General features: G+C 43.0%; 3 protein-coding genes across 12 annotated transcripts in view; all 3 read right to left on the bottom strand.

The window, feature by feature from the left end:
• LOC130190125 (serine/threonine-protein kinase TAO1-like) overlaps positions 1–11,261 on the bottom strand; it is a 24,564-nt gene extending 13,303 nt beyond the window's left edge. Inside the window, exons 1-6 of one of the 5 annotated variants that reach the window (XM_056409357.1) lie at positions 10,837–11,208; positions 10,609–10,748; positions 3,970–4,228; positions 3,384–3,455; positions 958–1,059; positions 14–59 (exon numbers count right to left, since the gene is read on the bottom strand). In XM_056409357.1, the coding sequence (XP_056265332.1) occupies positions 14–59; positions 958–1,059; positions 3,384–3,455; positions 3,970–4,101 (352 nt within the window). In that variant the 5' untranslated portion in view covers positions 4,102–4,228; positions 10,609–10,748; positions 10,837–11,208. Of the gene's footprint in view, positions 1–13; positions 60–957; positions 1,060–3,383; positions 3,456–3,969; positions 4,229–9,965; positions 10,184–10,608; positions 11,209–11,238 lie in introns of those variants that run through there. The other 4 variants (XM_056409374.1, XM_056409367.1, XM_056409384.1 and 1 more) reach the window with 4 other exon arrangements.
• A 2,160-nt stretch (positions 11,262–13,421) lies between these two features.
• Positions 13,422–25,613, bottom strand: smg6 (SMG6 nonsense mediated mRNA decay factor). 6 transcript variants are annotated; one of them, XM_056409627.1, is made up of 19 exons: positions 25,523–25,613; positions 22,287–24,681; positions 21,972–22,164; positions 21,521–21,631; positions 21,248–21,354; positions 20,728–20,806; positions 20,380–20,490; positions 20,069–20,284; positions 19,350–19,411; positions 19,085–19,230; positions 18,520–18,633; positions 18,209–18,383; positions 17,772–18,015; positions 17,438–17,614; positions 17,083–17,238; positions 16,819–16,963; positions 16,359–16,621; positions 16,086–16,167; positions 13,422–15,437 (listed from the first exon to the last, which is right to left on the bottom strand). In XM_056409627.1, exons 1-19 carry the CDS (start codon positions 25,611–25,613, stop codon positions 15,307–15,309), a joined length of 4,998 nt encoding a protein of 1,665 aa, XP_056265602.1. In that variant the 3' UTR covers positions 13,422–15,306. The 6 variants fall into 6 exon arrangements, with proteins under 6 accessions (XP_056265602.1, XP_056265618.1, XP_056265624.1 ...); XM_056409643.1 differs by having other exon boundaries at positions 17,772–18,009; XM_056409649.1 differs by having other exon boundaries at positions 17,772–17,991.
• A 16,490-nt stretch (positions 25,614–42,103) lies between these two features.
• Positions 42,104–43,890, bottom strand: ovca2 (OVCA2 serine hydrolase domain containing). The gene is made up of 2 exons (XM_056411717.1): positions 43,541–43,890; positions 42,104–43,012 (listed from the first exon to the last, which is right to left on the bottom strand). Exons 1-2 carry the CDS (start codon positions 43,695–43,697, stop codon positions 42,501–42,503), a joined length of 669 nt encoding a protein of 222 aa, XP_056267692.1. The 5' UTR covers positions 43,698–43,890; the 3' UTR covers positions 42,104–42,500.
• Between the last annotated feature and the right edge of the window lie 28,199 nt (positions 43,891–72,089).

Here is a 72,089-nt window from a genome sequence, read left to right as displayed (position 1 = left end):
AACATCTGCTCACCTTCTAGCACATCTGAGGCCGAGCCGAGACAGTACTCCATGACCAGCTAGAAACAAGATAAAGTTGTGAATAGCTATTTTTTTGGACAAATAAAAAGCCATTAAAAACATTGCAGAACTAGAACGGGCACTCGGTAGAGCGCATACCTTCGCATATCACAAGATTGGGCATTGAATTATGAACATTTTGGCATTAGTTGCATGCCAATTGGACAAAAATGTATCGTGCTATGGTAAAAAAAAGATTTTGACCTTTCCATGACCTTGGCCTTGACCTTTGACCCGATTGATCCCAAAATCTAATCAACTGGTCCCCGGATAATAAACAATCATCCGACCAAATTTCATGCGATTCGGTTCAATACTTTTTGAGTTCTGCGAAAGATTTTCACCTGTTCATGACCTTTGACCTTGACCTTTGACCCGATCGATCCCAAAATCTAATCAACTGGTCCCCGGATAATAAACAATCATCCCACCAAATTTCATGCGATTCGGTTCAATACTTTTTGAGTTCTGCGAAAGATTTTGACCTGTTCATGACCTTTGACCTTGACCTTTGACCCGATCGATCCCAAAATCTAATCAACTGGTCCCCGGATAATAAACAATCATCCCAGCAAATTTCATGCGATTTGGTTCAATACTTTTTGAGTTTTGCGAAAGATTTTGACCTGTTCATGACCTTTGACCTTGACCTTTGACCCGATCGATCCCAAAATCTAATCAACTGGTCCCCGGATAATAAACAATCATCCCACCAAATTGCATGCGATTCGGTTCAATACTTTTTGAGTTTTGCGAATAACACGCATACAAATAAATAAATAAATACACGGCGATCAAAACATAACCTTCCGGCATTTTCAATGCGAAGGTAATGAGATAATTTTCCAGATGTAAACAAAGTGTAACAACTTTTTTATTTTGCTTTTGGTGACTTACCCATGCCGTGTGCTCGCGGAGGTAACAACCTTTGTATTCTATGCTGTTGGGGTGCCGGATCCTCTGCAGGAACTTCACCTCTTTGATAATGTCCTGCCATTTCTGTCGGCGGGGGGGGGGGGGGACAACGGTGGTAAACATAAAACACGCACAGCATTGCTTGGCTTACATGCAGGCACAAGCGGTGAGTGCATGTTGTATGTTGTGTGTGTGTGTGTGTGTGTGTGTGTGTGTGCGGATGAGTGTCTTTCAGGGCCAATAGGAGTAAGGTGGCTCTCTTCACAGATTGTGTGTGTGATGTGAAATCATGAGCAGTGTGACCTGTATCTGGAATGACAACCCTGGACGGTGACCTTTGGCTGTTTGACCGGAATATTCATTGTAGATGTTAGCATTCACACTTTTAAATAAGGATGTAACGGTTGCCGTCTTCATGATAAACAATAGCATAAACCCCGATGGTTAGTATTACTGTTTCAAATGGATCATTAAAACCGTGTTTGATTACCACCAGGGTTTCTGCCAGTGTATTACAAGCCAAATCTGGGACTTTTTTTCAAAAGTCAAATGTGTGATACAAGAAGCAATATTCTTGAACGGATAACTCGGGCGAAAATTGTTTGTGAAAGAGAAAGAGAGAGAGAGACATGGTGTGTATGCAGTTAACATGTACATTGTATCTGGATGTAGCTGTGCAGTGTGACCACTTTAAGCTACAGTATTTATTCAGTGTGTACATGTCACAACTCCTCAAGATACAAGCAAAGTTCCCGTGTCTATCTGCTGATTAAAGGATTAAAGTGAAGGTTAGCAATAACTTAACCTTAAGGTGGACTGATCTTTAAGGTGGACCGGCCATTCTGCAACGAGGGTCGACTCCGACACACAAAGTCTCTGTATTTATGTTTATTGTTGGACTCATTGCACAGAAAATAGTCTGTGTGCATATTCAGCATGATTGAATGATAATAATAACTGTGTATTAATGCATATTTATAGTATATTCTAATATTTAAGCACATTTGAACATTTTCACAATAATACAGGTCATTTTGGTCACAATAATCGCGGTATGAAATTTGTATACCATTTCTTATCTGGTGGCACACATTAGTAAAAGATAGACGTACTGTCAGAATGTGGCACAGAAGGTATAACCGTCGACTGAATTTCAAAAAGTAGACGTAGTCACCGTGATGTCGGTCGGTTTGTGAACTGCCGTTTTCAAACCTCGTAATCTGCATTTTGGCCGTCACCATCTTGGCTTATTGCAGCCAGAAGGGACACGAGAGGGTGGAGCTAGATACAGCCCAACGCTGAATATGTTGATATGCGGAATATATGAAATGTTATAATTAACTTTCATGAACTGAAAATACATTGGGAAAGGGTTAAAGGGGGAGTAAGATGAAAACACAGACAACTCCCAAAGCCATCATAGAGACCCGTTTATCATAAAGGAAGCCACACCCTAAAGCGTTACACTTCGCTTTATGGTGTATTTTACTCTAAATATAACTATAATTTAATAAATTAAACTAGCCATTAAGAACATGTAAACTCATGTTTACTTTGATAATAAATCAAGCGAGAAGTAGAATGATTTTCTCAGACTTCAATACCATCATACTTCTCTAGTTATTGAGAGTTGCGGCCTGGAGTACAACATAAAGAGTAAGTTATACTGATGTGAGGGGTATTACATTGCACATAATTCATGGTTAATAATTTTAATGTTTCATTTTTTTTTAAACAAAAAGTTTACAGAAAAGCATGAATGATAAAAGTTCAATACTTTCAGGACTCTTTAAAAATGTGTGTGTATATACACTACCGTTCAAAAGTTTGGGGTCACTTATAAATGTCTTTATTTTTCAAAGAAAAGCACTGTTTTTTCAATAAAGATAACATTAATCAAAAATACACACTATACATTGTTAATGTGGTAAATGACTATTCTAGGTGGAAACGTCTGGTTTCTAATGAAATATCTCCATAGGTGTATAGAGGCCCATTTCCATCAACTATCACTCCAGTGTTCTAATGGTACATTGTGTTTGCTAATCGCCTTAGAAGACTAATGTCTGATTAGAAAACCCTTGTGCAATTATGTTAGCACAGCTGAAAACAGTTATGCTGGTGATATAAGCTATACAACTGGCCTTCCTTTGAGCTTGAAGTTTGAAGAACAAAATTTATACTTCAAATATTAATCATTATTTCTAACCTTGTCAATGTCTTGACTATATGTTCTATGAAATGTTCAATTCATTTGATAAATAAAAGTGTGAGTTGTCATGGAAGACACGAAATTGTCTGGGTGACCCCAAACTTTTGACCGGTAGTGTATATATAGATATATCTAAATATAGATATATCTATATACATACACGTAAACATTGCTGATAAAATCAATCGTGTCTCACCTCAATCGACTGTTTGCCGTTGTAGGACATCTTTTTAATTGCCACCACTTCATTTGTGCGCATATCCCGTGCCTTGGAAACAAAAGGTAAATTGTCAGTCCACATAACAAAATCATACACAATATCTATATCAATACCTCTTGTACTTTTTTAAAGCCACCCTGTGTGCAGTGTTCAAGAACAAAAGTCAGATCAGAAAGAATAGTTTCAGTCACATTACTCCTCTGGACATTGGCGCAATGGCAACAAATACTGTATTTAAATTGTTTGTTTGTTTAATAAATGACCTACACTTTGTATAATTGTGAGATAAACTGTCGGACATTGTGAGCCCGCTGATGTACGGAAACAAAAGTAAGCTACACTTGAGTTGCTATCTTTAATTGGCGAGTCAAGTCGCCTTGAACGACCGTATCATTCACAGAAAGAAATACGGCGGCCGATGAAATCGAGATCGTAGAAGTGATCACTTCAACTCTAGCGGGGGACGGTGTGGATTCTGTCTTTACGGAGTAAAGTTCTCCCGTCGCCAAACGGATCGTGACCCTGATTAAAATCAGTCGGCGCGAAGACGAAGTTGCCGTACAAAGTAGACGGCTCCGAAGCTGCCGTGGCCGATCTCTCGGAGGTCGGAGAAAAGCTTCTCCGGGTCGTCTTTGAAGAAAAGCTCCGCCACGTCCGGATCCTTCAGGCTCCCCGCCCTCACGGAGGCGGGCATCGTGGTTAACGTCGTCCCTTATCGCCCGCGCCAAGGGGACGGGACTACCTGGGTGCTGCGCTGCGCCGACGCAGCTGAAGACTCATCGGCAGTAACCGATGGGCCGAGGGAACCAGCACACGGGCACCTAGAGAGAGAGAGAGAGAGAGAGAGAGATGTTAGCAACGACGAGATCAAACACCCTGATCCAACGCAGCGTGAGGAGCCCATTTGAGCAGTTGATGTGATGAAAGGTCAAAGGAAAGGAGCAAATCTAAGCACAACTTTGATCTTGAAACACAAAACTAAAGCATGATGGACTCAAAGTCATATTTGATCAAAGCTTGATTTGTCAACTTGACTTTATTGCTAGCGATTTAAATCATTGATTAAATCGGTTTGTATAATATTTGAAGCAACAACAAAAAAGGCTAAATCCTTTGACTCCAGCTTTTTAAATGTGAATATCTTCTGGTTTATTTTCTCCTTTTATGACAGTAAACTAAATGTTTGGGACATTGAAAATATTGTTATAGTTGCAGCACTGGTCAGATTTCCATCCAGTCCAACCACAGCACACAAAGACATCCTACGAAATGAAGCAGAGATCACATTCTGTGACGCACGGTCTGGAGCGAGGCGTTGCCGGAATGGACCGAGGGGCCGCGGGGCTCCAGAACAACAGCCTCCATTGGTGGACTGCTGGCAGCGCGTGTTTCTTTTTTTTTTTTTACTTCCCCCTTAGTTATCTGATACCGTTACATGTTGAGCAGATACACCACGGCCACGTCGAGGTTGAAAACGTTTCATATGTGACATTATGGCTTGACGTCAAACATGACTAACACCTAAAGAGCAGAAAAGAAATGTGCGAGCACTCTCCCTGCCCTCTTTTTGACTTTTCCCATCAACAGATAACACGCAGCCTTAAATAATGACTCCATCGTTTACAACCTCGCCTAAATTGGAAACAACCGCCTCCACACCGTAACAACATGCTTATTTCATTACAGAAAGAACTAGAACAGGCACTCGGTAGAGCGCATACTGTCGCATATCACAAGATTGGGCATTGAATTGTGAACATGTTGGCATTAGTTGCATGCCAATTGGATAGATATTGACCGCGCTATGGTAAAAAGAAGATTTTGACCTTTTCATGACCTTGACCTTTGACCCGATTGATCCCAAAATCGAATCAAATGGTCCCCAATCATCCCACCAAATTTCATGCGATTCGGTTTAATACTTTTTGAGTTATGTGAGTAACACGCATACAAATAAATAAATAAATAAATACACAGCGATCAAAACATAACCTTTTTCAATACGAAGGTAACCAGTGGGAGAACCTCATCGGTTTATCTTTGGTTCTGCAGCAGCGCTAACGTAGCCCGCTACAGTGATCAGTTCATCCTGGAGCCCGCTGGCTGATGTCACAACGTTTGTCCTGCTGGAGAAGCTGTCCGGCTGATGGAGGAAAACAACTTGTCGACCGACACACTCGGCCCTCTGCAAATATCTGCAGAGAAGCTAAAAAAAACTGCTGCTGGGAGCAAACTTTAGTGACACGAGCAGAAAGAGTCTATTGTGGTGAAGACAGAACGACGACGTGTGTCCAATTCTGTCACAAAACGTGCAGTGTTATAAGACACGCTTGGTAATATATGATGTTTCGCTGCTAAATGTGTACAAACACTATCAAACTTTTACTTTAAAAAGTTAGAAAAAGCCTTAGAAAGCAAAGTTTAAATTGTACTTTTTTGTTTTAGGTAGCAGGACAGATTAATGCAACCGAGCAACCGCTGCCTTATTAAATATGGCATCCATCGGACTTAATGTTCTAGCAGGATATCCTTTTTAATTATAGGAACAAAGAATGATGCCGTCAAAGCTTTCTGTACTTTTTAAAGACTTTTGATTTCACTCATGACTGGGGGCAATAATAAAAACAACCAAACACAGAATCATCCTTAAATATGAAAAGAAAAGTGACCTCTGAGTAATGTTAGCATGCAGAGATGACTAAGCATTATAAACTTTATTTACGAATTCATCGGGAAAAATGAAATGCAAAGCATCATTACGTAGCCCTATTGTGATCACTATTTGATCATTATTGTTCCTATTAACTGCGGATTTGTTTGACTTCATCATTCATTCACCTTCCACTTTTGACCCTTGGCGCCTATGAATATGACCAATGTTAACCCTCCTGTTACCTTTATATTTAACTTATTTTACCCTTTTTATCCTTATAGCCATTAAAACTCCAGAAAAGAAAAAATTATTATTAATTAATATTTTTTTAAGTTTATTAGTGAGTACTTTTGTTTGTTTTGTTGCGAAAAAAGAACACATTACACATTGAATCGTCGGGTCACGGGTCACCGAAAAGGAGGAGGGTTAAAATATGAATGGGGTCAAAAAATATTGCAACAAAACATTAAGACAATAAAGGCCCGTCTTCACTATTTGTTGATGATATCAGCTATGCACATTTAGTTTATAGGTTTAAATGAGTCACACGGTCATCTAATAGCTCAGGGGACCGTGGTGCGTCCAGCCCAGCACCTTTGTGGCATCACAGAGTCAAGAGAGTTATTTAGTTGAGTTTCATGATGAAGCTGTATAATTAAAGACAAACATGAAGAGGGAGGGATCATTCAAAACCATAACCAATTGAAAAAACAAGTTTAGAAAGAACGCCAGTTCCTCTTGATAAGAGTTGTTCAAAAATGTGTGATTGACTGGTTATAGTAAGATAATATTGCAAAGTAACAGAAAATACATTCAAATCTATAGGATATACACTTCCTCTGCACTTTATTAAAGGGGATTGTTACCTTCACATTGAAAATGCGGAAGGTTATGTTTTGATCGCCGTGTATTTATTTATTTATTTGTATGCGTGTTACTCTCATACAAAAAGTATTAAACCGAATCGCATGAAATTTGGTGGGATGATTGGTTATTATCCGGGGACCATTTGATGAGATGTTGGGATCAATTGGGTCAAAGGTCAAGATCTTCTTGAATCGCATGACATTTGGTGGGATGATTGGTTATTATCCGGGGACCATTTGATTAGATTTTGGGATCAATTGGGTCAAAGGTCAAGGTCATGGAAAGGGTCAAAATCTTCTTTTTACCATAGCACGGTCAATTTTTATCCAATTGGCATGCAACTAATGCCAAAATGTTCATAATTCAATGCCCAATCTTGTGATATGCGAAGGTATGCGCTCTACCGAGTGCCCGTTCTAGTTACCAGTGTTTCACTCAAAACAGACACACACACACACAATCAAGGAATGCACTGAAAGTTATTTTGCTTTAATGCTCGAGAAAATGGATTCTCTCTCTCTCTTTGCATTATGTGAATCGATTTCCTCTGTACTGTAAGATCACCGAGGAGCCTCAAGAAGAGGCAGCCAGTACACCGAGCCGAGGAGCAGGGCATGTCACAGAGGAAGAAATGGAGAGGCCTGCTAAATAATCAAATACTTTATTGATCCCCATAGTTAGATTCTCTGTAGCTGCACATGGTCTGCTGCTGAGCAGCACGCATGCTTTCTGCTGATCATCAACTTTCAGAGAAAGAAATGGAGACGGGAAAGATACACAAAGGAAAGGCAGCTTAAAGCACCAGTTCCTGTATGTTTTCGCTCGTTAAAATCTATTACAACTAAAATAAACCATCAATGTTGCAATCATTAAAGAGTTCTTGTTTTGACTACACTTACTTTTGTAGTTATTTGTGCATACTGCACTTGACCACATCTCCCTAACTCTGGTTTTGCTGCACAACTTGTACCATAATTATTCTTTAAAAAAAGGTGCATTTAGGTTTATTTCAGCAAAGCTTGAACCTTAAAATCTTGACCCGAGCAGAAAATCTCATCAACCAGAATAACCGATATCAACTGTCCGATATCAACTGTCCGAGTGTGCCGGGCATTTACACCGTTTTGAACTGTGGAGACACAGAACGTGTATTTTGTCATGAACTTTTTCAAACTGTCTTTCAGCAAGACGCTAAATGCTGGATTGCTAAATAATTCAAAAGTAGAAATGCAGAGAGCGGATGCATCTTATTGAACGATCATGTCTCTTCCAGATGAAACCGGTCCACATGAAATACTTCTCGTCTCTTGTTGTAAAATTGTAACAATGCAACGTTGTATTTACAATATCATTAAAACGTTTGTTTTCTAAACATGTTGAATCAAGGCATTTCATTCTATATGGAGGGGGGAAAAGAGTGGTTTGATGCAACTCTGCTTTATAGAGATAACCATTAAAAACAGCACTGCAACATCACAGCTGCTCCTTCAGAAACAACGTTAACTTCATGGCCGACATGTGTGCCGTCGTTACCTTCGCATTGAAAATGCGGAAGGTTATGTTTTGATCGCCGTGTATTTATTTATTTGTATGCGTGTTCCTCGCATAACTAAAAAAGTATTAAACCGAATCGCATGAAATTTGGTGGGATGATTGGTTATTATCCGGGGACCATTTGATTCGATTTTGGGATTGATCGGGTCAAAGGTCAAGAAAAGGTCAACATCTTCTTTTTACTTTTCTTGGTTGTCTTTACAATGTAAAGTGCCTCGAGTATATTTAACAAATTAATGTATAGTTATTATTACCGGTACTCCAATACATCTTTACATAGCGAAATGTTGTTTGTTTATATAGTAATGATCTGAATATAAAATGTAACACCTTTATTGCACATCCTATCATTTCAGAAGATGGCAGACCCTCACGATGGAGGAGATTTTGGGTCGTTTTTTCCTCAGTCTCATCAAAATCAAATACAGGATTGGTATCCCACTGTTCAGCAGCCAGCCTCAATCAGAGACCTCGGGCTGATGCTTAGGAACTCCTTTTGAGGAAGAGGACCATCACTTTATTATCTCACTTTGTATTATGTCACTGTCAGTTTGGATAGTCAGAACACAGCAACGACCGAAGGATCACCGTCATTGGATTAGCCATTAGTTTTGCCAGATTTAAAATGTTTTTATGAAAACAATAAAAGCCCAGTGGCCTTACAAGCAGTAAGCTAAATAAGGTATATACTATGTGATGTATACCAAAGTCACATATTTCCAGTCACAAAAAAAAGTTATGCCGACAGTATTGTGGAAACAGTTCTTCGTCTGCAGTGGCCGACTGGTTCTAGACTTCAGCGAGCAGGACTCCAGTGTGTCATCCATGTTTCGTGTGAGACGCTTAAATCCATTATGCAGTGTGTCCATATTCAGCACCCCCGATATAACACTGACAAAGAAAACACAACTTTGTCTATCGGCCTCTCATGAATGAGTGTCACAGTTAAAAACAGCTGCACACCCCACATCATCATCATCATCAGGTCCTTGAAAGTAAAGACAGGGAGCTGTTCCAGCCGATGAATGCACTGTTGTTTCCACAAGCATGCAGACAGGGTGCATTGATTATCTAAAGACACCAACAAAGATAGGTGCCAACACCGCAGTGATTATTTAACAACAAACAAACACACAGCAGTGGCACACACACACCATCAAGCACGTGGAGGTGTTTGGGTATGTCAAGCATCTAGTCTTGGACATCACAGTTGAGAGATCCCTCCAACTGATGGCAACGTGTCTCGGTTAACGTTGAGCGAATGGTAAACTTGTTGCGACAACACCGACGAATTGTGATTGAACCATACTAAAAAAAAAAGAGGGTTATGTTAAATAGTTGTGTTGCAGATGCACCGTGTCACGTATAATTATGCTTAAGTTACGCGAGCGAAGAACCAGGTAAGCCGAGCAGAAGACTGCACCGTTAGCGTGCTCCTTGTTACGCAATGTCAACACAGAGAGAGGCTGAGGAATGCGACTCACGTCGGCGCACAAAGACACCGCCGCCAGCGGCAGACGGGACGCGCCCCTCGCCACGGACACTGCGATCCGCCACAGACGCGTCCAGACACTCCCGGATAACGACGGCTCGTCAACACCATGTCGGTGCGACAGACGGACAGAAAGAGAGTCGCCTCCCGTCACGCACACGGTCGCGTACACACAGCGCGTGAATCATGGCGCGAGCGTAACTTCCCCAAAAACGGACACGTTGAAGCGGAGTTTCGCTCAACGCACAGCCCGGAAACAAAACACGAGGGAGGGGCACGGCTTGCAACCTCAGGTCCAGAAAGCGGATTGGCAAGCTAACGGAGCCAGCTAACGCTTGTTGGGCAAAAGCAACCCAGTAACGTGTCCACTATTTACAATAACGCGCTCCCAGCGCAGCGGTAGCTCTGCTCGCTGCTGGGCTGCCCTGGCATTCACAACTAACACCCGCATTGCCAACAATGGAGCAGTGAAGTTACCCAGTAAGAGGAGACTAAAAATCGGTCGATGCGATAGACAACTTGTGACAGCAACTTTTTGGTTAGCCGCTAGCTTGTCGAGTGGCGGACCAATCTAGATGGCTGTTCAAGCTGTGTTTAAATCCGTGTTGCTCGTCGCCCGTTAGCGACCGACTCACCTGGTGTTTTTAACAATGGGTCCTCATCGGCTGAGAGGTGGCGAGTACACCGCTGATTAAATCCAGTCAGCCTCCGGGACCGCGGCGGAGGATGTGGCCGCTCAATCACAGCGAGACGAGGCGACGCAGTCCAGAGGAATCTAAGTGGCAAATCGCAGGCTAATAAGTTAGCGGCGCTAAATCGCTCGCCTCGCCACACAGTTGCCCAATAAAGACGCTTACACTGACTTGTTTTCCTTCTCCCACCAACGTCTGACGTTCGCTAAATTGTTCACTTGACGCAATAACCGTTGTCTCCGTCATGGATGCCCGGGCTCGGCCGCGGGGAGCATGTTCCGCCGACGTGAGGCTGTAGCCTCGGCTAGCGACGACTGTCAACGCGTTAACTGTCACAAGGCGAGCGGCGCGAGTGGCCAACTAGCTAGCTGCTAACGAGCGAGCAAAGTTTCTCACTTCAATAGGCAGTTCCCCTAAAAATGGCGGCGGTGAGAATCACCTCCTTTCCATCGTGAAGGAAAACAGCGAGCAAAGGGAAGAGGAAAGCCTGAAGCCGGAGCGGCGCGGTCGGCTTTAAGTTAGGCGAGAGGACACGTGTGACAGTTGTGGAGTCTTGTTGACGCCGTTTCCTACAGGGAACATGTTGCCCCCTCCCTTATCCAAGAGTTTGGTGCTGCTGGGCCATCCAGCCGTCTGGATGGAGAGAGAGAGAGAGAGAGACATGCATACGATGACTGTCAACACAACGTGCATTTATTATAGTAGCCAAGTATTAATAACCACGTATTGCACTTTCTCTAGCTGTCTTTATGCACGTTCAGTCACTGAGCTCCTAACCTGCTTAACAGTTTGGGTCTTAATCTGGTGTCTACTATAAATAGCCTCTCGTTCAACTTAATGTTAAACACTATTTTATGTATCCTCGAACAATGGCAGCTATATAACGGGACATACGGTCCTTGGCCCGAGTGTGATGAGATTGTTTTTTTTTTGCATCAGAACGTGTCATTTCTTCTCGTAACAGTAATAGTGGTCAAAACACAACAATATGGTGTAATTTTGCACTGATTTTTAATTACAATATCATGATTAGATCCTCTGGACCTGCTTGCATTCTGTGTATATAGTGTACCTTATATTCCACGACCTGGTGATTGTTACACATGGTTATATTATAGGAATTGGATATATACCAGATCATTTCGGCACCTCAGTCCCCAGTAGTTTGATCAATTGGTGTGCCGTACACATGTTTCCATTTCCGGTACTGCCCGTTTAACGTCACGTTGTGATTACACCAGGGAAGGATACATGTGTTTAGCGGAACGCCTTTGTTTATTCTATACATTTCATGAAGATGTTCGAGCATGAAAAACAACAGCTCACGTCAGCATTAGACGTGTCACCACATCTCGAAGGATCTCACATGTAACTGCAATCTGCGTGCAGAAGATATGGGATAATATGTGCAATGTGCACGGCAGGAAAGAGGTTAAAGATGGGCATTCCACAACAGGCTGCAGGCCGAGAAACCAATCATCTCACAGAAAGGGCCTCGGAGGGCTTTGATTGGTTGCTTGGTCGGCCTGTTGTCATGATGATGGGAATCGGGTCCTGTCTGTGCGGTCTGTATCCAGGCACAGTAGTACACTGGAGAAAATAATGTGGATGGACAAGCTGCAGAACTTTTTGTCCCAGATACACACACCCATACTTGTACATGTAATGTACATTCATGAATCCCAGTTACCATGGACGTTTACTCAAAACTAGAACTGAACACATGCTGCTTGTTTACAAAGGGTGGATGCTGAAGAAGCATCTCTCTCACTTGAGCTCTCTAAAGATGCACGGTTATAAGTAACCGCTTGTTATGGAAAAGTGAGTTACATCATGGGAGTTTTATATTTGGAAATGTGTCACAGCTAAGAATAGATATCAGGACTGAGCCAGAGCAGTTTATTTTAGATAGATACATACTTTATTCATCCCCAAGAGGAATATTTGTTAATTTATTTTTAACCATGTCTAGAAAATAATGGTTATTGCACTTTGACACTCCCCCCCCCCCCCCCATAGATGTCCTTAACCTATACATCTCTCACGTGTGTGTATTGTATACTTTTATCAAGATATTCTCTGTATTAAAGTGCTAGACCCAAAACTCAATACTGGCTCTTTGGTTCCATCTTCTCTTCTTCTACCACATGAGGGCAAACGTGTAAAGGTTTTGGTATGTCAGTTTTATATATTTATATTATTTCTGCAGATACTTTGGTTATCTGTAGAATGTATTTTGTTATTTGATTATCTGGGTTTATTAATGAATTCTATTACATTTTATTGAGTCAACATTTGTTCTTGTACTAAATATATCTTATTCAGAAATACATTTCTTACAAGTATTTCAACTCTCTCCAGAGTTGTTTGTTGGAATCTAAATTGTAATTCAATCTAAATGTATATACAACAAAACCTTCATGAATCCAGTGATTTTAAAAAGTAAAGTAAATTGTACATTTTGATGATTCTGCTTTAAGATAAAGGGAATGTGAACACTGAGATTGTATGTGTGTGTGCAGCACAACTATAGGTTGTATTTCACAGCAGGCATCAGACAGGTCACAGAGGGATACACACAGATGTAAATACTAAAATGAAGGCTTCAATTTCAAAGTCTTAACATTGTGCACACCGGTGGCTTACCAGGACACTTCAATATAACGCGGCATCATTAGTGCTATTTGTAACACCCGTGTCAAAACAAACTGTCTGCTGGGAAGAAGATCCAATTCTTACAATAATCTATCAGAAAAAAAGCTGTAATTTTTTTTTTATTGGTGGTTGATGAATATGTAATGTGTTCAATTGACTATATTTGTACTAACACCAACACTGAAGCAAAGCAACTGAACACCAGATCACAGGGTACTAACTAATAAACTCATCTCAAGGTTGTCACAAACACTTAAACATCGAGCCCTGATGGAAATTCTAGCTGAAAAAGGAACACGACAAATACAAAACAAGGTGGCCACTTTAACATACAGTATTATTCTACATCTAAATCCATATGATCAAACTGTGATGATTGAATGAATTGTGTATGATGAGACATACAATGGAACATTGGTGTAGATTACATGTATTCTGAGCATCCAGACACGGGCTCATATACACATAGAAACACACACTGGCAATTCTACATGCTTTAATTGGTGGTTTGTACCTCATGTATCTTATGTAAATTAAGGGAAAGTGAGTACATGACACATGACACTCAAAGCTGCCGAAAATCCCACATTGAGGAGGAAAATATTGGTGATTAAAAACATTTAATGAAAAAGTACAATCTGAAACGCACAAAATGACTGAATGTAAAGCTGAATAGAAAATAAAGCAAAATAGACACCAATAATAGCATCTGCAAGTCAATTTCAGAGACCAAGTCTTCTTCTAACAGCCAAGCAGACCTGGGTCCAACAATATTTCCACATTTTCTTTTCATATTGTTTTGTTTGAAATGATACTTGGGTGGACTTTTGTTCAACGGGCTAAATTCCATAAAAAATAGTCAATATAAAATAATATTCTGCAACTGAACTCACTCCAAACCGACAGAGTAGCCTTGCTATATCAAATCTCACGTATTTGTTATACTGCTCAAAACCAGAAACAGATAATTATCCAAATATACATTTGTACCCAGATCTGTTGCAAAACAAAACGAAACAGATAAAATCAGGGGTTGTTTTGAGAAATGTTTGCAAATGTCAACAAAATGGAGAAATGGCCCCTCAAGAACAAAAAAAAAACAAGCTCAAAAACAAGTAAAAACTAAAATGAAGTTCTATATTAAGAATCAAATGTCTTTTGTTGTTGACTTCATCAACACATGTCCTTGTACCATGTGTCCTGACTTAATATCAGCATCAAGCTGGAGGAACAACCTAAGTCACCAAACAGGCATTAAACACTTCCTGAGTTAGCAGGAAACACCATACCTGCATGCGAGAACTTGGGAGGTGCTGAAGTTGCAACAGGGCTCAACTGACCCAGACTACAATCAGACACGTTTTTACTGCGCTGACAAAGACCCTCCAGCTGAGCTCCTCTCCACCCGTTATCTCACCTCTGCTGCAGAGGCCAAAGCAGTCGATGTGACTGGGTCCGATGAGAAGCGTGGAAGAGTTGTGGCCTTCATTGCCGTTGTCCTGAACCAATTACATGACCATGAACACTCTTCTTCTCTCCGTCTCATTCTCGCCATCAGACTCACATTTTCACGCGGCTTGCAGAAGACACACTCACCAACTAGGCGCAGATGCTCACGGCTGGACCAGACAACCAACACGTCCAACCACTCCATCGTTCGCCTCTTTCATCCCGCCTTCCAGTCCAGCCTTCCTGAGACTTGTCAAGTCTCCCTGACGCTGGCTGGGGAAGCCCACTGATCTTAACACATTCATACACACACGCACACTTCATCATAAGGGGGGGGAAAAAAAAGCTCAAGTGAAAGCCCCCTGCTTTCATTGCTTTTGCTTTTATTTCAAATGAAGTGGTTCTACGCTTTCTTTACCATTTCCGCTCCCCTGTTATCTCCTCTACTTCTTTCTCTGCTTAAGTGTGTCTTCTCTCGTGGCCGAGTGGCAAGCGGGCTTTAGCAGATGGGTTCCTTTGATTCCAGTTTAGCCCAGATCAGCCCACTTTGGCCCAGCTAAGGAAAGCAGGGATGTCTCGCACTGGGACGTTGCGGGTCAACGCTTTGACGCGCAGGTTACGGTCATCTGTAAGGAGTACCACCTCTCTTTGCAGCCTCACCGTCCCATCTGTGAGTGTGGGGGTGGGGGGGGGGGGGGGGGTTAGAGAGTAGCAAGAGATACACTTTATTCACTTCAGATTCCATGTTTTTATGCATGTTGGAAAACATGTACACTACCATTCAAAAGTTGGGGTCACTTAGAAATGTCTTTATTTTTCAAAGAAAAGCACTGTTTTTTCAATAAAGATAACATTAAATTAATCAAAAATACAATCTATACATTGTTAATGTGGTACATTAATATTCAAGGTGGAAGTGTCTGGTTTCTAATGAAATATCTCCATAGGTGTATAGAGGCCCATTTCCATCAACTATCACTCCAGTGTTCTAATGGTACATTGTGTTTGCTAATCGCCTTAGAAGACTAATGTCTGATTAGAAAACCCGTGCAATTATGCTAGCACAGCTGAAAACAGTTATGCTGGTGATATAAGCTATACAACTGGCCTTCCTTTGAGCTTTAAGTTTGAAGAACAACATTAATACTTCAAATATTAATCATTATTTCTAACCTTGTCAATGTCTTGACTATATTTTCTATTCAATTTTCAATTCATTTGAAAAATAAAAGTGTGAGTTTTCATGGAAGACACGAAATTGTCTGGGTGACCCCAAACTTTTGAACGGTAGTGTACACTGAATGAATGTTACATACTTCTCTGCCCAGGCATGAAATCCTTTGCCTTGTCTTTGCAGTAGTGGAGGCAGCAGGACAGAATCACGTCATCGTTGGTACCCTGAGGAAAAATGGAAAACTAAGCCAAAGAAAAAAAATTGGACAGACATTTGATGCAAGTAGTAATCGTCAATAAGAAGTCAACAACTGCTTCCCTGCTCGTCGCACGCTCTTAAACCAAATCAAAAAAATGTAATAAGACTAATTATGACGAAACGAACATTTTCGAGCTGTAATTATTTGGGCTCTCACCTGCTGTCCAGAGGTGTCTTCACTGCGGAAGGCGATGGATTCAAGCTGATTCCCTCTGCTCGTCAGGGCCCGGAGGTGCGGTTCCCTGGCTTCAAATCCTTTCTCCAGGAACGCCACTGCCAAGCGGGCCTTCTCCTGCACGGCCCGCACATGGGCCGCGGTAACATTGTAGTTGCCACGACCGCCATTGCTGCGTCCTCCTGACCCCGGTCCTCCCCCAAAGTGGTCCTGGCCTTTAGCCAAGCCATCCAACTCCGTAATCACTGTGCGAAAGAACACACACGCGTCAAGTAAGAAGTCTACGTGAACAAAGATGTATTTGTTCGACACTTATCAGACAAATTGGACATTCACGTCATTCTAAACATGTCACAGAAACACAACGTCATCCTTCTTCATCCAGCTGACGAGCGAGCGTACTCATCCATACATTTATTTACTCTTTTCTTTTCAGTCTTACCGATAAGTGGCACAACTATTACGTATGTTCCACACTGAAGGAGCTTCTTCAACCCTCCCAAGTGATCAATGAATCCATTGGTATCTGGAACCAAAAAGAGAGGCCTCACTGCCAGCTCCAACTGCCCGCCTGTCTGCAGCACCGCCTGGAACACACATGTTCAAAAAAAGTATTGAAAAAATGGATTCCATATGTAAAATTTCAGGCATTGCAGACACATTTTCAAACGTGAAAATCCATTGTGAGGTGTATGTAATGCTTTACCTGTATTTTATCCCTGCGCTTCTGTTGCTGTGCCAGTTTGTTGGTGAGGTCGTGACGTCGCGCCTTCAGCTGTCTGATGTCATTCTCACCGTCTCCCGCCTCGTCGTCTCCTGATGCGGACAGAGACGACTCCGCCTCGACTATGACATCATCAGACTGACAAACGGACACGGGTAAGACATGTTCAGAACGGTTGCTGCCACTATTTTCAACAGAAGCCGCTGAACTGCAGTGAAGACTTAACTTGCACAATTGTGCGCATGTCAAACTTTGTGCAGTGGGAGATGAACACATAGAGGGCGCCTAATGAAGAGGAAACGGATTTTAGAGGGAAGGCAGGAGAAAAACCAGTCACCTCTTTCTCCGTTAAAGAATCCTGCCTGCTCCTCGTATCTAGTGAGTGAGGAGGTGGAGAAGTCGCCACTGAGATGTATTTGCCTCCCTTGAAGGCCAACAGAGGCTCTTCTTGTCCACACAAGGCCTCCAGAAAGTACTTCAGCACCGTCACTCTCTTACAGTCGGCTGCTATTGCCTAAGGAAAGAGAGTGGCGGTACATGGGCATTAGATCTGGAAGAGGACAATTAGTGGTCTGGGTCAAATCTGGCAAGTTGAAGGTGACAGAAGAATAAATAATGTATGTCGCATTTACCAGGGCGAAAACGAAACGACGCGTTCCCTTTCCACTCACCAAGTCAGTGTGCTGGTCGGTGTAACAAGGCTCCTGCGGTGCAGAAAGCAGTGGGACAAAGCCAGCGAGCAGCCGGTCCTCCTTCAACTGCAGCACGGTCAACTCCTCGTCTCCCTCGACTTCTTCAGTGTCGACTTTGTACAGCGGCACTTCCTCATGGTCCACACGAGCCAGCAGGTTACACAGGTCAGCCAGGCACTGCCAAACATCAGGGCTGCAACTTGACGGAGAGGAAAAACTAATGCTGAGGAATGAGTATTGTAAAAGACCAAGGACCAGTACCAGTAGAGGCTAGGAGCAGAACCAATAGTGACTATGAATCAATAAATAATTGAATTTAAAACATGATGATATGTCAATAGTGTGTTCACAACTTAATTCCACTGCCCTCAAGTCGCCCCCCCTATAAAGAGTTACTGTAGGTTTAAAATGCTCACTCTATATTGCAGGGTGGTGGGTTCCACTGGTCTGGTTGCCCCAACATCCAGTCAGACCAGACCTTGATACTTGGCAGTATTTCTCTGAGGTCCAATGGAAAGGCAGAGACCCGCAACATACCCTCCAGCTCTTCCCCTTTGCCTTCCTCCTCTCCATCTGTCACAGGCACTGGTTCTAAAAGAGAACACAAAGAGATTATTTAAATACAACACTTAATAGACCCCAATGTCAGCATACCTGAAGTAGATACGAGTGTAGAGCCCAAGCTCTAAGACATGTGGCCGATACTTGGAACTTTCTGCGTCCGTACCTGCAGGAGTATCCCTGAGCAGTTCTGTGCAGCGCTGCACCAGCAGTGCGAACATGCCGAGGCCCAGAGACGTGCTTTGCTCTTGTAAAACGGAGCGCTCTTCTCCTTCTTCCCCTGAGAAACAGAAACAAGAATTTAAACACAGTACTTCCTCAACACCCCTTCGACCAACATTACGACTTTCTTGCGTGTAGCCCCCAGTATGTGTGTGTTCAACTATATTATCTCCGCCAGGGGAATAATGCGTTCGCTTGTGTGTGTGAGCGAGTGTGCATCTCTGTGTTTGTCCACAGAAAGCAGCAGGGGGCGCTAGTGAGACCACAACTGAGGGCATCCATGTCAAAGAGGCATAAGCAACTCTTAAATGGTCAACAAACCTGTCAGTTCAAACATGTGTTTCTTGTATGAAGTCACATTATAAAGAACAAATTAAAGATGTAAATGTTCATCAACAGCCATGTATTTGTATTAATTTAGCAGATAAACAGTAAATGAAAGCTTTGGAGTGATATTTCTTGATGATTATAATAGTGGTGTGTGTGTGTGTGTGTGTGTGCAGTATCACCTCTGCTGTGGATATTGTGTATGGTGAACATGTTGATGGTTATGATCTGCAGCAGGTGTGTGAAGCCCAGTAGGGCGGGGCCGTGCTGGAGCAGCGCCTTGAACTCCTGCAGGACACGGCTCGCCACTCGGGGGAAAGATTCCATGCTGTGTAGGCAAGGCACACACATTCAGAAAAAAAACAGACACACGTACACAAAATATAAATAATTCATACTCTTACAATCTATGAATTTAAGAGCGGGAATACACGAGATGACACTCACCCCACTTTAGTGAAGAGCTTCCCATGCGCATGTAGGAAACTCAGAATGAATCTTTTATTTAGCTAGAAGGAAAAACAGAGGACGAACATGTATGCATTACTAATCATTGGGAAACAGTTGTATTTGGAGCTAAAAGCCTTCCAGCGCATGACAAGAAAACACGTGACTTCATCCAGTGACTGTGACCAAGCACAGAGAGGTTTGGAGCCATTTAAATGCCCCTGGAGATTTGAACAAAGAGGGGTGGGAGGAAACGGAGCTGGAAAGAGCAAAGAGGATATACATACAGTACCAATAAGAAGTAATAATAATAATAGTAGTAATAATTGTTACAGAAAAAAAATCATCACGATAATGATCTTTCAATAGAAAACATGAATCTGACTCATATGAATGCCTGAGCACCTCCCATTGGTGGGGTACAAGATACACACGCCTAAGGAGACATTATATGATACAAAATAAATAAACAAAGGACATATCAAATGAGAAATAAATAAAAATAATGAATGAAAATACAAAGAGGGACAATTAAACTATGAAAAAGTGTGGGAGCCATTTGTAGGTAATTACGTAAAAAGAAATCATCAAAATCAGAAATATGTGCACAGAGACCATTTTCCTTGAGTGTATCCATGTGAAGGCACGCGACACACGTGACTGGATGTGCACGCGAGGATGAGAAGAGCGCGAGAGCAAAAGAAAGGAAGGGAACTTACATCACTAGCACTCAGACCTCCCAGCTCTCCATCCTGCTCAGAGTCTCGGCTGGACTCACTGCCTCCTCTCTGGGAGGACGGGGTTGCCGCTTGTCTGCTGGTGCGACTCCAAATTTCCACACGTGCTCCATCTTCCCCTCTTCCTCTTCCTCTTTCTGCCGGCCCCCTGGTGCCTCCTTCATGCTCCTGTCTCCTCCTTCGCTCGAGCTGCTCTTCCTGCGAGAACAACGACTGTAAACCAGGGGCACGTACACCGCCTAGTTTTTGGTAAATTACTTGGCAGGTGCAAACAACTGAAGCTTATGTCTGACCTTGCGCTTCGCGTCCTCAAACAGACTCATTAGGCTTTCCTTTGCGGTCAGGATGGCGTTGGAAGCTGCCAAGCTGCGCATGTAGTAATACACAGCATCCAACTTTCGCTTCTGTAAATGTGAACAAGTGGAAAGCAGGTAAGAGGAGGGAGTTATCCTGAAGAAGGACGCACACTGGGTACGTGAGAACAGAGAACACTCTTTAAGTTGTATTTTTCAAACATCCCATAGACATGCCAGGGTGACAAAAACATTAAGTTACTTAATTAATGTCATCCAATTATGCAAGCAAAGAGCTTTTTTGTTGCTCTCAACCTACTATCCTTACTTAAACTACGCATCACTTACTGTATAGACTGCCAGCAGGGCCAGCTGATTATATGGTCGTCCATTTTTGGGGGCAATCTGCTGGGCTTTCAGGTACCAGCTACAAACAAAATGGAAATGTGTAATCATGAGAGACCATCAGAGAAACTTTGTGGAAGCTGCAGACTTTCAACATTTCCTGCTTCTACTTTAAATGATATGGTTCTTATCTAATCTGTAATATTTAGCTTTGTCGAGTATGGTTCAAAGTTCCCTATCTGTCGCAGCCAGCAGCTCATAAAAAAATGGTGCAAGACTTAGAAATTCATGAATGACCTGAACATGAGTTTAAAAAGGACTACATAAAAGTAGGTTGTGTGGGAGTAATTAAACAGGTGTAAAAGTTCCCTCATTGCAAAAAGGCTGGTGCTAACGCCTGACCACCAGTTACAAGAGTTCAACAGTGTAGCCTCCTGACTCAAGAAAATTCAAATGATCAAAGCCAATACACACGCATGTTCAGAAAGGTCAAATTAGAGAGAATGCTTGAATTACAGCCTACCTGCGAGCTTTGCCATAGTTGGCCGAGTCACTGGTTTGTTCCCGATAACGTGCTATATCTCCTTGGCAAATCATGCAACGCTGTGCACTAATAAGAGCATACTTCACCTGAAAGACAAACAAAAAAATAGCTTTTCACATTTCACAAAATACATCGTTCGGTGAGGGGGTTTTATTTGCCAAATTCCGGCAGACACTTGGAATGCATTACATGCATTATTTGATAAATAGTTGAACATGTGTGCACACACAACCAAACAGAGCATTGCTGTACCGTTTTACGTAATGGCCGAGCCCGGATAGCCATACCATCCATGTAATCCTCTAATTTAAACTGGTACGCTGTCTGCAGCTTCTGGAGCAGCCCATCAAAGAATAGCGCCCCCTGTAAAACACAATGATCATCACAGACAATGGAAGACACACACACACACACACACACACACTAAAGTAGCAAAACAGTTTGACACAAATATTTCTAAGATTTTTAAGCAGCATATAAATGCACTGTGTATTGTACTCATTAAGGTTTACTGTTAGTGCTCAACCAGATTCAAAGCAAGGTCACTACTGTGTATCCCATATAAGTGCCCATAGAGGGACTAGATGTTGACACAACCTCCTCAACAAGAAAAAAAAAGTCACACAGATGTACAATGCTAGTTGCGGTAGCCTCCTTATTTTGTGAAACCCTGCCATGTCTTAATGACCCACACATTCCTTACCTCATCGAGCAGCGTAAGCAGCAGGTTTCTGTAATGAGGGGTGTCGTCACACGTGGGGTCTTTGAGTAGCTGCCGGAAGCGCTCGATGACCTGGTAGAAGACATTCTTCCACAAAGACTGATCCACGTTCTGAGAGTCGGAGTAGTCGATGTCCGTCAGGATGATCTGCTCATACAGCCCCAAAAGGTCAGCTCTAGAAAACAGAAGGGCATCACATGACAGTAGAGGAAGCCGACAGCCAAACAAGTGGAAGACAAAAATGTAAAAACACCACACACAAAAAGGAACAACGCCACGAACACAACCTGTCCTCACCTGAGCTGGGACATGCGATCCAGTCCATCAGCACTCACTCGGTCTCTGGACAGCAGGTTACTGAGCTGGAGCTCCTGTGCATCTGCAGCCCTCAGCAGCCTCCCCAGCTCTCCTCGGGCTTGTTGCTCCGCCTCTTCCAATGTCAAACTACCTCCTGCACCAGGCTGGGAATAACCTGCTCCCCTATAACTCCCACAGAACTGACCAACACCAGGACCCGGGTACATACCATTCGGGGGAGCCATTTGGTAGGGCCCCATATGATAAGGATATGGATAGCGTGGGTTGGTGGTATTGCCAGGACTATGCGAGTTGCTGGTGGGCATGGGGTAGCCGTAGGGGTTGTCAGAGTTTTGGAATTTGTAATAAGCCATGGCAGCAGCTTGCTGGGTTCGAAAGTGCTCAACCTGCGGGACCGGAGGACTGCCTGCCACCTCGTCATCCGTGTCCAGAAAGTGAAGTTGACCATATCCAGTCCCCGTCTGAAGATATATCGGCTGTTGGAGAGGTAGAAGCGGTGAGGATTGGGTGCTGGTAAGAGCAGGTTTCTGGTCGGGGTTATTTGGATCCCAGAGTCGCCTCACTCCTCCTCTGCCTCCTCGACTCCTGCCAGCTCCTCCCCCCCTAATTCCACCAAAAAGAAGCCGTTGCCCAACCTCGGGAGAATTGGAGAGATCTGTGTGAGCTGGAAGCACCAGGATGCCCCCACCTCTGCCGCGAGGAACCAAGACCGGCGTGCGTTGTTGTGACATCCCGCTGTGCGATGCGTTACCGGACGTTTTCTCGAGAGAAACCCGAAGGATTCCCCGACTTCCACCTTTGTTTCCTTTCGGTATGTTGCTTTCTACCCTCCGCCTCTCGGCACTTAGTTCTTCTCCCCCACCTCTTCTCCTCCTTTTATCTTCTGCTACGTCACTCATTTCACTCCCATCCGGTGATTCTGTAGATGATTGCCCATTGGCTGTCCAGCTTTGTAAGCGACTCCTTCGTCCTGCTCCACTATTAGCCATGCCCTCCTTGTTATTGTGCATAGGCTGCAAGCGGGTACTCTTCCTCCTCTCCACATCCATCCCTCGCCGAGGACCATCCAGGCTGGTCACACTGCTAGCTGAGCTACTGCTGGAAGTCCGATTTCGTGAGCGCCGAATATCTGATTTGGAATAGCGTTTTGAGGTTGGTGTTGTGATGTTCGCATTGGATTTGTTTCTTTCGCCTCTTTCAACAGCCCTGTCTGCATTTCGTTCCGTCTTAGGATCTTTCCCAGTGACTCTGGATTGGTGGTTGTTGTCTCTTCTGCTTTCTCTGCGATTCTCTCTTCCTTTGCTTTGTTGCGTGTCTCCTGTCTTCCCAGCTTTGTTATCCCGATCTGCATCTGCTGCTCTCCTCTCTCTGTCCTTCTCAGCTTTCCCCTGGTCAGTCGTTCCTCCACCACCTGGTTCATCTTCTCTTCTTCTGGAATCCTGATTCTTCTCTTTTTCCTTATCACCTCCTCTTCTTCTGCGGTTTCCCCTTTCCCTCTTCTCTATCTTTTCATCCATCTCTTTTCTTCCTCCCCCTTGGTCTCTCCTTTCTTTATCAATAGCTTCCCCTCTCCCGCAATTTAAGTATTCAATGGCTTGGTTTTCACATCCCACGTTACCCCTTTCTTTCACACAGAGTTGTTCCACTTTACTTGTCATTTTCTCAACTGAATCATTAGACGGTAATGGTGTTTTTTCCACATCTTGGAGCTCATGCTTTCTGTTTGTTTCACTGGATTTTGATTTGATGTATTCATGTTGAACTTTTACTTCTTTAGCTTTCCCTTCCTGCTTCTGTATGGATGTTGTTTTGTTTCCCTCCCTTTCCCCTGTACTCAACTGGGATTCTGGATCGGTTTTCTGCTTATTCTGGCTAGGAGTAGGCATATCCTGCTCTTGTCCGACTCCAGAGTCCTTTCCCTGGTTGCTCCTCCGGCTCCCAGGTTGATAAAGTTCTCGATCTGGTTTGCGGGCTTTCCGTGTTGGCTTAGCAGCTCCAGCAGCTTCCTGGTGTTCGCTGTCATTTTCAACATCGCCTTTCTCTTTGTTTGCTTCTGATTTACACTGTGACTGAAGGCCCTTTCTATGGTTCTGCATGTTACTACCATCACCTGTCATCCGGTCTTCTTCCTTTTTGTTAATGTCATCATCTGTGCACCACTGTCTCTCTAAAACCACCCTTTTCTTACTCTGTGATGGTTGACCATGATCATGTGAATCAGCAGCCAGGGGATCACTTTGACCAGTTTCTCCCTCTTCACCGTCACGGGGACACCGTCCATTTCCAGCTACCGGCTGGTAGCGCTGCAGTTCAGGACGTTTTGCTTCACACTTCCTATGCTGCTTGTTTACTAGATGCTCCTCTTGCTTCTCTGCTGAAACAAAAAGAGTGAGTATGGGTATTAAAGAATATGGTTGACATTTTAAGTTTCTATTTTAGTATGTACATTTTTTTAAATGCCGCAGACTATCTCTCAGTACATTCTGACATTCCTTCCCTGTCTGTGGCACCCGGCCCATTCATTTTCACTGAAGACGTAAATCACTAAAAATCACAAATACAACTAATGAACCAAAATAAACAATTTCCCCGTCATCAATATGCATTTGGTGAACTAATTGATGGCAACGGTGCACGTTGAATTGACTAATACAAAAGAATACATGTTAGTGTTTTTTTGTGCAATTTGTAAACAATTAGAAAAATAAAACAATATATCAACAACTGTTGTTAGCCAACTGACATTGTTCTTGTTTCAAATAATAACCTGTGCGGAAAACATGTCCATATTCACGCAATCACGACCTGACAGTACATGGCTCAGTTTAGCCTTTCCTGAGGATTAATGTTCACCAACAAGAGTCGCGTGTATCTGTCCTAACAGCTTTCAACGTTAACGTTCCATAATTCGGACACATTTGTTCTACAAATCGACAACAAGTAAACGGATTAAATATAAAGAACAGTGTGGTAAGTAGAAACAGGATAAAGTTGTGTATCTGGTGCCGTTGTGGTTGAAGGGGGCGTTTAAAACTGAGCGCGCGCGACCAAATAAGGGGTAAAGGCAGATAGCGAGCTAGCTAACAACATTAGCTGCTTACAAACTTAGCAACTCCGTAGGCTACTTTAAGCTAACTTGTAACACTTCTTTACTTGTATCCATCAACTTGTTCACGAATGTATTCCTTCCAGTCATCTAATTCACTTCGTCTCACCTTTCGGACATTCAGTCATATTGACTGAACTCGACGTCGAAGCTCTGAGTTCCGCAGCTGAGATTCGTACTCTGTCCAGCTCATGCGCCATCTTTGCTCTCACTGAAACAACAAACACAACACGTACGGTGGCCGCGCTGGATCAACTGTGTTCACCGGGAGACGTAAAAGCGAAAGTTTAAACCAATCGAAAAGTTTCCGTCTCTGGTCTTTTACTTATAAGATATAAGTAGAAACAATAGACATTTTAAAGTCTACATAAAAGTCCTGGATTCAAAATGTAACTATTATACCTCTATTTCACTCGGCTATGAGAGCTATATTTATTAGGCTACGAACGTTCATTTAAATTTGAAGAACAAATGGAACACAACATGTCCTTATTAGTCTCACACAGGATGTATTCATGTAAAGCGTTACTGTGTTTTTCTCTCTCAGCGTTTTTGTTAATTTTGTCCATATCCATTTTCTTTATTGTGATTATCAACATAAGTCCCACTTAGGTTATTAGACATATGTTCTTTTGATGTAGACTAATTGCTGGTTGTGTGTTATGTCAAGCTATTTTAATCGGTATCCGATAATAATAATGATAATTAGCTAAATTTTTTCCTAATAATTCCTATTAATCAAAAAATGACACATAGGGATTACATCTTGTCATCAAATATGTTATGTAGACATATGCTATTTGAAACTAAATTAGACAAAATGCGTGTCAGTCTAACATGTTATGTAATTGTTACGTATAGGCCTTGGCCTACATATAAGGCCTGGAGGAAGGGGGTTTAAAAGTCTGCTGCACATTATACAAAGAAACGTACATCCTATATACAAACACGCCGTCAGTTCAACACAATAGCCACTAGATGTCAGAATTGGTGACTTATTCTACTTTGTAGTTCAACTATCCCATAACCCTTTAAATTGGCCCAACAACGAACTTGATCCCTTTTACTTTTGATATTCCGTCGAAGCAATTTATGTGAATGAAGCAACATCTCCTCCTTATCACATCTGTGCATGTGAGTGTGTACACGCAAATGTACGCGCGCGCGTGTGTGTGTGCGCGCGTGTGTGTGTGTGTGTGTGTGTGTGTGTGTGTGTGTGTGTGTGTGTGTAGGGGAGGGGGGTGCGTGGAGAGTTCAGGCATGCATCATCGGTGTGGCTTATGCTAGTAAACAGCTTAATTTCCTACACCAAATTAAAGGGACAGAGACCTGTGTCCTTCCTATGAATCTCCCACACGTTATTCTTCATACAGAGCCAAACCTCTTCTTACACGCTCCTTCATCCCGTCACTAAATTATTCATCCAGGGTGCTGGAAGGCGTACTTCTTTGGCATAGTAATCAGATAAGTCTCCACATACATATGTGTCTTTATAAGATTAGTTAATTTGGTCCTAAATTGCCTATTAAAGTATACCAAATAACACAAAATAGTCAGGCAACTGTTAAATTAGGCTATTATATATATTATACCATTTTACAAACTGTCTATTTATCTGTTGTTTGTATTTTCTGTTGATTTCAAAATGTTTCTAATTACACACTGTTTGGTTTTACTGTCATAGTCTTTTTTCATTGTATTACTTTATTCTATTAATGTATTTCTTTTTTAAAGGACTTTTAATGCAAACTTAAATAAACTTAGCATCGTGATCATGATTCTCATGAGCCTATTATTTCATTATTCAAACCGTATTCGGTTTTAAATGTTGTAATTACGATGACTTGTTTGTGGTAAAAACAATAAGCCACATTGTGTGTGAATGCAGAGTTCTGATGTCGTGCTAGCAGTGTCTCTTGATGAAGCACTGGCACACCAGGGGTTGTAGAATGTTTCGTGTCTGCAGTGGAAAGGTGTGAGAGCGGGAGGAGGGGGGGGGGGCTGCCGGAAGTGGTGGGCGTGTGTCTCCCTGTGTGTGCGTGTGCTTGCGTGCATCCGCGTATGTGTGCAGAGTTCTGATTGTCAGTGCTGCACCACAGTGCAGGTGGAGCAATGCAGGATGATAAGAGACACAGAAGGACAGAGAGGGGGAGGCAAGGGAGGAGGAGATGAGGGAGGGGAGACAGCGAGAAAGAGGAAGAGAGGTAAAGAGGTGAGGAGGCATGATGCAGGAGGGGAGAGAAGGAGGGGGAGACACTGTGAATACAGATGAGAAAAGCGGGGGAAGCAGGGAGTTTATGCAGGTGGATTTCCTGACACCAGGGGGTTTCTCCAGCCCAATCATATCTCAATGTCTTCTGCCCCCATCTCCTCCTCTTTCTCCCTCCCTCCCTCCGTCTGTCTGTCTGTCTCTCTCCCTATGTCTCCCCCCACTGGGACACTGGGAGGTGGGAGGAGATGACTTTTAGAGATGATTGGAGTGGAGGAGGAGGAGGAGGAGGAGGAGGAGGAGGAGGAGGAGGTGGAGGAGGTGGAGGATGACAGATATGGGAATACAGTCAGCAGATAATGGTGGAAAGACAAGAGTGGGACATTGTGGTTATGGATGGAGCTGACTGAAAACACTGGGGTTAGAAATCGGGTAACACATAAACAAGAATGAAAATGTCCGGGAGATGAAAGTGTGACGAGTGCAACGGGATCCAGAAGAGAGATAGACATGAAAAAGGGCGTGTGGAGGAGAGAGAGAGAGACAGAAAACTTGTGTGACGCATATTTCCTGGCACTAGGTGTTTGGAGATTATCCATTTCAACTGATGTTTAATGTATAATTCACAAAATTAAATGGAGGGAGTGACAGGGGAGGAATGATCTCAGACAATATGAGAGAGAGGAGCGCAACAGAAAATAGAGAATCCTAAACAAAGAAGGCCGAGTGGAAGCTATATATCGACTGTATTTCATGACCTGATTTAAAAAAAAGTTTCATTAAAGACATTAATCAAAGACAACAACTACTTTTCATTACTCCTGACTAAGTTGTGCAGTAACACCATCCTCAACTCTTAATATGCCACTTTTAAGTAGCTTCAAGCTTGCTATAATCCTCTTTTTCCACAGTCTCATTCAGTGTATTTCAGTATTATCTTGTTGCAACATTTCTTTGGAGCTGAGTAAATGTGTCAAACTCCATAAGGGGTAAATGTCTTTTTTCCCCATGAATAGCAATATCACATATGTAATAGTTGGTGTCTTTTACAACTTCAGTTTGGATCTTCGCTCTAAAGTTCTGCTTATTTGAACAATATTTGGCTGCAGACAAGAATTCTGCAATCAAGAGTGGCCTCTCGTGTTATGGTGCAATGTGTGGAACTAGGTGGCCTACATGAGAACAAAGTAGTCTACGAGCTTTTAAAGGTTATGTTTGGAGTTGTTGAATATATGTATCCAGGACTGGAACACAGTCAAGTGGAATTGATTGCACACAGCATGGGTTTGTAATGACAGGTCTGTGAGGTGTTTTTCTACACCTAATGTTGAGAGGTACGCTCTCATTGAAACGCCTGCTTTCATTTTCACACGGCTATGTATATGCAGTGTACACGCCCACGCTTGTACACACACACACGTACACACATTACAGCTGGCAGTGCACGGTGATTACATTCGGCATATGACTTTGGCATAATGTTGTGAAGTTTTGTGTGAGTCATGCACTGTTGGAGTTTATAGCAGATGACTCAAGACAGCGTATGACTTTACAAAAGGACAGCCCGAGTGGGCATCCTTTGCCACAGATGCTCTGTAAATGGAATGAAATTATGGGAATAATCTTGTCATGTGCATCTCAGGTGTAAGTCAATTTAGCTGGAGCCATTTACTTGGCTCTAGAGGCTGAGGAACACATGTCACCGAGGAAGAACATGCAGCATTACACGCATGTTTCTTCCTCCTCCCCCTCTATCACACAACTTTAAAAACACACAAATCTCCAACATTTCTGACTTGGTATTGGTTCACAATATCTGTCATAAGCCTGTGTGTGTGTGTGTGCGTGGGTGGATGCGGAGTTGCTGCTGTGTGTGAGTGTAGGTTTGCGATCTCCCAAATCTTGCAGGCAAGAAGTGCACAGAGACAGTGGAGGGACCGAGGCGGGGGCGAGAGGGGTTTCACTAATAAACACCCACTCTTTCAAAAACCTCCATCTCACTCCGACACACACCCCCATCATCACACACACACACACAAGCTCCTCCTCCTCCCCGGCTCTCCTTTGACAGAATCCTCATTACGGGCACGTTTGGCAGGACAGAGTCATACTCCTCCTCCTCCTCCTCCTCCTCCCTCTATCTTTTTTTTCTTCATTTGCTCAGTCTCTCTTGCCCTGCTCACTGCGTTTGAGCCAGCTCGGCAATCAAAAGAGAAAACACAAATGAGAGCGGAGGGGTGCGGTGGGGGAGGGCGGGGAGGGAGGGTTGAGAGGAGGCTCCCTGGGATTTCAGTATGAGTCAGAATGGGAGCAAGGGAGGTGTGAAGGTAAGGTAGGCGGTCGTGAGGAGAGAGAAGAGTGTATGGGAGGGATGAATTTCTATTTCTTTCTCTTCTTATCCGACCGCAATCTCTGTTTGGAATACAGATGAGGCGATAGAGAGTGAGCCAACCACTGGACATGACAGACAGATAAGAGATCTGAACAGGAAATCATCTGATTACAGATTCACAATCAAGTTTCCAGAAACCAGCAAGCTGAAAGTTGAATGTGAGATGAAGGCGGACCAGCCAGAGGACTGATGTCAAAACAAGAAGCCAGAGGCGAACATCTACAAATGATGCAATTCAAGATATTGAATGGATAAGTTAAAGCATATGAAACTGTATGTAGGTTTGAGGTATCCATGGTGTGTGTGTCTGTGTTTATGGCACCATGGGGCCAGTAATGAGAGACATTGTACAAATAAGGAGGCAGTAAGTCAGGGACTCCTTCATTCACACTTTTTCATCATTCACTGACATGCTTGCATATTCATAAGGAGTGTAGAATGAGGAAATTGGATTGTGTATGCTTGTGTACACACACTTGCACAATGCTCACCCTCCATCTCACGTCAGCACATATTGCTGTTTGGTGGCAATTCTTCAGTATTCTACAGTTTTGAGGCCCAAGGGTGAGAGATTCATGCTCTTCGTCTTCTGCAATATTATCTCAAGGAGGGTTTACTTTAAAAGAGGAAGAAAAATAGAACACAAGTCACTGACCAACAATTTAATATAAGAGTAAATAATCTTAATGTTGCACTGGCCTCCGTGGGTGTATTGTTGATTTCTTACCGTGTTGCAAGAATGCTTTCTTTTTCTGTGAAGCGATAAGCATACATCCCAGTATAAGATGTATACTGGGCTGCCCCTAGTGGGAATATGAATGAAGATTTTAAAGTTATTGGTGGAGTGAGCAACAGCCAATACATATATTCATATTGCATCATCCTTCAAACATCAATACAAGCAAATAATCAGTTATCCAGAGAGACACAATTTATATAGATTTTTTAATAACATATTACGTTTTTAAATATAAGATTATCCTGGACAACATTTTACAGACATCCTCAAAAATAGTTGTTTATAAAGCATCTGTATTCTTGACCTTGCTTGCTTATGACCGACTTGTCAATTGTTGGACAACAAACTGTTTCTCAAGTGAAATGATTAACTGCTCACGGTTTAAGATATCAAAGACAATAACCCCGTTATGTAAGACCTCTCCACAGATGAACATGCATTGTGATGTTATCTGTTTAAAGATAAACACAGGAAACAAAGAGAAAGAGGGTTATGGGATGCAGCAAAGGTCTCTGATTGAAATCGAATAGAGGGTGTGATGGTAATATGCACCAAGTCCAGCATGTGGATCACAGAACACGCAACACACACATTATGAATGTACCAATTACGACTAGAATGTTTCAAATTACACTTTGGATTGAAAATAGCAATTTTACAAATGTAATTCTACATTTGCTGCTGTGACATATTTCAATGTATCAAATAAAAAAAAACATGAATGAAACGTTCCCTGCAGGCTGCATGTGACTACATGATATGACTTTTATTTGGACTTTACATTGAGAGTTAAATTATAATTACTATTATTTTTAATCCATTGTTGGTGTAATGGAATGTATTTCTAATTCATTCAACAATGTCTGTCAAAAAAAGGGGGCGTGTGTGTATGTGTGTGTGTGTGGGTGTGTGTGTGTGTGTGGAGGTGGGTTGTGTGATAGATCATAATCCTCACCTGGAGGGTGCTTCGAGGAGTGCAGAGCCAGATAAGTTTTCTCGCAACTTCCACTCGCGCACGTGGGGTGACTGCGCGCGCGTGCTTCCTCAACTCAAGAGGACTTCTTCAAAGAGGAACTGAAGTCAGAAGGGAATCTAATCTGCAGGCTACTGACACGCCTCTTCACGCACGAGGGTCTCCCCCCGATTGTGTTGTGAGCTCATGCAGCGTCCGGATGGTTTACGCACGACTCCCGTCACGTCTCTGACGAAGTTTCTCCAGCTTTTTTTCTTCTTCTGAGAAACGTGGTCGTATAGTCTGGTTAAATAGTTTGATTTATAAAATGACATCAATACAAACAAATATATCAATGCGCTCACAGCGGTGTCCAGTTATACTCTAAGCAGACTGCAGCTGCAGTGATTCATCACCGATATAAACATAACGATTTGCTCATCGCTTTATCATCATTTGGCAAACACGTTTTGAACATATTCGTTTGTTGGCTTTAGATATTTGTTTTCTTTTTTTTAAATATTCTCCAATAAATCGAGAGCATCGAGAGATAACTGGAACTGCACGAGTGTTTTTAGGATGATATGGTTGACTCATTTACACATAGCGATTCATATTTGACGAAACATCAAACCGGAGAAGATATCATCACCGAAGCAACACAAAAAAAAATCTAAAATGTATCTCTTAAACGATGATAATTATGTAATAAATAGCCTTGTACAGCAATACCGTGATGTGGAAATGCGATATACACTCACTCATGCGTGACTTCAGAGACTTCAAATATCTTCATATTATGTCAGAGCTTTTGAAATTGGACATTTCATTGTAAAAAGCGAAGTTCACAACACACACGCACGCTATTTTCATCCTCCTTCCTGAAGACCTGCACAGTGATTCCGGCTATCCTTTCCCCTCCCCTTTATAAATAGCTGCGCTCCTTTCGATGACGTGGGATACGCACGTACATGTGTAGGTGAATCTTTGAATGAGCTCTCCCTCTCCACCTCCCTCCCTCCCTCTCCCTCCTCCCTCCCCCGTCCCCTCTACGAGTTACTACGGGATCTCTATAAAAAGCCTACGGTTGATGGGAGAGCCCGGTCTGTATTTGAGAGCGACTTTGGAGAAGATCGGGACGACAGCGTCTGTGCGCGAAGATGGCATGGGCACAGATTTTGCGCTGACAGTTTTAATGTTGATGAAGACAGTTTTGAGATACAGAAATATCTCTACAATAAGAAGCCGCTGCCATGGCCACAGAGGGAAGTTTGACTGAGGTAAGTTTAATTCCTTTTTATACAGATTTGATTTTTTGTGACTTTTTTCTGAACCCTGGAGGGGAAATTAATTTTTCCTCTGATTAAGTACAACCAAGAGAGAGAGAGAGAGAGAGAGAAAGAAAGAGAGAGAGAGAGACAGAGAGAGAGAGAGAGAGAGAGGATGTATTGGAAATTAATTTTCCTCTGATTAAGTACAACCAAGAGAGAGAGAGAGGATGTATTGGACGGGCTGATGCTTTCCCAATTTGTCACTCTCCGGTTGGAAGTTGCTGCAGTGTGACTCATTTTCTCTCCCATGTGGGCAGCATTCAGCTTGCAACCTGGAAAAAAAGAGAATCTCCCAAAAAAACACAAAAAAACCCCATCTAAATGTTTTCTTTTTTGTTTGTTAGAGTCTGGCTCAATCTGTTTTAATAGCGCAAGAAAGAAAAAAAGACGTATATACATTGGTCATGTATGTTCATCTGTCACACAGGTGGAAACTGGTCCACAATTAAATAGGTAGACGCTGTTTTGGGGGCCACTTGCCACTCAGGCACCACTGGATCCTCTGCAGGCTGTGTTGTCTCCCTGATGTGCAAATGTCATCGTGTAATGCACACTGGCACAGAGGCGCACATACCTGTGTGTGTGTGTGTGCGTGCGTGTTTATTGTATGAGCGTGTTGGGGGAGTGTGGGGGTGGGGGTGTTCCTCGCCAACACTATTATATTCTCGGGAGCGCGTGGCACCGGGAGGTTTCCGGTGATAGTGATGACATTATCGCCATCACTTTTTTTCCGGTGTGGCGGTAAACTCCTCGCCTCCGCCTCTCCCTTTTCCTCCTCCCTCCCCTTCATTCACTTCCGGTCGGCTTTTCCTTTAACTTTTTTTCCCTTTTTTCAGTCTGAGTTCTGTGACGTCGTCAGCCAGTGAAGTCAGCCCTGCGTCATTCTTGCGCACTTTGCAGATGATATACGCAGTCACCTACTACAGCCCTTATATAGGCATAGCGCGCACGCGCACGCGCATGCACAATGCAGTGTGATCCTCTGCCGTGCGGGGGTGTGAATGCGCAATGTGAGAAGCTCGTGAGCGGTCAGTACGAGGGAGGAGTGGGTGGAGCGAGTCAATGAAACCCCTTGTTCATTCACAACTCGTTGTTGTGGCTACTGTTGCACCGACATTGATCAGACAATGTTAATTAAAGCAAAGCAACCGGAAGTGTAAATATTCTAACAGAATATGGAGAGATGGGAATATATTAACTGGCTGTCATGTGGTGCCATGACAATCATTTAAACAGCCTTGTTCATTATTATTCTGAACGATATCTGCATTTTGTGTGAAATAATTAAGAGAAATGTGTTGTCTTTTTATTAGTGGGGTTTAAACAATAAAATAAAAATAAAATACAAAGACAAGAGTGAAGATCCACCACAATGCACTTTTTAATTTTATCATGTGCATATTTTACTGGATGCTCGTCAGGTTTACCAGTTTCTCCCGCGGGTGCCATGGAAACCGAGCCAGACCAAGCCACTGCCCACGCGCTCTGATAAGCCAGGCGGAAGAAAGAGATGAGAACCGATTGGTTGGCTCCAGACGTGACGCCTTATGACCGTGCTCTCGGTCACGTGACTTGTCGAGCAGTAGGACCTGTGACGCTGCTCATCACCTGACCAACATCTCGGCAATGAGAGCAGACACTGCAGAGCCTGTGGTCCACTTCGGACACGGTTAAGTTGGAGAAGCTATATGGTGCTATAGTATACAATGGGAGAGATACTTATAGAGCCACATTATATATTTAAAATTCGAAATGAGGTAAAATGCACATTACTATTCATTTATTTTGTAAACTTTTTATTTATTGATTTAAAAAAAAAGTGACGTGGACACTTTGACTTAATCTGCTGCAAAAAAAAGAGACCTTAAAGTCACCTCACCGCTGTCAGTGTGGTCCACTTCAGCACCGCGGACAGCACCGAGCCACGGGGCCGCTGTGTCGCTGACCCGACGCCGTGGTGCTGAAACACATGACAAGGAACCTGTTGCAGAAACACCGTCACACAGGAATCTGCTTGAGCCATAAATCTGTTTGTTGAAAGGAATGAAGCTTTTTTTAGTGGAACATCCTTCACAAAGGGAAAAGCAATGGCTTTATTTTAGGATTTTTCTTCCTAGACTTCACTTGTGGTAAATAATGTACCTACAGTTCTTACAGTCGTTTTTTTAGCATAATGCAGCATAATTGCCTGGTTTTAAAAGGCCTGGCCAGTGAGTCACCTGATTTAATTAAGTACATCTCCCCGTTAAAGGGCTGAGAAACACAACAGCCTAAGGGTGTTGATAGTTGCTTTTTTGTAAAAGTTAGACAGACTTGTTTAAGGGTCTTTGATGATATGTTAGCCACTGCAATAATAACCCAAATACTCAAGATGATATCAACCTAATGCAAGGAGGAGTCCATTATTGGGGGATATAGAAAAATTAAAAAAAGTATTCACCCCTTCTTTTGGGGTTTCTCTCTCTCCTTCTATCCTGTTACCCCCCTTCCCCCCCCCCCCCCCACACACACACTTGCATACATATACACACTGGTGGATGATGCTTAACGACAATCTTGCCAATATATTTTGTATGCGTGTTCATAACGTTTTCTAGGATTATGCATTGAGCTGAATGACTGAGAACAGTTGTCACATGTTATTACCATGTTTACCTTTGCATACCTCAGTTTAGAGGATAACAATAAAAGAACATTTTTGATTGTCTTGACCTCAAGTTTTAGTCAGCAACATGTCGTTTTAAAGTAATTTCACAGGGCCACGCATAATGATGCAGATATAGTGCTACGATTTAAGAAAACATGACAATTGTGGTTAAAGCAGTACAGCATTCAGCGTCTTATCTCTCCCGAAATTATTATTTAGGTCACTGGGACGCCCCTGGTGAACAAGGACTGTATTGATCAGCATCCACCTCTTGAGAATTGTTGTAAGTCTTGATTCCGGTCATGTTATAACTATCCTCTCCTCTTTTTGCTGATGCAGGTTTCCACCAGGGGAGTGCTTGCCCTTCTTGCCACCTCTTCCTCCTCACTTGGCCAGAGCATCAGCACCTTGGCTTTAGACTGCTTACTGCTTATACAGTGTCACAGTACAGTAACAGTCTACAGTCATGGCTACTGAAGCCTGGCAATGCACCACAACACCACGCCGAAGACACCATGGACATGCAGAGGGCATGCCATAGTGCCGTCAACCTCCAGGGACAAACGCCACGGAGCTACTGTTAAGTTCACTGTGTATGCTCGACGCTCGTCTCCGTGTCTCCATCCTCCTGCTCAGCGAGGAAACCTGAGTGGGCTCGCATTGGGGGAGTCCTACGCCGTGTAAGTGCGTAACATCCACGCTTATCCAATGAGACCTGCAGGTTTCTAGTTACCATGACAACTCCAGCTCTCCCTCCACCCTGCTGTCTCCATGGCGACCGTGGCATTATATTGTTACTCTATAGCAACAGCACCACGGTAACAGTCTACAGCCATGGTCGTTAGGGGCAGGTGACATCCGGAGTGTAAAAAGTTAGGTTGTAATAATTGAGTTTGCATATCATTGACATGTTGAAATTATCTTTGTGTTTAAAAAGTAGGTCACGGGTTGCTCACTCCTCTGCCGGTAGGAGCGTTGATTGACTGTTCCCATAATAATATATAAAAACTGCACATGTATATCTATATATCTATATATATGCTACCTAATACACCAAACACAGGATCACAATTACGTTTGCAATGACAGATTTGTACACATATGGCTTTTCACATTTACTTTATTAGGTAATAGGTTTCTTTATGGTTTATTTTTAAGCATAATAATGAATGCAAAGAACACATGCTGAACGGATGAGTCAGCCAGCTCCAACACCTTTCTCCATCACACAAGAGCAGCCTCACTTTTTTTGCAGCACAGCCAGGAATTCCCAGTAGACACACACTACGTACTGGTTCCTATAGGCAGACTCACATGTGTGCATGCAGACATGCAGATACACAACTACACACACACACACACACACACACACACAACCACACGAATAATGTACAAGTTGTTGGTCTCCTCATCTTCAAGCACTATCACATTCAGAGTTATTCTGCCCTCTACAGGTCAATAGTTGTCTATCATCTGTTTATACTTTTTCCAAGTTGAAACCATTTGCAATAAAATATGGGCCTGATTTAAATCAATAAAATAAAATAAAAATATTATACATTTGCCAGTGTTTTGTGGAAACCTGTTTATAGCTATACCTTTTAATGTGCCACTGAACATGTGTTCACGGTTTGATGGAGCAGATGGTGATGTTATTTAAGATATGAGTAGAAACACTGGTTAAAACAAGGCAGATGCTATTTGAGTGACTCCAGATTCCACCATGACAGAAAGGTTGATTTGTCTTTCAAATAATATGTGGCAGCTGTTCAAACTTTGAGATATTCTAGTTGCTGTTCTTCAAAGTAGGAAAAAAAGAAGCATTTTGAGAGGAGGGTGTGCCTAAGTATGTGTGTGTGTGTGTGTGTATCTGTGTGTGTATGTGTGGGGGGGATTCATAGAACCAAAAAGAACCAAAAGGTCAGCATACAGATCATATCTGCACCGAGGTCAAATTAGTTGTACAGTTATGATAAACAATCACATTCCAATTCCCCTTCATTTTCTTTCTCTGTGATCTTTTAAAATGGTAACACATAGTGTGTGCTGACTGACTCAAGAAAAAAAAGAGAAGAGAGAGGGAAAGAAAAGGAAAGCTGGATGAACAGTTGTTTAACCCCTGCCTCCCCGTACCGTAAAAGCTCATGTGCTGGCAGATAAACAACAGCACATAAACTCTTACTGTTCAGGGCTGACAAATAAAGCCATCTGACACATACACACACACATATACAGTCATACATGACTTTTAGGGATGTTACATTGACTTAAATGAATATCCTGGAGATTTACCCGAACCCTATACATAACTGCTGACCCTAATCTCACTTAAACTTAAACTATATCTAACTTTAACCAAACCTTAAACTAAGTCTTCATGATTTAACTCAAGGGGAGGTGTACATTCGTCTCCATAACGAAGGGGAGTCCCCTCAATGTGACTTTCTTTACCCCACAAGTCATGAAAATGTTGTCAATTCTGAAAATATGAATATATGATCGCATGGATCAAAGTGCATTCATATATAATTATCATAAAGCCTATACATCTTAAATATCATATCCATTTATATATTCTATTATAGTCTCAGACCCCATTTGCATTGTGTTCCACAGCGAGGAGGAAAAAGCCCACCAAGGCGTTATGACTCGTATTATATTGTATGTACTTCAGTAGCTATGCGATTGTTATCGTTTGTCTTATATTTTTAGTCTGCAAAGTATTCCTCTTCATCCCTTCTTCATCCCGGAGCTACACAAGCACAGCAAAGGCTCTTGATTGAATTATTGTGACATCCCTTTCCCTCTCCAAACCTCTTAAACATTTCATAGAACTAAACGAGATTGCACAACAGGGATCACATTTGTTTGGGGATGTGTGAGCCAAGACATGCCTCTCTCTCTCCCTCTCTCTCTCTCTCTCTCTGTTTTATACAGAACCGACCACAGTTCTCCTCCACAGTTATGATGACTAATATTTACCCCAGCAAAGTCAGTTGGGCACGTCTACGGAGAGCCAAACCACAGCCGGCCCCGCCAGGGCCTCTAAAAACAGTCCAGTAAAACACACGAGCAGACAGCAAACGACTGCAGATGACCTCATACATCAAATGGAAGGCCTCTGCTGTGTCCTGAGTTGACCTCTGCACCTCCTCAGTCAACACTCAACACAACCTCTGAACATATGGGATGTTTTTTCCAGGTGCCAGGACCAAAATGTAGTCAGTCTGAGATCAGTGCAAGGGCCAGACAGAGAACATGCTATATGGACAACCTTCAGGCATGTTTTGATCCGTACACCACAGAGCAGAGGAAAACCAGGACTGTGGAAGCATGAAAGCATCAAATAACAAATGATCAAATCCAAATCATATGGAGGAAAACAAATATGAAGATACACACCCACACACTCCTACACGTAGACACTCTCTGCCTGTTGTTTGGGCCTAGATGACACACCGTCACTGCAGCGTAGACTGATTTCTTCACTGTGTCGTTTCATTTCATTGGCTGACAACAACCGACTTTTCTTGCCTTCCCGTTCTTTAAATAGCAATTTGACTGACAACTCGAGCCACACACCCACTGTTCCCTCTTTCATATGTCAACACGCACCCCACACGTCAAACACGCTGCATATCTAACCGGCTGTCACATGGCGAGGTGAGGTTCTTTGTTCCATGCAAACTATGCAGGCGCGATCACACCAAGCCACTCGTACGAACACAGGAGGAATGTTTATGTCCAGGGCACAGGCCGTGCATCTGGAAAACCTCCAACACGATGTTACATCACATCCATCTGCCCGCCAGCGGCGAGAGCACAACACATGCGGACACGGCGTGGACTTAAAAGACGTTTTCTCAGAGGTGTGAAATATCAAGTTGAAAATCCAAAATGACACAACGATCCTTCAGTCTTCAGCCTCTTATTCTTTTGAAAAAAGTACAAATATCCAAAAGTTGTTTGGCCAGGTGATGCGATCTCCCGTCCTCGGCTGAATGGCGTAGAATATTCCGGTGGGAGCCGTCAGTCGTAACAAGGAAGAGACGGTCAACGTTGTCGGTGTCTGGACGAGCCGGGGCCCTGGGATGACCAGGCTCTTTGGAGTTTAAGTGCAAGTCTTATATAGACACATTCACCACGCGGCCCCTCCCCTCCGTCCGTCTCCCATAACAACGCTCCATAATCAAAATAGAGCCCATCTGTGCTGTGACACACCCCTCTGCTCCAACCCCCGGACTCCACCGGGGAAGAGGGGAAAAAGTGATCCTTCAATCGCAGCGAAAAAACTTGTCTGTGTCCCTCTTGCTCTCCCTTTTTAACCGCAACAAGCCAGAGAGGGGGGAGAGAGGGAGAGAGAGAGGATGACTCCACCCTCATCTGTCTCGTCTCATTCCATTATTTCCCGGTTGTTGTGCAACAGGGGAACGGATTCCTGAGCAGGGAGTCACGGCTCTGTTGTAAAACTTACTGGCAAGAGTGACCCTCTGTGTTTTTCTTTTACTGTTTCCCTCGCTCACTCACTCTCACTTCGTCTCTATTTCTTATCAAAACCATGTGTACAAGTGTGAGTGTGTGTGTGTGTGTGTGTGTGTGTGCTGTGAGGTCTTGGAGGGACACAAGGGCCACTGGGGAGAACAGGAGACAGTGAATACGAGGGTTATTCTGGTGAAACGAGACCACGACATTCACATATGGTATGCGTGTGTGTGTGTGTGTGTGTGTGTGTTGGCTCATGTGGAAACAGGTAACATGGTAAAAATATAAAGTCAGATTAAGAGAGCAAGTTGATGTGCAGATGTTTTCCTGTGGAATTTCATGTCAACAAGGCAAATGACTAAATATGTGTCCGTGTCATGAATACAGCAGACGGGCAGCGGGGTGCGTCACCCAGGACGCGAAAGGGAGGAGGATGTTGTTGAGAGTTCAAAGTGAGGTAGAAGGAGATGAAAGCAAACAGGGAAGGAGGGAGAGAAAGAGGTAGAGGAGAGAGTGCACATCTGGATACAATCACAAGAGAGCAGTCTGCTGTAAAACAACATGTCCTTAGACGTGTGCGTGAACCTGTCTCTATGTCCATCCTCTGGTGTCCCCACACCTCAACGAGTCAGAGGTGCATCGCCTCTGGAGGGCCGACCAACTGGTCATTACTCTTCACAGCTGGTACTCATACCTGCAAACTCATGATGAGGGGTGAAAAAGGTGACAACGGGGGGGGGGGGGGGGGGCTTTTGTTGTTGTCGTCTCCACACCACATCCACGTTGTTTGATGACACCTCAAAGCTTTTATAACTACGGTCTTTTGATTGTTCTGACCGCAAATCGAAATAATAATAACAAACATTTAAAGAAAAAAAGGTCCTCTGAATAATTCAGTGATCGGGCCCTAATAATAGTAATAACAACTTTACATTATCATTATATATAATATGGTTAAAATCATTCATGAACCAACTTCCTTTTTTAAAAAACTTGTGTGCTCTGCTAAGCTTTGAGTCTGTTCCATGATTCTGTTCCATGAGTCTGTTCCATGAGTCTGTTCCTGTTCCATGAGTCTGTTCCATGAATCTGTTCCTGTTCCATGAGTCTGTTCCTGTTCCATGAGTCTGTTCCATGAATCTGTTCCATGAGTCTGTTCCTGTTCCATGAGTCTGTTCCAGGAGCCTGTTCCTTCGACGTGTCCCATCAAAGATGTTTTATTGCGAAGATCACATTGCATGTTCTCCTTGTCTCACTCCAATCTCATAAACGCCGGCCGTCTAATTTACCCCCCCACCCCTACCCCAAAAGAAAAACTCTTCGGATCTACACTATTCATGTGGACGACCTATTTTGATTTTAAAAAACGGCGAATTTTGCCGAAAGGTTACAAGTTTGCAGGTTTGGGTCCTCATGTGGGTGGAAATGACTCCAACAATAGAGACTTTTCATTTGTGTAAGCAAGGCGGCAAAGACATTTGAAGCAGAAGTAATTAGTTACCGTGTGAGGTTCTATTGTTACACAGCTGTCACAACGCTTTACAAGTAAAGCTGTTATGCAAAATATTCCTCAAACATATTTCCATTGTGGCTCTCTGAACGTCCTGTTATAACGTTCCTCCATCATGGTGGAGTGTTCCGAGGACCTCAAAAGGTCACTCCTCCTCCTCTGATGTGGCATTGTTTTTACCATTTGAGACGGCAGGAGGCGAATATAATGGAAAATGCATTTGCTTTGCTTACTATACAAATATTTTCTGATATTCATGTACTTTTTAAATTAGAAACATTCCCAGAATTCTTTCATCCTTCATATATTTTTTTTTTAGTGCCAGAAATTTGCTTCCATACATCTGCCATCCAGACCTGTATAAAAACATGTGTGCTTTAAAAAAAAAACGTGTTGGCTCGCCTTGCAGCGTTAATTCTGAAATCATGAAAGCTTTGTCACACATGTTTTCATGCTGTGATAAATTAAAACATAAATTACAAAAAAAGTTAATGCATTCACAATGACTTAAGCAATAGTCTTAAGGGTGACTTGAACAAAAGATCAGAATTCATTAAATAAACATTTTTATTGTATTGTCTGTTGCGAGATATCTTCCCTGAGAAGGACAGCAGTCATTTGTTTGGATGGATACGATCGGATGGCTTCCAGAGGTCAGAGAACATGACTCACGACCCAGAGGGTCTCGGGAATCAATTACGACATCACAAGATTTGTTTTGAATACCAAATGATCAAAATTCTTTTGCCTTGTTTTAGTGCTCGAGTCCGATTCGTGCCTCTTCACTTATTTGGCACCCGATCGAGTTTCTGACACTTTGGATTCTCACTGGAACCTCTTGAGAAAGGCCTGGTAGGCTTGTCTGTGAGCAGATGCAGCCGGGACAAAATGCCCACCAGGATGTGTCAAGACCTGAGGCTCTTGGAAGGAGGGGAGGAGCTCCCTGCTCATGCGGTCGGGGATGACTCGGTCCTCCAGTCCAAACACATGCATGGAGGGGATCTGGAGCGGAGGGCTGTAGAACTTTGTGTGTTCCTCGCATGCGCTGCGGAAACCAGCGACGAGGATGGAGAAGCGGAAGTTGAAGTCTGGCTCCAGTTTTTGCTCCTGAAGCCAGCACAACATGGCCACGAACGCTGCTCCCTGACTGAAGCCCAGGATGCCATCGAACGGACCCTCGTTCTTCACAGCTTCCCTCACAGCCGTCACGCTGTCGCCGAGCCCCAGGCTTTCCTCACACTGCTGCTGAGCACTAAAACTCAGAGCCTGGACATCAGAAAACCACCAACCCCTCGAGTCTTCGTCGCCTCCGGGTCCCGTGTTCTCTTCCTCCGGAGCTTTTGAAAAGACAGAAGAAGAACGTGGTTATCCTGGCTGTATTCCATTTTTTACGATGAAAAAAAGGGAGGCCCAGAAGATGGAGTGGCAAAAGTTTATTTTACTCTGGGAAAATAACTCTTCACATTAGGACTTAAACATGTATTGCATTACATCTGAGTTTATTATTAGTGCATTGAAATAAGTCAACATTTCCTTATTTTTAATGCACTTTTAACATTCTGTATTCTTAATATTCTCGCAGAAATTAAAACCTGAATGTTTTATTCTGACGTCTAACTGCAGTTGATATTTATTAAAATGTTTTGCATACAAGCAGGGAGTTACTTTTAGATAATTAATGCATTCTCTTGTTAAAGCTGTGGACATGAAGTACAACATGTGGCTGTAACTCATTCCTGATTGTCTAAGTTTATAGCAAACATCAAAACACATGCAGCAATCCACAAAGCAACCTGGTCAACCTCTAAACTTTGCCAGTCAACGAGCTCCTCGTGTTTAGGTTGAAGGTGGAGAGCAGCACCCACCTTCTCCTCCGCCGGCTTGCCGCACACAGTGCGGTGCGCTCAGGTAAACGAGCTCCACCTGCTTCTTCAACAGCTTCCGCAGAGCTCCCGTCTTCTCGCGGAAGGAGGTTCGGTTCTGACGGTAGCCGTGGATACACAGGACCCGGAGAGGTGCCATGGAGGAGCTAACGTCAGCGTAGCTAACGCAGCTAAAGCGAGCCGGTGGAGGACGTTTCAAGTCCAGTTCAGATGATATTCACTTTAATACCCGGTATTTAATATTAATAATGCGTTGTCACGCAACAAACCGCTTTCTGGTCAGATAAAGTACAGTTAGTTGAAAGACGAAGAGTCGTGTGCCTTATACAATACCGAAAGTGTAACTCATGAAGTTTGCCGGAAGAACTTAAAAACCGTTTCCGTTTATTCCTTTCAAAATAAAATCCTAGTTGTTAAACGTGACCGAGATGTTTATTTTCTCATTACCACTGTGTACAATTAGAAATACAGATACAAAAGAATGCATAGCGTATATACAGTAATAATGACCTCGACATTTCTTTTATTTTGTAGTGCTGACCCTGTCAAAATTGTCATATTTTATATGTTTTAAAAGAAGACAACCTGATTCGCTTGATCCTGACCTTTGCCAACAGTCATCAGTATGTTTTTCATCAGATGACACTCAAAATGACAAAAGTTGAGACAGCCTTTGAAAGCAAACTTTTTTCTTGGACATTACTGCTCGTCTGCTCTGCTTCCTGCCTGCTCTGCTCTGATTAACATCCTGCTGAACATATGGCTCATACTTATGATGCAGCAACAATTCAGCTAAATGACTGTAATTTTTTCTTGACTTAATAAGATGAAAATGTTATGTTCTCACAGGAAAAAAAACATCATCTTGTATTCTATTCACATCCCATTTTATAACACAATTACTTAGATTTAACCAAATATGCAGAAGTTAAAGTTCTGAGAGTTGAAAGTAAAAAATAATAATCTTACATTAACAAGCGAAGACTGTTCTCGTTGGTGTATTTTGGTTTGAATTATAAGGTGAGAAAGGTAATCAATTAGATTTTGGATAATTCAAGGGACTACAGATGTTAAATAGCTGTAGCTACAATATGGTGCAGTGCATCAAATAGTGACATTTATCTTTTAACTGTACATGGTCCCTTTTTTTTTTTAAAGAAAAAAATATATGTTACTTGTGTGGCTTTTGCATTAATACGCTTTACACATTTCTGAAAAGAAGTTAAAATCAATGTGAATGGAATGCATGCTTACATAGAGCCTTTCTACCTTAACGATCAAAGCGCCTCTCATTACTCATGCATCAATACATCAGTGGTGGCAAGGCGCTGGCCTTCCAATCCGAAGCAATTTAGGGTTGTGCCTTGCTCAAAAATAGGAGCCGAGGAACCCCCAACCTTGTGATTAAGGGACAACCCGCTCTACCCCCTGAGCCTCGGCCACCCCATAAACAGGCTCTAGAAAGTTTAGTCCTAGCCAGAGCAACACAATTTCTCATTTGTATTTGTAAATCAGAGCTTAAAATAAGATACATTCACTCATGATCGGGTAAATAATCAAGCTAAATAGTGTTTGATTGCATTTCTAGGGCAGGAGAATTGACTCATTGCTAATCGGTGAAAGGCTGACTCCTTACTGCAACATCTCAGACGAGCCACCCTGCATAAAGCAGCTATTGAAATAATCATGAAATTTTTCCGTACTTACATCTTTCATCTCGCTGCAACAACACGCACACAAAAACTGACAAGGAACTTTATTTTCAACATAGATAAAAGGGAAATGTTTAATTCTCGGTTACAGGAGCTCTCTTTCAGCTTCAGTGGCAGCGGACTTCTCCCCAAAGGACTCTATGAAAAAAAATACGGACACTATCTTTGATCCAGATTCTCTTTTGACCAATTTATGAAGGCAATATATCCCAAACACCATATTCTCACATCAGAATGATATGCAGGAGTTGGCATTTAGACAACCCTCCTAAGGTTTGGGGGATGGATCAAAGCAGTGACAGCTGCAGGGGAAAAAAATGATGGATGGAAGTTTAATCAGGTTTACTCGGCACTGATGTATCATTCATTGATCACGTTTTCCTATAATATAACGTTTCATGTTTTCCTCATGTATCATTGGTGTGTTATTTTCTGTTGACCCATCTTTAACACATGCTTATTTTGCTTTTCACTGATAAAAGATATATAATTCATGTGGCTCCGGGGCACAAGCTTGCATGTTTCCCAAGATGTTTTGTGAGCAGGTGTGTGTTATGAAAGAGCTCAGCTGGGATGGCGACTGTTTCGTAGGTGTGGCCTGAAGGCAAGGCAAGAATATGATTCAGAGAGGCGGCTTCCATTGCTTCTGTGTCTTCGTCAACAAGCGATAATTTACTTTGATGATGTTTTTTGGAGCGGTTTTTTGGAGGCCTTTTGTTGCTGAAAGAGAGCGCACGTGTTGCCTTGCCATGACGCACATGCTGATGAGGGAAACTGAAGAAGAAAACCCAAGGGACAAGGCTGCTGTTGATGTTCTCCAGGGAGGCAGAGAGAGAGAGACACCTTTGCTGGTGGAGACAAACTGCTCCCCTGTTTCATTTTTTATTTTTTAATCCCATCTAATATTGGTTGCTGCAACATATTTCTCCCGGGCTGTACCAGTGCCACACTTGCACAAAACCTCTGTTATTAAAAACTCAGCATTCTGAGCACTCATGTGGATCTTAAAAAACAACAATATATATATATATATATATATATAACAAACTTGCAGCATCACATCCTAATATAAGAATAATAACGAACAACATAATCAATCTGGCATTTCATCATGAACCACTGTGCTAATTATCTTAATTGCAACATGATATAATATACAACCCTTAATGGCAACATAATATAATCTGCATAATTAGTCTAATATAATGTAGATGTCAAGACATATGATATGCACATTGAATAATGAGACTGCATATGGCTAGAGACCATTCAAATATCCACATCCAATCACATTTTTTACATAATACGGTTTATTGAAAGTGCTTCAAACTACCAACATGTATAAAAACATTGCTGTAAAAATAAATCTATGCAAGTGGCGTTGTGAAAAATATTGTGATTACTGTCATTTGTGTTAATATTTGTAGAATGGCGACAGCGGGGCATATCTTTTTTAAAAGACTACAAAGTTTTCCAATTATGGATATGGGGTTAAATCGGGTCTCCCCTCATATCGTCCACAAGGGGGCACTAGTGCACTGTAACTTCAAGTCGTATGGGTGAAGCAGACCTCACCCCTCACTGGATGCAAAACACTAGCAGTCGGCTAAGTTACCTGTGTGTGCGAAAACACAAGAAAACAAACCCACTTCAAGTAATTGCACGGAACAATGATTGAGAGGAGAGTCATTCATAATAGTGTCGAGAGGAAATAAGGAAACAGAAAACACAAAGACGGAGAATTACAGGAGCCTATCTGGAACAAGAACATCCTGGATATATTCTCACTTTAAAGTCAGCTGCTGATGTACAGCAGCATCCAATGCAGTTGATCATGGAGGACACACAGGTTAAGCTTCACAGCCAGAGCCAAGATGGGGGTGGAGGCGTAGGGTGGAGGGGGTGTCATGAGGTCAGAATGGCCTGCAGGTTCTGTCCTCTACAGTGACATTATTCGAGACCCTGTCATCCTGCCGTGTGATCTGTGAAGTCTGTGTGCGCACAAAAAGGAGGACGGAGAGGAGTATGACGAATGTCCGGATCCTCACTGGAGGAGCTCGTGTTGTGGGCCACACACAGTGAGAATGCCCCTCGGAGAAAATCAGATGGATGAAAAAACCCATCTTTATGCTTCATAGTTGCGCTTTCTCACCCGGCTTATCAGTAGACTATTGTTTTGACAAATTGCAAGTACACATTGTTGTCGTGCCCCACTAAACAGAATGAGTGGCGTGTGACTAAAGCTGGTTTGTAGTCCCCTCCTGTGAAATCACTGGAATAATCCTATAACCATTTGATTCATTCACTATTTCTTCTTTGCAGCCTTGAAATCTAAGAGCTTGTATTTATTTAAAGCGTTCAGTACGATTCTGAGTGAGTCGTGTACACACAGGAGGGACTCCTCGTGATCTCCGTGGTGAGTGTTTGGGAACAAACCCGTGCTATTTGACTCAGGCACATACCGTCTCACCTCACTCATTCATATGCAAGTAACAAGGGAAGCCGAACAAGTAGGAGGATAGCTTTGCAATTATTACATTTTTTATTATTTGGGATCCAAATTGACTCTCCTGTAACTTTCTGTTGGTTTAAATCACATTTTCAGGATGGGAGTCTTTGTGATTTTGCATAAATACTTGGACTAAAAATGGTTTTCCTTGCAGAGCTGCGATAGATGGATGAAAAGGAATATATTTGGCAAAATCCAGGTGCTGAAGCCTCATATAAATGTTTCTGCACTTACTTGGTTTAATACATTTTACACAAGTACGGTACAGTCCAATTATTTATGTACTTACACTGCATGTCAGTAGAAAATATTGTACTTTGTGTAATTTGACGGCTCCTAGTTACTCCTATCTTATCTTATCCTTTTAAAAATATGGGAAGGACACCGTTTTTTTATTGGCAGTGAAGTCTTTTGCATTGTAGAAAGCTCCTCAACATCATTCTCAGGTGTATCTTAAAAAAAAAGTTAAGCACTGATGTATTTTTTATATTTTATAATTTTTTATTCTTGTGTGTTTAGTTTATTGGTGCTGCTACTGTTACGACAAATTTCCCCTTGGGGATTAATAAAGTACATATCTATCTCTCTATCTATGTCCAAATTCTCAGGCCATTGCATGATGCAGGGATATAGCAGAACTTCAGTGGACTACAAGTGGTCCTGAAGACTCCTGATGCTTTTGGCTGCATGCTTCCATCAAAAAATAGATCAAAGAGATCAAATTGATAAGTCTAGACGAGCAAAACAAACACGACAGTACCAGAAATTAAATTTTATCATCAGACGCATGGGAATCAAACATGGAACATGGGAAATCCCCCCTCTTTATCCTCACACCATCATCTGCTTCACATGCTGCTAAATTACTTGATTCTGTGTTACATTTATTTCCAGATCAAACAACCACTGCATATATTATTAAATAGGAACCCGGTCTGCTCCTCTGTCAACACAGAGCAATGACTCGAGTGTCACTAGCGTTGCTGATCTTCTTGTCGTCCAACATTCAGAGAGACAGATGACCCTGAACCTTTGCAGAATGGTATGTTAGGGAATGTGGGTTGTGCCGAGAATTTTCACAGCTCCTAACAGAGGAAGCTGCAGCAGGATAAGCGTCCGGAGGGAGGGGGGGAGGGTGGACACGGTGGGCACTGAAGATGAAGATTGAGGAGATGAACAGAGAGGTAGTGTATCAGTGCTCTCGCAGAGACCATGGAGAAAGACACCCCTGCCCAACATCTGGTGAAAGGTCTTCTGGTATTTCAATTGTCTTGAGCAAATGGAAACTTAATAATAGAGGCTTGCAGTAGAGGCAGAGAAAAAAAAAAGCGGCAGATTACAATTTCTCACATTGTATTTGGACCTCCTTAACAACCTTGTTTACTTTCCACTGATTCGAATAAATTCAGAATTTCTTAAAAATGTAACAATGAAGGACCAATTTGTGCAATAAATAAAAAACAAACATAAATCAGTCAGTAAATCTGTCTCCAACCCCCAAAAACTCTTCTCTATCTTTTCCAACCTCCTTGATCCCCCCTTTCCCCCTCCTCCTTCCACCCTTCTACCGAGCCACTTCGTCGACGACTTTATAAACAAGACAGAAGACACACGCTCCTCCTTTACTAATTCATCTTCTATCACTACACTACCATCAACTTCTTCTTCATCCCCCTCGCTTTCCTCTTTCACCCCCCTGTCTCCTAATCAAGTTCTTAGCTTGGTGACCCCTGCCCGCTCGACCACCTGCCCCCTTGACCCCATCCCGTCTCACATTCTCCAGGCTAATGATCCTGACCTTCTTACCTTTCTCACCCATTTTGTTAACAGCTCCCTCTCAACTGGCTGTTTCCCTAACTTTCTGAAGGAGGTGAGAGTTCACCCTCTCGTGAAGAAACCCACCCTCAACCCATCTGAAGTCAACAACGACAGACCTGTCTCTCTTCTTCCTTTTCTTTCCAAAACTCTGGAGCGGGCTATTTTAACCAAGTGTCCTCCTATCTCCACAGCAACAACCTTCTTGACCCTCACCAATCAGGATTCAAGGCCGGCCACTCGACAGAGACTGCCCTGCTTGCTGTCTCTGATTAACTTCACACTGCTTGAGCAGCCTCTCTCTCATCTGTCCTTATCCTTCTAGACTTTTCTGCGGCATTTGACACAGTGAACCACCAGATCCTCATCTCCTCCCTTCAGGACCCGGGTATCTCAGGCACTGCTCTCTCCCTTTTCTCATCCTATCTCAACGACCGCACTTTACTGGGTAACTTGGAGAGGATCTGTGTCTGAACCTTGCCCTTTCACTACTGGGGTCCCTCAAGGCTCCGTCCTGGGTCCCCTCCTCTTCTCTCTGTACACTAATTCTCTCGGCTCCGTCATTCGTTCACAGGGCTTTTCCTACCATAGCTATGCCGACGACACCCAACTGATCCTCTCGTTTCCCCAATCTGAAACACAGGTAGCAGCACGAATCTATGCCTGTCTGACTGACATCTCTTAGTGGATGTGTGCAAACCACATTACTGCGACAACACGTTCCTGTAGGCAGGCACGTGCACAGATAGAGCCCTAGTGGTGCTCAAGCACCAGCCCTTTTGCCCGGATGAGAAAAGTGCCCTTTTTGCTGGAGACACTTTTTTTAATTAATCAGTATTTAAGAATAAAAGTTACTCTTTCTGTCATCAAGTCCTCCCAAATGTGTTTTAATATCCGACGGGGCATTTATCTGAGAACTTCGCCCCGACATGCTCCGCGGCGCTCACGAGCTCACGTGCCTCCCCCCCCCCCCGCCCCTCCCTCCTCCTCCTCCTCCTCCTCCTCCACTTCCTCCTCCGCGCAGTCCTCCTCGCGCCACCAAACGGCTGCACCTCCTTCTCCTCTGACCCGCAGCACCAGACAAACAGGTCATGACGGTGTTTGTCCCCTGACGGTGTTTTGTGATAAATCAACCACAACATTAGCACTGCTGAAAACATGACGTCACAACTGGTCCGTCATTTCCTAAAAAAATAAACAAACAAAAACTCACGAAATCCGTGATTTCAAAGCCTTGCAGCTGTTTACTGACATTAGTTATGTTTAGAGAATAGAGAGAGGGAGAGAGAGAGAAGAGAGAAGAAAGAGAAGAGAGAAGAGAGAGAGTGAATTCTTATTCCGTTCTATTTAACAGAGGCTAGTCTAGGATTTGCGTGGCCAGACTGAAAAAAAAATCATAAGGCCTCTGGTATTGTTCAGAGGGATGTCTGTTGATGTCTATCAATATCGCTCATTTTGAAAATGACGTAAGAGGGCAATACTGATCCGTATCTGACCAGGAGGGCAATACGTGGCTGGCATGACGACCCATTAGCCAATCAGAACGCTTGTAGGCCTACTGTTGTTGCTATATAATAATTCATCTTTATTCATAAAGAAAATGTAAGCAAGCGGTCTGATGCTGCCCAGAGGAAATGCAGGTCGAGGAGGTATCGCATCATCAGTGTATTGCTGCTTATGCTTCAACTCTGTCAGAATTCTTTTTGTGGCATTAGGTGCCCTTTTTTTGGTTTGAGCACCTGCCCCCCAAAATGTCTGTGCACATGCCTGCCTGTAGGTACATGCTGCACAACATCAGGAGAATACGTCCTCTTCTTACTCAGAAGGCGGCACAGGTTCTGGTCCAGGCTCTGGTCATTTCACGCCTAGACTACTGTAACTCCCTCCTGGCAGGTCTACCTGCTAAGGCCATCCGACCTCTGCAGCTCATCCAGAATGCTGCAGCTCGACTGGTCTTCACCCACACTACTCTGCTCCTCCGCTCCCTTCACTGGTTACCGGTGGCTGCCTGCATCAGCTTTAAAACATTGGTATTTGGTACCGTGCTGCAAATGGTTCGGGCCCTGTCTACATCCAGGATATGGTCAAACCTTACACCCCAGCACGCTCGCTCCACTCGGCAACAATCAATCGACTTGTGACTCCGTCACTTCGAGCTAATCACTCGACAAAATCAAGACTGTTTGGTGTCCTGGCTCCTCAGCGGTGGAACGAGCTCCCCACTGACATCAGGACGGCAGGAAGTCTCTACATCTTCCGCCGGAAACTAAAACCACATCTTTTCCGACTATATCTGGAATAAAAACAAATTAGCTCTTTAGTGGCACTTGAATGGCACTTACTTATGGTATTACATATTGTATTTTCGTAGTTTGACTTTCCTGAAGAAATGTTACATTCTTGATTGTTGTTGTTCTGAGTTTGTACTCATGGTTGAATGCACTTATTGCAAGTCTGCCATTGACATGTAATATAATACAATCAAATTGCCACTGGCGCTCCATGGGTTTGTGCTTTAGGCAGCTAAAAGAAAGCATGGTCCATTCAGCAATCAGCATTCAGTGTTTCTGATTGAATTTATTGATCTAAAGAAAACAAGCAAACAAACAAAAGAACAAAAGAACTCCTAACGCTGCCTCTCCTCTGCTGGTAAAAAAACATACCTACCCAGGTGCATGCTGGTCCTGTACCTGCCTCCTCCTACATATAACCACAGGTGCCCAGAGTGTTACCCAATTAGTGAACAAATGAACAACCAGAAGACTAAACATATCTAACCAACAACAACAAGTAATTAAACTCAACTAAAAACCATCACAAAATAAAAGATATTCTAATATATCAAAACATCTAACCTAAATAAGAACATGAATGATTAAACAATACTACTTTTCAACAAAATAACTAAATACTAGTGTTGTTACGAGATGTGCCGACGCTTCGAAGCGTGTGTGGAGTAATGGAGGGGGCGTTTCCTCGAAGCGCGTATCGAGGCTTGCTTCATTTAGGTGAGGAGCCAAAAATGATGACGTCCGAAGCCTCGCTGCCCGGCTGTACCACGTGACTGCTTCGGGAAGGGGTTCAGATATTGCCGGGAGGTTTGACAGCAATATAAACCCCTCAGGCTCCATTCAAAATGTGGGTTGTTGGTTGAGAGTTTGGAGAGTTTAGAGAGAGAGGGAGAGTTAGGAGAGTGAGGAGAGAAGGATAGGTGATAAGATGGAACTGTTGAGAAACTGTTATTTCTGAAAAAAAATTAATAAAATGTCCCTTGTCCCGTACGTCACTGTCCAAGTTACACACGCATATTCAGTCCCCTCTTCCTAGTTACACACACACACGTTCACTGTCCTCTGCCTGCTTAAGCCCATGCCATTTTCCTAAAGTGACATAATAACATTATTACACAACCTGCCGTATCATATGATACTCCCATTTTGGGAACATTTACACACAGAATACATTCAAAACATATTTTATTATGCACATATGTGATAATTTATGTACAGAAATGATTTGGTCATACATTTTTGTAATTCATAGTCATTCCCAACAGCCATAACAGACACACAAATTCAATGCATCACATTATGTGGTTCAGATACAGCTGCCTGTGATTATGATTATTATACTTGGCCAGTAGGTGGTTTCGTGAGCACATGAAGCTTCGAGAAATGAACCCTTTCTCGAACCAATTGGCTGAAGTGGTTCGATGCCTCATGAGGCTTCATCTCACCATCACTACTAAATACTAACATCAAATAAATAGCTCCAATAGCTACACTGTGGTGCTTGTAGATTGCACACCATCTGTGGAGGAGGAATTCGCTGGAAAGTTTGGCAGTGACACACAAGACAATCTGGCAGAGGACAAGTGGAAGTGAGGGAGCTAAATAGTGAGGGACTAATGAGGGGATGGGCTGCAGGTGAGAAGGGCGTGAGGACCAGGTGAAGGGAATGAGGGACAATCAGGTGAGGATGACAGGATCTGGAATGACAGGAGAGTTATTTAAACATCTAAGCAGGATGAATTTAACTAGGAAGGTGGGGAATTCATGACAGTCTTGTGCATTGGCACATGGTCAGGTGACATTATCGTAGAGCCGGAGCCCGTAGATGGAAGAGGTGGATGGCTTGGTCAACAACACACAATACTTTGCCGTGGGAGCCGTTTGTTTCCTGTGAACAATCGTCAATGTTGTTGTTTTATTAATCAGGACCACGATTGTTCCCTCACCATCGCCATGTGGTCATTATTGTCACCATGATGACAAAGTTCTCCACAATCTCAATAAAGTATTCATTTGAACCCACATCTCGATTTATTTTCACATTTTAAATAATTATTTATTTTAACCCAAGATATTATTGTTCCTCTTACCTAACCGAGTCGAGTTTGAGCCTAAACCTAACCACACCTGAACCACAGCACATTGTCTCGGTTTTATGATTCAGTTCCCCAGCTCTCATCAACCCAGTTTTCACAAGCGTCAAATGGAACCAGAAACAAAAATATGGCAATTCAAGTCAATTCAACATTTAACAAACTGTCACACTGACGGAAACATGCAGAACCACTGGTATGGTGGTCCCAGTGGAACATCCATGTTACCTCACACATCTGATCTGCCCCTCGTCTACAGACTTCAGATATAAATAAGAATAGTTCATGCTTGCATGTTTAATAAAGAGAGACACTAGTGGCCAGTCAGCTGCACCCTGCAGGTAAACAGAGCCTTGTGAGCATCTACATGCTCGCAAAGAGCCCAGCTGGGACCTGGTAGCGAGGCAGCTGTTTAATAGGTGTGGTCTGCGGACCTGCTGCATGGGAAGGCAGCTCCCAGAAGTGTTTTCAGCTCCTTCTGTCTCCCCTCGGCGTCTCGGATTGTTTTCTTTTTCTATTTTTCATCCTAAAGATATGACGCTAGTTTTGGAGAGGTGTCACATACAGGCTGTGCTCGTTGGGTTCATTAAAGGTCTTTTTGTTGCTGTGGAAGTGCACACGGTCCTACTGTTGTGTCATGCTGCTCATGTCAATTAGACAGAGTAAAAAAAAAAACACACAGGGGACCTGAGCTGCTGTTGACTGTTCGCCGTACTGATGAGGACATGTGACTCCCTGTGGGGGGGGGGGGGGGGGGGAAGTGAGAGAGAGAGAGAGCCAATAAGAAGGGCTGTAATAAAAAGGTTGGGGAGACGAAAGAAAGTGGGGATTTCCGATACTCAGGTGTAATGTGGCCCTTTCCTGTCACAGTGATTTATGAGGAACAGAAATATTATAATATTGCCACAGCAAATCTTAGAAATTGGAGCTAGAGGACAATAAAGAGGTTTCAAATGTGTGAATGTACATCTAAAGGTGCGTTCACACCAAAAGCGAAACTATTTTTCGCGTCGCCCCAAAACGCGTGAGTTTACTCGCTCGACCATTCGCCGTGTTCAAGCCATGAGCGTCGAGACGCTGCGCGAGGGGCGGGGCTTATCTCCGTGTCTCGTCTCCGTAAAGACCGTTATCATTTCCTTCATCCACCAGAATAACTAACCACTAGTTCTGCTTTATATTTGTTGTGGACATCCCACACACTAACGCCCTCGTGTTTGGGTTCATGACATCACCCGTAGGCTCACTCAGCTCGGTCACTTTCACCGATGAAGTTACTGTTACGTCTGAAAGACTTCCGCTTCCAGCGCTACGAGAGCGGAACTCAAGAGCTGATTGGCCCGAGTTGCGAGATGACCGCCTCAAAGTTGAAATATTTCAACTCGGGGTGAAAATTGTGCCGCTGGAAACGCGTCGGCCACATCGCGTCGCCCCAAACGCGCCGCCCGGGAAAATATCGCGTCTATCGCAGCCACACGCCTTTGTACGTTGACTTTACATGGGATTCAGTCGCGCGAAAAAATAGTTTCGCTTTTGGTGTGAACGCACATTTAGACAAACAAGTCAGGCAAAGGGGGCGCAATTCCAATCAGCCAAAACCAGAAAAGAAACTACATCAAAACAATAAGTGGACTTTTAGTAAAACACATGCTGCTCCTATCTCCAAACTGATCCTAAACGACACTTTGATATGCGCTTGCAATTGTTATACAACTTTGTGCGTATGTACACCGTTTCATTTCAGCGAGTGAGAGCTGCACCTTTATGGGATTTCTCAGAAGCTTGAGCTTTATGTGCATTGGTACAGTCACGTGTTCATGTATCCATTGCTCATTTAGTGGCTTTGATTGAGCTTATCACTGCAGAACACGCACAGAGAGAAAGGGAGTACAGCGTGAAAAGACTGATGACCTTGAGACAAGGTTTCTCCATGTGACTCCCCATGCTTTTCCTTTTGAAGTATTGCTCTGCATTGCCACTTTCATAACCGTATCACATTCATTCATGCACTATGTCACCTAACAACCCCCCCCAACACACACACGCATACATTCCAACATGTTTATGTGCACCGAACCCTGCTGGTTTGCTATAGCGTCGGTTGATACATTACTCTCACACACATTAGTTATGAGCTTCAAGTGCGAGAGCTCGTGGCATTTCCAAGATTTTAATTAACACATAATAATAATACTGAAATATTGTTATTAGTAAACACAGATGGGACCCTACTATTCATCTCATTTGATGAGGACCATGAGACGAATCAATCTTTTACCTTGGCAGAGCATTTTCATTGGTTGTGTACTTAACTTGATGGCAATTTGTTTACGCTGGCCGCTCTGGGGGACCTCCAGTCAGCACCAGCTTCTAACCTTCGTTTTCAAAACGTCATCAAAAACTTCAACAAGGAAATATCGGAACTGTGATTTGCTTTGTTTGAATGCCGGTCATGTAAAGAAATGAGGACTGCTCCTCGAATCTGACGAAGAGGTACAACTCTTCGCACAGAGTGAATGTCACTTTGGGTGCTCTTGTGTTGGGACACATTGTCATTAACGGGTCAGTCGGCCCGACTCCCACTCGGGTATCTTTATGTGCAGCACTCCCATTTACAGAACAGCATTAACACACGACACTCCCTTCCACACGCCACACACACACATGGCAACTAATGCCACTTTAAGTAGAACATTTACAACATTGCCTCCTGTCATTAGTGATGGATAATGGGTAATGAGGGGGGGGGGGGAGATTCAGTGGCCACACATCTAATAATAATGGCATGCAAAGTCAGAAGTCTGAGCGATGCAGGAGGAGAGAAGTGAGATGAAATGAAAGAGGGCAGAGGGAGGATTAGCTACAGCTATTAGCGGCTTCCAAAGTAATAACACTCATTAGTTGCTATCAGATTGGGTTAGATGGTTATGAAACGAGAGAAAGAAAGAGAGAGAGAGAGATAACATATTCGTAGTCTACCTCTTACTTTGACCGTTAATACCAGAGATACATGGACTCTGTACACGATGGGTTTAAAAGACAAGTGTGAGGTAATCAGATGACATACAAGTAGAAACACCACACCAAAAAGACAACATACAACAGAAAAATGTACTTATTTCTCGCAATGTCGCTTGGTCGTTAGTGGTGTTGTTATTGCAAGAATGAATGATGGATAAAACAATGACAATAACATCAAAGACACTTGTAGCTTCCTTCACATGTCCCTTTGGAAAAGAGTAGGCCTTGATGTGTTGTATTCATTTGAGAGAGATAGATTGTCCACGTCGTCTCTGATTCCTGTGGTGAGAAGAATGTTTTCTAACAAGTTTTGCCTCCAGAAAATAGGAATGTACCGTGTATTTTCAGGTATTGTATCCTGGTTCTGTGAGAGTTCAGAGCTGCAGTTGCAGGAAAGTTAGGAGTGGCCATGCAGTATTTGACTGCATACAATAGAGACGCTGCTGGCTTGGTTTTCATGAATAATTTTTACTTTATCCAACAGTGCAGAAAACATATTGAGACAGAGTGAGACAGGCATAGAGGAAGAAAAGAAAGAAGAGAGGAGTAAACTTGAGCTATATAGAGGACATGTGAGCTCTCAGCTACGGAAATTAAGTTGCCCTTGTAATTTGTTGGTCGGCTCCAAAGTTATTTTCCACATTGTAACTCACCTGACTTGACTTCAGTCACATTGGCTGACATCGCTGTCTTGGTTCGGCTGCAAGGTGTTGGTATCGATGAGCTGCCTGACTTCATGAACGACGTGGGAGCTGGCCAATGTTGTCAATGATTATCATTCATTAGTACAATAACATTTACAGCACTGACAAACATTACTATTTTAAAGAACATTTTCTGCTCGCTTACATTTCTACTCCGCTACATTTATTTGAGAGATTTAGTTTCTCGCCAGTTTCAGATTTAACAAAACATTATCGATGAATAAAATGCCATGCGTAGTTCTAGATAACCCAGATGTACACACAGCTCCAACAGTATAATACTGTGGTGGCTGGGGCGTGCTTAGGCTCAGCTGCGGAGGGGTGTGAGGGAGTGGCTCAGGGAACGGGTGCTGGGAAGAGGCCTAATTGGCTTCAGCTGCAGGAGGTCAGTTGTTTGTGTCTCTTCCCTTTATGAGGTTCGATAGTGATGGAGGCACAGGAGAGGAGAGGAGAGGAGAGGACAGTCTGCTGCATATTAAAGGTCATTACAGAGTGTGCTCATCCTTTGGTGCTGGGGGGGAGAAACCCGTCTGTGACAGCTACGAGCTCGTCACACATACGCATCATAATATTCTGCATAAAGAGTACTTTTATTTTTGTACCTGTTTTGCTGATACTACTGCACTTTGAACATGCATATATTTTGTACTTATGACAGTATATATTGAGCTGCTGTGACCTAAATACAAGATCCAAGCATATATTCTTCTTTGCTGATTGCGTCTGGATGTTTTTTTGTCAAATCCCTTTTGACTTGATATTGCCTCGTCTCAAGGACTTCAGACCAGCTCTTGGACTTAATTTGAAAAGAGAGTCCAGTGCCATTTCTGGCCAGAAAGTCATGAGTCAAGTCTACATTGGTGCCAGACAATGCTCCCCACAGGCTCTTCCCCTGGTCTGAGTGGACTATGATTGCCTGATCGTATTCTCACCGAGAGACAATGTTGTTCACTTCAAGACTGAAATAAGAAAACATACCGTCTCCTCGATGAAGTGGAGGAGAGGGAACAGTAAGAACCTGCTCCTCGGCCAGGAGGGGCTTATAGCTTCACTGCGGGAGGTTTTCACCACTCCTCCCCACTACCGCTGCCAGTGCTTTTGGTATCTATCTGTACGCACGGTGCACTCTAGACAGAAAACACAGGGTTGATTACATTAAATGGGATACAGATCTGGTGCCATTGCCACTGGGGTCAATATAACTGACAAAAGAAGAGTCTGTGTGTCTGTTTTCAGCTCACTCAGCAGTCCTTCCTCTTCCTTAGAAGCTTTAATACGCCTGATATTTAAAACCTCTCACCACTGTACTTCTCACTGTTACTACTTCAATCCAATGTAAGGGTACTATATGTCACAATTACCATATATTCATTGCTCTGTATTACCGATGTGTGAATGGAATGAAACATAACCTAAAATGAAAGACCTTTCCCGACTTTCTGTATTGCCTGCGGACCGATTTCTATGTAAAACTCTGTGAAATCCAAAGGATGTGAAGTTTATGAACGCTCCCAGGTGCCTTGACTCTTTTCAGCTCCCCGACAGCAGCAACGCTACACAGCTAACGTAGAAAAAACACCGTGTTGAGCAGAGCTTTCGGTCAGACAGCCGATTACTCACTTGAGTCCAGCTGGCGGCTCCATTTTATTGTTTTTTTTGACTCCAATAAATTAGTTTTGCCTTTCTGTATCAGTCCCGCCCCAGATGCTCGATATGAATACGCGTGAGAGTTTGCGTCCAGCCAACTAAAGAACAGAGTCGTCAGCAAAATAATTGATGACAAAAGACATTAAGAATTGCATTGGTTGCAGAGACAGGGGACATCCTCATGAGACGGCAGACTTCAGAAATCACCGACAAATACTGGTAGCAGCACCTTGAAGATTGCTGCATTTTCTATCGTCACAACATATACATTCATGGGCTGAATGGAATTATCTTTATTTTTACTTTGAGCTTTTCACAGCAGAGCCATCTCTAAGCCTCGCCACCGGTTTGTCATTGCAATCACACATAAGAAACAAAAGTGTTGCATGCACCAAGGAGCAACTCTTCAGGCCACTTTTCGAGCAGGGCATGGCCTCGGGTGATAGTGGATGAAAATCAATACGAAGGTGACTAGAAGTTGAGTTGATTCAGTCAGAAGTGTCATGTCCAATCAAGCTGGATGGGCAAGTGGCCCACCGCATACACACTTCATTGTATTACCACCAAGTCAGAAGCGATCACTTGGATTGTGTTGAATACCGTTTCCCTGACTACGAGTTTCACCTGATCCCTAAACCAACCCTTATCCTGAGCCACTATCATTTTAACAGGAAGAATTCCTGTCACTTATTGATTTATTGCAAGAAATGTTTCTTTTGTCTAAAATACTACCACAAATTGCTTTTTCCCCCTGTCCTCTTTACAGGGTGTATAGTCAATAAAGTCTCTAAAACACAAATATATAGTGTTGATTTAATATGTTATATGTATCCCTATTTTGTTTCCTCATTTGGCATAAAGTTTGAGAGCACAGGGAAACGGATAAACTCTATCCAAATATGAGAAAGCCCTAAACCAGGGGTGCTCAATACGTCGATCGCGGCGTAGTATGGTAGATCGCATTACATTGAAATTTTCTCTATAGCACGTCTTTGTTCTTTTATTAAACTAAACAGCCGTCTGTTGTTGATCGTATCTACACAACAGCATGTCATTTCTGTCTCTACGTGTCGCGTTAACACTTCTCGGCTCTCCGTCTCGCGCGCCGCATAGTGTGCGCATCGGGACCGAGCAGGTAGATCATTTCGACCTGGTCATTTTATAAGTAGCTCGCGTGCTGAAAAAGTGTGAGCACCCCTGCCCTAAACCAACTAAGAAATAGTCTTCCACTATTTATGCTTACTATTTAAATTTGATGAGCTAGTTTTACCAAACATATTTTATGATGTTTAGTTTAACTACTTTCTATTTAAAAAGCCACCTATTTGTATTAGCCAATAGTGTTTTATCAAAAACAGAAACTAATAAAATTGTTAATAAGAAAAGAATGTGCAATGCAAACAGATGTTTTCAGGAAGGTTATTATTAGGGTTGTCAGCGTTAACGCGTTAATCTATGCGATTAATTTGGCCGCGATTAACGCACTAAAATATTTTAAAGCAATTTACGCAACTTTGTTTACTTCCGGTGTGCGTTGAAGTTTTTGCACTCCTGTGAGTGTCAAGCCGCGGCAGTCCGCCTCCTTCCTCCCGTCTGCTCCTCGATATTCACAGAGAAACATCGGGCGACGTGTCGGTGACGCGGGGCGGAAGGTGCAGGTGACTATTTTTTGTTGCTCCGCCCCGATGCGCTCGCAGACACGCCGGCATGGAGCTCTGCGGCGCGCGAGACAGAGAGCGGAGAAGAGTGAACGACACGTCGAGACAGAATGACATGCTGAATATATGCTGATAGAATGGTGGGGGAAACACTGGGATGTGTCATATGCAAAAGCCTTTAAAAGGTGAATTTATATTTTTTTGTAAAATCGAGGAAATGAGTCCAGCCTCCAGAGGGTTAACGTGACATATTTGAATGTCAGTCAGTTACCAAGGCCACTGGTTCTGCTGCTGTTCAGTGTTAAAGATGACAGGACCAATGGGGTCTCTAATACACCTTTGTTTACTAATCTGGATGTTTCACTGAAGAAACAATTTATCATCCACAATATTAAATACCTCGCTGGCACTTTATATGTAGGAGCCTCTTTGAAAACACAGCTCTGTGTGAAGTTTTGTCTTTAAAAAAGAATACAATTAAACAAGTGTCTGAAATACACGCTGTCTGAAGTGATTACTCATTCATTTAGAAGATTTAGTCTTTAGAAGAAAAATGAATTTCAAAATGTGCGATTAACTAGTTCATTCTTTTTAATCGATTGACAGCCCTAGTTATTATGCATTTGGTTTGGTATTGTTGGCATGTAATTTCTGTGGTATTCAATTAAAAATGATTTATATACGTATGAATTATACATGGAGCTTGTTATTGCTAAAATGTTTGAAGAAAGACTATCTTATAATGAAGGAAGTTTCATATTTGTACACGTTAGATGTTAAGAATGAGAGGCGCTATTCAAAACAATTTGTGAGACAGCAATGCAGATGAGGAAAGGGTGGTGGTGGTGGGGGGGGGGTAATTATTGGAAGGAGATGGGAGTTATGTGAATTATAGTTGCTTGGGCTGGTGCATGATATTTTGCTGTTTATTATGTGCTGATCAGTGAGGGGCTGAGCGGTCGCTTGGCTAAGAACGCTCTGCACTCTCTGCTGGGCGGTGTTCTCGGCATGCAAATGTTTACTCGTCGTTTTCATAGCAGCCAGATCATTGTTGTCTTTTTCCGGCCTAAACATTAAAGGTGACACTATTGCCCTGCGGGCAGGGTGTTTACCAAGTGTTACAGAACGTCTGGCAACGAATGAAGACGACATGTCCTAATTAAACAGAAAGGGTGGCGGGATGACAAACACACATTTGAAACTTGGATCCAGATGAGATATAATGACTTCAATAAAAGGGGGCTTTTTTTAAATAGTCAACATATTCAGATGACAGAGTATGAAATGTGTCCCTCACCAATTCAATATTTACTCCTGTGTGATTTACATTTGCAAATAAAACCACACACACATGGGGTTTTGGCCACCTGATGAATGTAAGCTGAACATTCACTTTCTTTTAGCTCTGTTTTTGGTCTCCACCAACTCCTGATGGAAATCTCTTTCACTATGTTCACCAGCTTTTCATGACTTGGTCTGTATGCTGTTTTGTGAAAGTCGTGCACAGTGTTTTTTTGTCTGAAAACAGCTGTTGGAGACAAAATTATGCTACGAGAGCAGTGAGAGAAAACAAAAACAAGTTTTTTTCTCGTTATATAAGCACAGGCAGAGCCCTATACTGGACTTTATGGGTGATAAAAAGACAAGTGATAGACAATCTACACACATCACCCCGCCCTTTCTACCAGAGCCTAAAAAAGAAGCCGGACATGTCCAAGAGATAGAACCGTATGAATGTAGAAGGCATCTCCCACAACAACGAAGTAAGGACACGCCACGCCGAGCGGACCTCAATGAATGGGCGTCCTCCCGCCAGGCGTTTCTTCAATAAGGTTTTACCGGCCACACCTTCACCGACACACACAAACAGTTGTTCAGAGCACCTGATGCGGGCCGTGTGGTCAACATAACATGCCGACACACAAACTTATTACTCTGGCATCTCCTCGTCTTTTCATTCGGACAATCTTATGGTCCAGCATGTCAGGGGTGTGAGGTTGGGGAAGTGCCAGCACAACACCCAAGTTGTTAAAATATTGGACAAATTGTTCCAGCGTCTCACTGTCACGCAGCAGCACGGTAGGAGAGGCTTCATGCTACCTGACCAGCGGAAGCAGGTGGGCCACTATATGCCCTTGTCGTGTGTGGGCACGCTGGGATACGGAATCTCCAATGCGAACCTGCACCCTGAGAAAATCCAACTGACCTCGCAACCAGTCTCCCGTCTGCAGGGTTTGCTGCCAGGATGCCTCGTCACACCGGCAGATGTCTGCTGGAGGGGGGCGAGATGACAGCCAGGCAGTAAAAACTATGATGGAGACGGCTCCCCGAGCTCAGGATGGTACGTCCGGTGGTCATCACGAGCACACAGAGAAGCCGGTGTCTCAGAAACCTGGGATTGTGTCGACCGCCATCTAAGTTACTGTAGACTAGTGTGTACTATGCAAAAGGATACATGCATGTTTATATATCATCATGCGGAAACATAGGGTAATGTTTAAGGGTTTGCTGGCAAAATAACATTTGGAAGCTAAAACATAAACTACAGTTCAAAAGTTTGGGGTCACTTAGAAATGTGTTTTTTTCAATGAAGATAACATTACATTAATCAGAAATACACTCTATACATTGTTAATGTGGTAAAGAGATTCAAGATCAAGAGATTCAAGATGTTTTTTATTTGTCACATACACACACAGGGTGTGCAGTGAAATGAAAGTGGCAATGCTCAGCAGGAATGTGCAAGGGCAACAAGTACACACTATTTACAATAAAAAACACAATATTTACAGTAAGTGTGTGTGTGTGTGTGTGTGTGTGTGTGTGTGCCTAAGAGGGGCAGTTGTGTGGGTCTATGTGGGGGTCCTGGTGAGGTCGGAGTTCACAGTCCTGATGGCCTGAGGAAAGAAACTCCGTCTCAGTCTCTCTGTTCTTGCAGCGTGACTACGGAGGCGCCTGCCTGACCGCAGCAGCTGAAACAGTCTGTTGTTGGGGTGGTGAGGATCCTTCATGATCCTGCCGGCTCTGGTTCTGCACCTCCTGGTGTACAAGTCCTGCAGGGTGGGGAGTGTAGTTCCAATAGTGCGCTCAGCCGAACGCACTACTCTCTGCAGAGCCTTCCTGTCCTGAGCGGAGCAGTTGCCAAACCAGGCTGTGATGCTTCCTGTCAGGACGCTCTCTACAGCTCCAGAGTAGAAGGACTGAAGGATCCTCTGGGAAACTTTAAATTTCCTCAGCTGCCTGAGGTGGTAGAGGCGCTGCCTTGCCTTTCTCACCAGAGTGTCTGTGTTTGTTGACCATGTTAGATCCTCGGTGATGTGGACTCCCAGGTATTTATACCCGCTCACCCTCTCCACAGTAGTCCCGTTAATCCCCAGTGGTGAGTACGTCCTCTGTTGTTGTGCCCTCCTAAAGTCCACAATCAGCTCCTTAGTTTTGGTGACATTCATGATGAGGCTGTTGTCCTGGCACCAGAGTGACAGATCAGCAACTTCCTCCAGGTAGGCCTTCTCGTCGTTGTCGGAGATCAGGCCCACCACCACTGTGTCATCCGCAAACTTGATGATGGTGTTGAGCTGAACCTGGCCACACAGTCATGTGTGTACAGGAGTACAGTAGGGGCTGAGGACGCAACCCTGGGGGATCCTGTGTTCAGGGTGAGGATTTGGAGGTGTGTCTGCCCACCCTGACCACCTGTGGCCTGGCGGTCAGGAAGTCCAGGATCCAAGCACACAGGGGTGTTCTGTCCCAGCTCAATCAGCTAGCCGGCCAGTCTGGAGGTGACTATGGTGATGATAGCTGAACTACAATCAATGAACAGCAGTCTCACATAGCCCCCTCTGGCTGTCCAGATGAGAGAGTGTGGTGTGCAGTACCTGGGAGACAGCATCATCCGTGGATCTGTTTGGGCAATAAGCAAACTGCAGCGGGTCCATGGAGGAAGGGAGGAAGGCGCAGATGTAGTCCTTTATCAGCCTCTCAGCATTTCATGACCACCGAGGTGAGGGCCACCGGTCGGTAGTCATTCATACATGCTGGAGAAGCATTCTTGGGCACAGGGACAATAGTGGATCTCTTGAAGCAGGCGGGGACCACGGACTCAGCCAGGGAGAGGTTGAATATTGTGGTGAACACTGGAGCTAGCTGGTTAGCACAGGTCTTCAGTACTCGCCCAGATATGCCATCTGGACCTGCAGCTTTCCTGGTGTTCACCCTCAACAGAGCCCTCCTCACACTGTGCTCGGTCACAGAGAGTGTGTGTTCGTCCCCAGCGGTAGAACTCACCTTTACTATTCTAGGTGGAAAAGTCTGTTTTTTAATGAAATATCGACATTATAGGTGTATAGAGGCCCATCTCCAGTGTTCTAGTGGTACATTGTGTTTGCTCATCGCCTTAGAAGACGAATGGAGGGTTAGAAAACCCTAGTTTGATTATGTTGGCACAGCTGAAAACAGTTATGCTTGTGAGAGAAGCTATAAAACTGGCCTTCCTTTGAGCTTGAAGTACAAAATTAATATTTCAACTAAAAATCATTTATTCTAACCTCATCAATGTCTTGACTATATTTTCTATTCATTTTGCTAATTCATTTGATGAATAAAAGTCAGTTTTCATGGAGAACATGAAATTGTCTAGGTGACCCCAAACTTTTGAACGGTAGTGTATGTACTTTCAATCTTCGGATTTAAATAAGGAACACCACTGGAGAGAGACCCGCCCTCGAAGGAACAACTCAATGTTAGTTAAAAAAATTGGAATTAACGTTTCTAACCTTTTAGATTTAGGTTTGCAACTGTATTGTCCAGCCACTTAAATCACTTGTGCATGTTTCAGTGCCTTAGCATGTTTGTCTGTATGCGCACACCTCAAGGTGAACGCCAACGGGCTCTCCCACCCGGACCAGCAGACAATGTGAAGCTCCACACAGTAAACGCAGCACTTTGTCTTCCTCTCTCCCTCTCGCTCTCTCTTCCCGTATCTCATTTCCCCAAACCCTGTAAAACAAGATAGACAGTGATAAAATACAACAGGGAGAGAAAGATAAACGATAGGACAAGTGAAATATATGGATTGGGGGAGATAAAATAACTCCTTCATTTGGTTTGAGTCTCTGAGGAATAAATGCAGTGTGTGTGTGGGCAGATACTGCTGGCAGTTCACAATCTATCCTATAGTAACTGCTTTATGTAATCTATTGAACATTACCATCTGCAGCTGTGGCACTGTTCCCGGGTGAAATTAAGTCCAACTGAGCTGTTGATTGACCACAGAGGACAAAACTACATTGAAAGCTCTGTTGGTGGTCTATTGATATTATCTGACCACCCTTTCGTTTCATCAATGTGATAGACATGCGGATTCTGTTTCCTCTGCTTTCCTCGCAAAGCGACTCACTGCCTCTTTGTGCTTTGTGGAATTACTGATTTTATAATGGAGCTGGTTTAGCGGTTTTCACGATAAGCTATGAAACAAGGGAATACTGTAACGTAAAGTATATGAAGTGAGAGCATGCGGCTACAGCAATTAGCCGCATTAGAGTAACTGAAGAACATTCTCGGGCTGGAGTCCTCGGCGAGGACACGGTGAAACGGTGGAGAACGAAACTACAAATGTGCTGTGGTTAACAACATGGTGGTCGATAAGCCTCATCATGTTACCCTTCAGAAGCAAAAAGGGGAGATGGGAGATGGGCTGCTTGAGGTGGAGTGTTGGATTGTGTGTGTGTGTGTTGTGGACTTTGGGATGTTGTGTGTGAGGTTGAGTTCTGCAAATGAAGCCGGTAGCGGACCTTTCCGATGAAAAGGTCGTCCACATAGCTCCAATTTTCAGGCTAATCAGAGAGGGACGGGGTGGACACTGATCGGCTGGTCAGAAGGTTGTGAAAGGTCACTAAAAGGTTTTAGAGGTCACTTCGGCCTGGCACAGATCACCTGTCCATCATATCTGCGAATGACCTATTCTTACAAGGTAAGCAAGTAAGCGAGACAGAGAGGAGTTTATTAACGTCTCGCTGGCGCATACATTTTGCTCAGGTGAGACCGACACAACATTTACTGAAAACGGGCACAGTTCATCTTGTCAGGAACGAAATAACAAGAAGGGAAACACGTAAGTCACAGCGATGATTCTTGAAGGATATATGAGAGGGCTAAGAGGAAACAATATGTTGTCAATGAAACAAATTAATATGATGTGCATCATCAGGAAAGATGAACACCAGCGTAACATGCGGCCTATTGGAATCGGTTGGAAGACGAAGGAACCTCATGTGATGTCCCTGATGACGTTCACCTCTATGATACAGTACTTTAACTGTACATGATCAACAGCCCACAGTTCTCTCAAAGAGAAAGTTCCTGGTATTTACTAAACATTGTGATTTTGTTAATCCACCAACCAGTTTTAATCTTGAAATATATAATCCCTAAACAATGGTTGGTTACCTGCCAGTATTACCCGTAAGTAGAAAATACTTAACATTTGGCGGATGAAAGACTGGATGGACAGATGGTGGCTGACATCAACACCAGGAAGAAGGCCATGTTTGGCCGAAAGGTTTCACACACTGAAGAAAAACGTAGTTTGGAGATCATTTATTCTGACGATCTATTAAATTGCGCAACCGTCGATCTTTTTTTATCGCAAACAGCAGTCGAAAGTTAATGCGAATATTATGAATAAATGGTGAGAGAGGATCTGTCGGGTACCAATAAATGAAAGAGCCCCTCTGCACATTTCTTCAAAGCACATCAACTCCTTCTCCATCGTCGAACAATCCAGAACGCGATGAAAATGCAAATATTGTTCATTTCAAAAGATAAACCACTGGTCTCCTACTTTATAGACAAGTGAGTGTATGCACTGGAAGCTTTAGCTTCACACATCACAGTTATTATGTGTGTTTGCCTTTTGGGCAAAGATTGGCGACAACATTATATTTGTGATGTCACAAAATCGTACTCATGAGTGTTAAACTAAGATTTAAGGGGAGCGCAGAGAAACGTTCCTCCTTCAGCAAAGCACCAAAATAACAGCCTCACACATCTGCGTCATTCTGCACTGTGAAGCTCAAACACCCCGGTGAAGACGAGGAGCAGCCACAGCGGTCTGGTGGGCTCACGTCTTTCTAACTCCACACCTCCAGATTTATTATATTTTTAAACATCCAGAGCCCCAACCTCAAGTGACATCACTTGAGGCAACTTTTGTTTTGGAGTACTCCTCAAGAGCCTTTTCAGTGTAAAACACTTCACTTTCTAGATACATTATAGATCACGTAATACTCTCTACCCTGTTCATAACTAATGTCACATGTTATCGTCCTAAATTAGCCATGTAACTCTAGCCCTGACTACATTTCTGATTAAGAGAATTGCTGTAACAGTTTAGCTCCACGCCTTCCTTTTTGTAATAGTTGTTTTCATCCTGTCACACCATCTCATCAGTCCAACTCCCCTCACCTGCCTCTGATCACTCCCTCGTTAGTCCCTCATTCCCTTCACCTGGTCCTCACGCCCTTCTCACCTGCAGCCCATCCCCTCATTAGTCCCTCACTATTTAGCTCCCTCACTCCGGTTTGTCCTCTGCCAGATTGTCTTGTGTTTTCGTGCCAAGTTCTCCAGCGTTATTAGAGAATATTCCTGACCTGCCTGTTCTGACCTCTGATTCTCTGCCCCGCCCCTTTTTGGACTTGTTTGCTTCTTCGACTGATCTCCCGTTTTTGACCCAGCCTGTTTCCAACCAAAGACAGTAATCTTTGTTACTCCTGTCTGAGTCGTGCTTTTGGGTCCACTCTAATAGCGTTGTGACTATTGCAACACTTATAGTAACAGATTACAGTAATTTAATAGCAGAGTATCAATACCATCAAAATAAAGTCTGCTTATTGAAGACTGAATGCCAAATATTGAATCCCCCAAGTAAATCTTCAAATCCGTCATCACCCTAATTTCATGAAAATATGCAGATTTATTCTAATAGACATCACTTTCAAGTATACGATTGATGTATTAAACAATGCATCCAGTGACCAGATAGATTACTTTAGATTCTACATTTGCTCATAATGAGCTGCTGAACTTGTATAACATTAAAACCTGGGAGTTGAATTGTATACACAGTCTTTTTTAAGGCCTTTTATTGCTGTAGCATTAGAATTATTACAGAGGATATTTGATGAGGCCACTTATAGAACTGTTCCACTTATTTGTCTCACTGTAGCTTAATCTAAACACATGTATCATGATGTTTGCTTGTGATGTTCGTCTGTGTTTTATATAGAGGTGCTTATGATGCTCCTAACACATTGATCAGATGCTTAGAACTGCTATTTCAAATAGTTTTACATTTATAATTTTAGAATAAACAACCAACCATGGGAGCCATAAAACAAACAGAGCCTTAGGCTAAATGAGGTTTGAGAATTGATTGGAGCACAAGAGAACTGACTGCAACACTTAACACAAATGATGTGTGTGTGATATAATAAGGAAAGCTGAGTGTTTCCTAACGTGGTCTCAAGAATGCATTCTCCACAAATGTAATGGTTGTTTCATACATGATTGTTGTAGTCAAGACCACCTAAACTGAGACCAAGACCAGAGCTGTGTGGAACCACAATTCAGGGTCCGAGACTCTGAGATTCAGACAAAGCCAGTACATATGCGGTTGATTCTGATCTTCAAAAAGACCAATCTCGAGGACTACAACACTGCATTAGCTCAATTAATTCTGCAGAGAGCTCCAATAACAACATTTTAATTTTAATTTTTTGTGTCATTATTTCTTTGTTGATTGCAGAGTTGTTTGTCATTTTATGTGAATGTCAAATTAGCTAATTAATAGCAGGGACTGATACAAGCGCTGCTGGTGTGTTCATTTGTACATCTCAGTGTGGAATTAACATGAATGATTTGCATTTAGGAGCAGACAGTATAGTCGACTCAGAGTGGCAGTTACTAAAGACAAATTTTTCAAAATCTGCTGCAGCGTAACTATCTACTCAATTATTCCTATATATTGTTAGATGGTAAAAAACGTTGGGTTCATTAAGGCCGAGCCACTCAGAAGAAAGTAAACGGTGCCAACAGGAAATCGACTTACATTTGTCAGGTGGCCAGAAACGCAACTCAGAAGGCTTATGTGACTCCACGTCTGCTGGCTGTATAAAAAGCTAAATGTTTACTGTCACAATAACAACTTTAAGTGCATAATAAGTACATTTTGAAATGGTTTTAAATGTCAAATTAAATGTACACTTCTTGTCTGATTTATTTCGATACAGGCATCTAGAGGCAGTCATCTCTTTCTCCTGACTTGACGCTCAGCTCTTGTGTTCACTGTTTCCTACCCAAAGAAGGCAATCCTTGTTTTTAACATTGATAAATAACACTACGCTATGATGAATCTTGCATCTGCTTTCAATTTAATTATATATCCGTGAACAGATTTTTTTTTGTACGCGTTTTTGGCGTTTGTGTGTATGAGATGGATGCTATCCGTCAAGGAGACAATTTCCTCATATTTGGTAAACTTTTTTAGTTTTTGTCAGCATTTATTCTGAAAAAGGTGAAAGTGGGCCAGAAGACTTGACGGACTGTCAAAAGAAATTGAAACTGACACACTGATGGACTGCTGCCACGACGACACATCCCAGTTTACTCCTACAAACACCTCAATATACAGCACACCCACTCCCAATCCCCTGTGCACTACCCCAACACACCATGCTGCACACGCACACCACTCACATCACACACACTGCAGCTCATTCAAACGGTAACAATTCACACTCTAATCGTTTAGGCGGTGTTGCTTGATGTATGGTTTGTGGCTAATTAGCTGTAACAATATTGCCGCTAAAATGAGAAGCGTTCTGAATTCTGAGGAAACAAAGAGAGGGAAAAACTGAGTGGGAGATGTAAATAGAGGGAGATAATTTAAACACAATAAAACCATCAAAACCTCATCAACAACAGCGACAAACACAAAGTGTGTGAGGGAGCATGGAGTTTACAAACTGATGATACACAGGGACGAACCTGGCTGCAGAGAGAAAACAGGATGTAGGAAATATAAAACATATAGAGGGCAAATTCTTTAGAAAAAACTTTAAATCACATTTAAAGAGAGAAAGGCCTTTTCTGACCAGATAAAAATGCAACGCCTCCTGGAAGAGAAAACCTCCCCAGAGACAGCTAAATATATCTCAAGACTCCTGACATATTGATTATGTTGCATAACCCACACATAATCACGAGCATTGCATTGCTTTAGCAGCTTCATAGTTCATTAGTTCATCACACCGGAGATGAAAACTGGCGAAAAGTGTGAAAGATACGAATGAGTAACAGAGCGCTGCACAGTAGTGCCTCAAACAATCGGCACCAAGCTAATTATAGACAACATTAAAGGGAAGTATTTCAGCTATTGGAAATCTATTGCAAAAAACTCAAAGTAAACTTCGATTTCTTTCGCACTACACATGAATCAAAGTTCCAACAATATCTGGGCACCGTGAACGAAGAAAGACACAGAGTGGTCAGAACCGTTGAGACTGCTGAACCCAGACCAACCTGGCAACCCGGAGAAAACACAGTCAGTTGTGTCAACAACTAAAAGTAAAGACAAAGTGACACCTCATGCTGCAGTCTGCATTCAAATAGAATAACCGGCACCAAAAAAACAAAAACAAAGCCAAAACAAAATGTAATATATTCTAGGGAGCGAACGTAAAGATTGTTCCCTATCAGAGAGTTATATTAGTATATGACGTGAGTGGCATTTTAATGGTGCAGATGGACGATATGGGGCTAATTTAAACTGTAAACCTGCATTTTGTGGGTGACTGTGGGTCAATGGTTAGCAGGAGTATCTATCAAGGGGGTTGGTGGTTCAATCCTCACCCTCGTCGATGTCTCCTTGAGCAAGACACTTAACCCCTAATTGCTCCCTGTATACTGCATGTGTCTACAGTACATGCAATTTCAGTCGTTTTGGATACAAGCGTCAGCTAAAGGAAATGTAAATAACCATTAATAATCTTCTTTTGGTAGTTATGGTATACCATCTTGTAATATGCAAA

Source organism: Pseudoliparis swirei, chromosome 3 (genome assembly GCF_029220125.1).
Source record: "Pseudoliparis swirei isolate HS2019 ecotype Mariana Trench chromosome 3, NWPU_hadal_v1, whole genome shotgun sequence".
Classification (NCBI taxonomy): Eukaryota; Metazoa; Chordata; class Actinopteri; order Perciformes; family Liparidae; genus Pseudoliparis; species Pseudoliparis swirei.
Note: the sequence above shows the minus strand (reverse complement) of the source record. Positions and strands in the feature narration are given on the sequence as shown.

Coding starts and splice junctions, on each gene's coding strand:
- smg6 (XM_056409627.1), bottom strand. CDS start 25,613: ATGGCGCATGAGCTGGACAGAGTACGAATCTCAGCTGCGGAACTCAGA. Junction 18,384..18,519: donor GCTCAGGGATACTCCTGCAG/GTACGGACGCAG, acceptor GTTCTCTTTTAG/AACCAGTGCCTGTGACAGAT. Junction 18,016..18,208: donor CCACCACCCTGCAATATAGA/GTGAGCATTTTA, acceptor CTCATTCCTCAG/CATTAGTTTTTCCTCTCCGT.
- ovca2 (XM_056411717.1), bottom strand. CDS start 43,697: ATGGCACCTCTCCGGGTCCTGTGTATCCACGGCTACCGTCAGAACCGA. Junction 43,013..43,540: donor GCAAGCCGGCGGAGGAGAAG/GTGGGTGCTGCT, acceptor TCTTTTCAAAAG/CTCCGGAGGAAGAGAACACG.